Source organism: Hypomesus transpacificus, chromosome 15, assembly GCF_021917145.1.
Source record: "Hypomesus transpacificus isolate Combined female chromosome 15, fHypTra1, whole genome shotgun sequence".
NCBI lineage: Eukaryota > Metazoa > Chordata > Actinopteri > Osmeriformes > Osmeridae > Hypomesus > Hypomesus transpacificus.
In genome coordinates this window covers 5,065,942-5,136,572 of record NC_061074.1, presented here as the reverse complement: position 1 = coordinate 5,136,572, position 70,631 = coordinate 5,065,942, and the positions used below count along the sequence as shown (strand labels likewise).

The window sequence follows — 70,631 nt, the reverse complement described above, 5'->3', positions numbered from 1 at the left end:
AATGAATTAAAAAACCCTTGTTCAACACATAGGTGTTACAATACCAGTAAATGCATATACAATCCAGAAATCAATGGCCCAAACACAGAGATTGGAAGCAATTGTCCTGACTTTTAACTTTGACTTCACCAAGCACATTTTTCTATATCTATTGGATAAATATGTTATATTATGTTTATTCAAACCTATTGCTAGGGATGAAAAGTGAAATTATTATAATGCAATCGTGGAAAAAGGAGAGTAAAGGAGAGGTAAGGAGAGGAGAGAGGAGAAATCAGGGAGTAGTCTGTGCAGATAAGATGGTATTGTCACAGAGCAATATGAGTTCATTAGCTGTGCAATGGCCTTGGGAATCACGGCTCTACTGATAAAGCCAGAGGCGGTTTGGAGGGAAAAAAAAGGTTTCATTTCCTGTCTTCAGAGTAACGCCATATCAGCATAGGATCAGAGGGAGGCTGGGGAGCAGAGGGGGAGAGGAGACAAGGAAAGAAAAGGAGAGAAAGTAAGGAGAAAGAAAGATTCACAAAGCAATCAAAAGAAAGAGAAGAGAGGAAATGTACTCTAAACACCATGAAAGGTCTGAAGTGGAGAGGGAGAGAAGAGGAACCATTCCAAAATGTCCAACCCTCTGCAGAAAAAAACTTTAGTCATGATTTTTAAAGAGGAAAGGAGACAAAGATAAAAGATAAATAAATGACTCTTGGTGAAAACGTCCAAAAAGAGACAGAGAAACAGAATGGAAGAGGAAAGGAAAAGAGATGATATGAGGCCTACACGGAGGGGCAGATAGGGTCTCTGGCAGGCAAATGTGGGGACAGCAACCAGGTAGAGCAGAGGAGCAGCCGCGCAGGGATCCACTGCACCGTGTCTGTGTTTAATATAGATCCGGCATGATAAGACAGGCAAAAACACAGGAAGTGTCCATCACTCAGGAGATGGGAGCTCAGAGGATATTGCCACAATAAAATACACAGAGCTTCGACAATGTGTGTGTTTGTGTGTGTAGGTGTGCTCACACACAAATGTCTTTTCACACAATATTACATACCTTTTTTTAATGTGGAACCTTAGAATAGGCCCACTAGCGTTTGCCCCATAACGTTATTTTTTTCAGTGGGCTACCCTAGTGAGTATTTGTTGCGGTGTTCAGGTTAAGCAGGTGTTCAGGTTTGGCATAAATGGCCTCACAGGTACAGTTCACTGTAGGACTGACAGACTTTTCTCTTTGCGTCCAATGTGTCGTAGCATCACTCAGTGAGGCCTAGGTCATCTGGCCTGAAACTCAACACTGTCTGTATCAGAGCGCGTGAGTGTGTGAACAGGCTGGAGTGTTTACCGAAACCGTGATGTCTTCTGTGGCACGCACAGCCAGCTGGCATTGAGGTTCCCCCATCACAAATGATGTTACTATTCTGCCAATTGAAATATATTAACACTTTACTTCAAGCGCTCCTTGATTTGTTTGTTAATATATCTTGCGATAACTACGTCAAACTCTGGTTCTAGAAATTGTACTCAATCAAGAATTGTCCCTGAAAAGTGAACAAGAAAACAAGACAATAAGACAAGAGGTTAACTTCTGTATATCTTTGTTTTATTTATCTATTAATTCATATATTTGTATATCTTTATTCTATACAGGCTTTTTTCTTAATACAATCTTTTACAGACATATATATATATTTAGATAGGCTTCAGAAGTACAAGAGAGAAAAAAACGTTACTTAGCTAAACGTCATTTGATAATTGGCCGAGAACAAGACGTCAGTTTAAGATCACTGCACAGACGCACATCAAACACTTTACCCACATCTGCATGCACACACTGACACAGCTGACAAAGTGGTTCACCTTTATTTCTGCTTGTAATGTATACACACACACACAAATACAAAAGCACACAGCATTCACATGCGCATACACACAGGCACTCACTAGGAAATATGCACACGCATTCAGACAAAAACACATGCACACCTGCATACACACATACAAAAATGCACACACGCGTTTGCACACACACACTTCATTTATGGGGTAGACAGATTTTCACAGGATAAAGGGATATACACATTTATATCAAGACTGGCTACATACATGTACTGAAGAATTTCATACGGGTACTTCCATTCTTACACAACAACCTTTTTGGTCAAAGGAAAAGAAGAGTGATGTTGATTTTCAGACACTGAGTGTTGAAGGAAAGACATGAAGGTGCAGAGATTGACCATGATCAATATTTGGTTTTCACTATTGATAATTAGATATGAGCATCAAAATATTGCTAAACAAAACTAAATGTTGTGATTAGTTGGAGGCTATGGTGAATGACATGAACAGATAAGTAAAAGCATACATTGATTCGACAGCAATAATAGTTCTTTAAATAAATGTACATCTTATATTGCAATAGTATGACCCCTAGATGACTTTGTACACAACTCTCATTCACAAATCTCGTTCCTTTCCTGGGCTCGACCTGGCTACACACACACACACACACACACACACACACACACACACACACACACAAAACACACAAACACAAACACAAACACAAACACACACATTCTCAAGTCATCTTTCGCCTTATTTCTCCTTCTCTTTACTACAATTCCCATAAACCAGTACTGCCAGTCTGGCCCCTCCCCTGACCAGTATCTTGCTGGCACTGTGGTATGGCATGGTATGGCACCAACCATGCAGAGATCTTGTCATAACCACACGCCATGCAGGCTAACCAACCAACCAAACTTGATCAGACCACAAACCCACAATCCCCAAGCCTAACCCACAACACAGGCCGGTTATCCTAAAAGCATAGCTGGTAACCCCTGGAGAGATATCATATGAAGTAATATATTTGGCGTCATTTAGACATGTAAAAAGATACCTGAATTTTGCAATGAATACCTAGAATAGTAGAACTCAACTCAGATAGTAGTGAGATGGGTGATTGATGAACCTACATAAATGCTTTGTGGCTTTATTTAACCTGGCAAAATACAGAGGTATGTTTTTGTGTGTCTATGGATATGCCATACATCTCCATTTTGTGCGTCCATAGACACGCTATACATTTTATGAAAGTGTGTGTGCGTAGAGCTGAATGTGTTGAGATTCAATGCAGGAACACATTGTACTCTGGAATCTAAATGAGTAGAGACACCAAAAAATATACCACCTATGAATGCCTCTGAAATACACATGTAGACAGGGACTTTTGATGCTTACCCTAACCCTAACAGCATGAGCAAATTGATCACTGGTTTATCTAGGTCAGAAGAAGGGGGGGGCATTCAGTAAGCCAGAGACCCCTCTCCTGGCTGGGATTGGGGTCTGAGCGAGTGCCTCAGTGCTGGGGGAGGATGAGGGTGGGGGGAGTCTGGAGGACAGGCGGAGGTGGCAGGCACCCCCTGTCTCGCAGCTGGGCTCTGTGTCCAGAAGAGGGAGACAGCCCCCCAGGTCAGACTGCGTTGGTGACGAGGCCGTCTCTTTGAGAGCCAAAGCTGGCCTCCGGAGTGATCCCCTTCAGCAGACGCTGGGAAAGAGAGGGCAAAAAGAAAACAGGGAGGGAACACAAGGAGGAGAGGAGGAGCAGGGGAAGGGTGCGGGTGACAGGAGGGTGGAGAGGAAAGCAGAAGGAGAGGAGCTGAAACGAGACAACCTTTTGAAACCCTCGATTGGGGGTGTAGACGGTTAGATAACGGACCTTGAGTGGGTAGGGATTGGAGGGTACCATTCCAACCTTGTTTTGGTTCAACGGTGTACACACGTGCTTACACACTCGCAAACACACACCACACACACAAACACTCTGTTGACACATTGCGTCAGTGCTATTGTGTGCTGTAACAGGAGGGTAAATATTGGGTGACAGCCATATTAAAGGTAACAAGAAGGAGCGAGAGAGGTAGCTGTGTACCCTGCCCTTTGATGTCTGTCTTCTCTCTCTAACAAGAACCTTTATTCCCTGGGACGTGACACTGAACATATGCTTGTCTGTGTACATGTGTGTGTGTATGTGTGCGTGCAGTTGGATGTGTGCGTCTTAAACTGTCCATGGTCCTCTTTGATCATGTCATCTGTTTCCAGAGAGAAAAGAGAGGAGAGAGAAAGAGAGATTGCGAAAAAGAAGATGGCTTGCCCTCACCTGTTTCAAAGTTCCCTTGGAGGTGAGCATGTGGAAGACCATGTAAGAGGGCACACAGATGAAGGAGGACAGGCCGATGCAGTAGCCCAGCACGGTGGTCCAGGCTGGGTAGTGGTAGTCAAACAGCGTCACCTCCGGAGGGAAGACCAGGAAACTGACTATGATGAACTGACCAGAAGAGAGAGAGAGGGGACAAGAGAATGCAAGAGAAACAGAAAGGGACAGAAAAAGAAAGCAAGAAAAAGGAAGAAAGACATAGAGAGGGGAAAGGAAGATAGAGAGAGGGGGGGGAGAGGGAGAGAAGAAGATAAGGGAAGAGTAGTCAGAGAGAGAGGGGGGAAGATGGGAGACTTCAGTTGGGCTGAAATACATGCTACAGATTGTGGCTGTAAGCCTCTTTTTCTTTCATCTCAGACCAATGGTTGTTCCCCTGTCTGCGTGAATCTAACTGTCCAGGTCACCCACGCTCTCGGTGTCTGGCCATTTGACCCATGTGTGTGTGTGCGTGTCTTACCAGTAGAAAGCAGGGGCAGATGGCCACCCAGCAGACCCTCCAGAACAAGCCTGGAGAGAATCCCAGCATCAGTTTGACATCGTTGCAAAACCTCGTGGTGCCTGGAAATGGTACACACATTCACAGGTACACACACGTACACACACGCGCCCACAAAAAACACACACTTAAGCCAACATTATACTCTTAACTGTGTAATTCACAAAATAAATACGGAACAGGTCCAGTATGTACTTTTTCTTTAGTCTTTTATGAATCAATAAGACTGACTCTGTAGAGAATGTTTACATTCATGAGGTCATTCCGCTGGTGTGGCATTATATGTTATCTTTTTGTGACTTTGTTGTGGTTACCATAGAACCAGGAAACCGCAATGACCTCCAGGAAGACCACAGTTATGACAGCAGGCCCTGTAGCGTACTCCTCAAACAGCTTCACCACAAATGCACCGCCCTGGAAGGGTGTCGAAGAGAGGAGGGAGAGGAGATTAGTCACAGGACAGGGACATTGTGGTGAGGAAGTCTAGGATCCATAGCCATGTAGGTCTGACCAAGGGGTTTGGGTATGGTAGACTTACATATGTGAGTGTGGAGAGGGCCCCTAGGTAGCAGACACACACCAGGCCCAGGACAAACCACTCTCTCCTCTTCGCCAGGAGGTGAGGGAACTCATCCAGCATGGCTGTGATCACCCCCTCCAGACCTGCAAACTACAGAGGACAGGAGAGGGAGAGGGGAAAAGAGGACGAGAAAGATTAGCCCAGAGCCAATATCAAGAGAAGAATGCAATATCAGGCCAATTGAGTTTCTTTTTTCCCTGCGTGCTCTGACAACCGTTAGATTTAGGTAGAGAGAGGAAGAGACTGCGAAAGAGAGAAAGAGGGAGAGAGAGAGAGCCAGAGGAGGAAAGGGAGAAAGCAAGAGAGAGACAGAGGAGGAAAGGGAGAAAGCAAGAGAGAGACAGAGGAGGGAAGGGAGAAAGGGAGAAACAGAGAGACGGAGAGCAAGAGAAGGAGACGCAAAGAGAAAGAGGGACAGAAAGAAAGAGAGAGAGAGTGATTATCTGTGCGTGATAAGCCCCTCGTCTCTCCAGCTGGCCTTCCCTGGCCCACCCTGAGGTGAGATAAAGAGCCGGTTATGAAGACAGGATGACAACACAACACTCATATTGAAGTCGTATCACACAGTGTGTTGACAGTGGTCCCTACCCCACCTGCAGCTGATATGATATGTTCACGCCTTTATGAGTCCACGCTTCGGATCGTCCGTGAATAAACATGGCTATATTTGCTTTGTTTTAAAGTTGAGGTGAGAAGCACGCTCGATGGAACATAACGTCCAGTAGATCGGAGGAAATTGAGCTGGGGAGTTTGAGGACAGGAGTCTTTGGGAAAGGATGAGCGGTGAGATTTAGGGAGGGTTGTGATGATAGTGAGGGGGGGTAGGGGGGCCGGGTGAGGCCGGGTTTGAGGGTGAAACTTCGGGGGGATATGAGGGAGGAGACCTTTGGAGGGTTTTCTGGTGGTAGCGTGACAGGGGTAGTGTTGGAAGTTGAACTTGAGGCAGGGTTGGACTGAAGGCTCACTGGGATAGGGTTGAGCTGGAGGTTGAGTTTGGGGAATGGCTGGTCAAGAAGGAAAGGATGTGGACTGACCGTGCTGTCCAAACCCAGCATGATGATCATGAGGAAGAAGATGACGGCGAAGAAGGTGGCTGCGGGCATGTTGGAGATGGCCTCGGCATAGATGATGAACAGCAGACTGGGGCCTGCAGAGAAGAGAGGAGAGGGACAGTTCAGTTTCAGTGAAGACGTTTCACACCGGACAGATCACATGACCTCTTAAAGGGCAATTGGGAGGATCTCTACCGGCATCCTTGGCCACTGTCTCCACGCCCTGCTGCCTCATCTCAGCCATGTAGCCCAGCACGGTGAATATGACAAAGCCGGACAGGAAACTGGTCAGACAGTTCACGGAGCTGGTCAACAACGCATCTCTAAGACAGGGAAGAATAGAAAACATGTGGGTGTGGGAGGAAGGGTGAGGTGGGTGGGAGGAGGGGGGAGGTGGGAGGGAGGCGGGGTGAGTGGGTGGGAGGCGGGGTGAGGTGGGTGGGAGGAGGGGGGAGGTGGGAGGGAGGCGGGGTGAGGTGGGTGGGAGGAGGGGTGAGGTGGGTGGGTGGATGGTAGTGAAGAGTTTGAACTAGACTGACAATATCTGGGAGATATGCAGTTGAGGGAGTTTCACAGAATGAAAGGTCATGGGTTAGGGTGGAGTGGATTACTAAATAGTGAGTAGGAGTGTGCGAGGAGGTACATTCTCACTTATAACAGTTGTTGTGGAATGGATTGTAGCTGGCGAAGGCCAGCAATACCCCGAAGCCTGGCCCTAAGGAGAAGAAGATCTGGGCTGCAGCATCGATCCAGACCTGGAGGGGAAAACAATTGAGTTTGGAGGGGTAGATGGAACGAAGAAAAGAGATGAAGGGGAGAGAGTGAGAGGGGGGAGAGAAAAGGGAGGAAATAATTAATGTATGTAGCAGCCCTTATAGATAGTCTCACATGACACAAGAGGGGCTATCTCATCAGGTAGGGAGAAAAGATGTAACCATTGACAAAAAATACCTTTAGACTGTTGTTTTCAGTCGATTACTCTACAGGGATGAATAATAACTTGTATATTTTTATTTCCTGAGAGTACACTCACATGTTGCTCGTCAAAATGCTGAGGCCAGCAGGTCAAGAATCGAAGCCCAACTCACCGCAGTGCTGAGCAGTTTCCCCCAATCAGGTTTGAGATAGAAGACCACGCCCCTCCAGGCTCCAGGCAGAGTAGCCCCACGGACGAGCAGGATCAGGAGGACCAGGTAGGGGAAGGTGGCTGTCACCCACACCACCTTGCCGGACGTCTTCACCCCCTTCCAGATGCTGAAGTAGACGATGGTAAAGATGAAGAGCAGACAGAGGGCCAGCTGCCAGCTGACAGCTCCCAGCTGGTGGAGGCCTGGGGACAGGTGAACCTGCAACACCTGGCGACTGGAGAGAGAGAGAAAGAGAGAGAGAGACAGAGAGAGAGAGAGAGAGAGAGAGAGAGAGAGAGAGAGAGAGAGAGAGAGAGAGAGAGAGAGAGAGAGAGCGAGAGAGAGAGAGAGCGAGAGAGAGAGAGAAAGTGGGAGACACAAGAAACACGGTTTCCTTTGAATTGGGTAGAAAGGGGAACTGTTTGTTTCAATGAGGAAGCAGAGAAAAAACAAACCTAAAGCATCTAGTCAGCAATGGCAGGGCATATAATAACTATTTAACAAACTACAAATACAATTGGCATTGTGGGAAAGCAGACTTGGTGACAGCGATGGGAGGTAGAGGGTCAATAGAAAGGAATTACACAGATGTGACCACAGCTGATTGATTGATTGATTTGGAAAATATCTTGGACAGTTCTATGCCTGTAAGACACAGATAGGAATCTGATAAGTGTGAAACACCCAGTCTAGAGAGAACTCTGACCCCCCTGACCCCTGACCTCTACCAACCCAGAGACCTGCTTCTGAGTCTCTCCACCTCTACCCTACCACACATAATCTGCACATGTGAAGATGCCCCCCGGTACACACACACACGCACACACACACACACACACACACACACGCACACACACGCACACACACGCACACACAGACACACAGACACACACACACAGACACATCGAGCCTTTCCCCACCTGTTCCTCCTGTTCCACCTGTTCCTCCTCTCCCAGTTGGACAAAGTGAAGCAAAAACTCTGCCTTCCTTCCCATCTCACTCTTTAACACCTCCGCCTTCATTATCACACCGACTACCCCAAATATCCTCACCTCCTGCCTACTCCCCCCTCCCCCACCCTCTATCTCTCACTTACATGCACTTACGTATAGAACTCCTCAGCGGGTGAGGTGGAGGAGTTGGTCCAGGTGACGTTCTTGTCAGTGGAGAGGTAGCGCAGGCAGTTGACCGTGTTCCAGCTGTTGGAGCAGGTGGTCCAAGGCAGGGTGGGTCGGAAGGACGACAGGAGGTAGTACAAAGCCCAAGCCATGATGGTGTTGTAGTAGAAGGCTATGTACAGCGCTATGATGCAGATGGCGAAGCCTATACCTGAAGGAAGGAGAGGGAAAGAGGGAGGCAGGGAGAGATGAGAGCGGGACAGTCAGTCAGTCAGTCAGACAGACAGTGTCAGTCTCTTACTTCTGCGCTCACTCACCCCAATCACAGATCAATGGTGTTTCCAAACTAATTCAAGTTGGATTTAAGAGGGAGATGACATTTAGAAACAACTAAGATTTACATAATATCACGTTTCTAAGCAGCTGGCATTTTAGAGAAAATGTGACAATTTCCATAACAGAGTCTGTATATCATATGGGCATGGTGAGGAGATGAGGAGGCTCCAGCAGGAAGATTGCAGGGGTCAGAGAGGTGACATCACTGCTCTCAGGCTCTCCCTAAGCTGACTTGATAGACAGTTTGACATGTCCTCTCCCCTTGTTTCCTCTCTTTTGCTATCCCCTTCCCTCCTATCTGTTTCTTTCCCCTTCTCTCCTCTTCCCTCATATCTGTACCTTTGAAGATGGGGCAGATGTGTTTCCAGATGGAGATGCACCCACTGCGGTGAAACTGCCCCAGTGCCAGCTCCATATAGAACAGAGGCACTCCTCCAAACACCGCCATCAGCAGGTAAGGCAGCAGGAATGCCCCTAAAGACAAATCAAGTCAATCTTTTCGCAGTGGTCATCAACAATTGACTGGTCATTGGACATGCACAGATCCAATCATCTATGTTTCTAAAAACATTCAATGCTTTCAAAAGAAATTTGTCATGTCTTGCCCCAAAAGAAGGAAGACATTATTGTCCTGCTTGTCTGTCTGTCTGTCTGTCTCTGTCTGTCTGTCTGTGTCTATGTTTTGTCTGTTTGTCTGTCTGTTCTACAGTATATGGGTTGGTCTCTGACATTAAATCCAGATAATAGTTGATTTAGGAGCTGTGAGACAGGTTATTAGGGAAACAGACAGAGTCTGAGCCTGTTTTCATAAAGCACACAATTAATAGTCTTTCTACTACATCAAGGCTCTCCTGATTCCTGTCTCTCCATCTCTCCCTCCCTCCCCAGATCGCACACCACACCACACACGCACACGCACGTAAACATACACGATCACAGAGAGAGTGAGAAAGAGAGAGAGGAACAGGAAATTGCAAAGATTTTATTATTACAAATTCAATCAAGTGGCAGGGAGACCTATTTGCTGCTTAGGAGTGTGGCAACAACAGAGGGACAGCTCGGTATACGAGAAAAACACCTTGTGGACACTACTAACTTCATTAGAAGGACATTAGAAATGACCTGAATAGGGTTGGTTCGTAATGAGGGATTGAAATATTCTGTTATCTAAACTGTGTGTTCACCTCACAAAGACCTCTAGATCTGTCCCTCTGGCTTTGTGGTGTCCTATCTTTGTAGCGTAAGACGACCAACATACAGATCCTGAGACAACCACTACCAACTCCTCCACCTTTCCTCCAGCATCCCCCCCTCCCCTCACCTCCACCGTTCTGGTAGCAGATATAGGGGAAGCGCCACACGTTCCCCAGGTCCACAGCATAACCAATCACAGACAGCAGGAAGTCCATCTTCTTGCTCCAGGTCTCACGAGGACGGTCCAGACTGGTCTGCTGGACCACCAGCGTCCTGAGTGGCCCCTGGCCCCCTGTGCTGCCCCCTCCCCCCTCCCTGGGGCTCTGGGGGGAGGTGGAAGAGGGAAAGCCGTTGGACACTTGTCCCGGCCCGGAAGTCAGCTTGGGCCCCTTATCTCCAAGGCTGCCGTCCGCCAGCATCAGTCTGCCATTCTCCCTAGTCCCCTCGTTTTCTTCCTCTGCTTTCTCCCTCTCTCCGTCATTCTCCCTCTCCGTCATCATCATCGTTGTTGAAGGTGGTTTCATCTCCATAGCAATGCGGCTGGTGGTTGTTAGGGGCAGGACGTGAGCGCCGATGGTAGTGGAGTTGAGGAACGGTCTGATAAGGGGCCCATCAGGGGACAATTAGGTTCAGAGAAAGGTAAGGTGAGTGGGAATGGGACAGGGCCAACTGGAACAGGTAGAATTGGAACGTTGAATAGGACTAGAAATGGGATGCGGGCTGGCTGTGGAGGGGTGGAGCAGATTGTGAGCAGGCTGTGGCCGGCTTTGGTGGTTTATAAATGGAATGGGGCCGTCTGAGGCGATGAAGGAAGAGGCTCTTGGGTCTTCTCCACAACCTCTTCATGAGACAAAACTAGCAGTGAGGGAAAGATCTGGGACAGTCTGCAACACAAACAGTATAGTACATAGTGATTACCACCCAGAAAAAAACGGAGTTCATTAGCAATTTCTATAAACCACTATTCTCTCATGACAGTCTCAAAACATTCCTGCCTCACGGTCACTGTCAACCACATTGTGCTAGTTGTGAGGAAACCCAGGCAGATGAGTGTTGTATCAAAGGGGTTAAAAGAAAATGCTCGAAGCACTTAATGGAAAGATAAAAAGATGTGAAACCCCCAAGAGACCCTGTCTGCCAAGCAGTTCCCAGGAGACTTCTGCTAGAACATGTTGGTTTATTTACTCTATGCTCAAGTTGTTGTAACTGACACAGCTAAAATCACAACTGATTTTTTGGTACTGTACCTTGTTGGTGATAAAATACACACATGAACTGAATACAGAAAACAAGGTACACAGGCAGCAACAAGACTTGACATGAAGAATAAAAAACACAAAATAGGGTGGTTTGTTTGACAGATGAAATTTAGTACGTTTTGAGCCAGTAGGGGAGCAAGCTAATGAGTTGATAATTTTTACAAACCCGCTGACTCGCTAACTTCAAACTAACATTCTTTTTTTGTCTTTGTTAACTCTGTAATATAAATTATGAATGCATTTTTATTACCAGTGTCACTTATTTATTGTACAAATGTTTAACTGTCTTGACGTTATTGACCCTATAAATCAAGTTAACAATTACATACCGTAATTGTTTAGATTCAGGGTTCAACCAAATGGGGAAACACATTTATTAAAACCAAAATGACATACATACATAATGGTTCAATCTGAAATAAAAAAAAATTGTTAATTTGTCAATATGTATAAAGTGATCAATTAACAATTAACAATTTATCTTTTGTATAAGTGCTCTTCCAACAAAAAATCTGAATTTATTCTCTTTATTTTTGTATTCTTTGACCCCATAAGATGAGGAGAATCTCTTCTCCCAACCCTAACCCTTCTCCCATCTTGTACTAAAATAACTAATTAACATTACAAATAATAACTGTAAAAGTATTTTAATATGCTAATGTTTTCAAACCGAAAAAAAAAAGAAAATCTGATTCCAAGGCAAAACATGTCTGATGACTGACAGGAAACATACAATACAAATATAGCGTATATCTTTTCATGTATTTTATTCAAAGAATATAAGAAATTATTAAATATAAAGAAGTAGTAAAATCTAAAACTAATGATATAATAAACTGATTTTACATGATAACAGTTTTTTTCGGGCATATTTTTTAAATTGTGTTCTAAATGAAAATTTAGAACTTAGTTTGTGTGTGTTTGCCTGGACAAGAACCTGATGGTGAGCCGAGGGAGAGACTCCATTAAAACGGAATGCTATTATCTTAATCAAAGTGAGTCCAACAATTCACACACCACCATCACTAACCCCAATGTCCTTGTCAGAGCCCTTAGGTACACCCGGACACAGAGAGTACAGGAAGTGTAAACAGGGACAAATCGAATGAAATCCAACTTCATTTGTATCGCCGTTTTTAACAAGCAATGTCACAAAGAACAAGGGACAAGACAAAGTCCACACTCTCTACACATTATATGAACAGACAGTGTAACTCTGGCATCCAACACCACACAAAGAAGGAAAAACAGGAGAAGGAAAAATTGCTATCCAATTCCTTCCCACAATGCCCATTCAAGTTAAGGACGTGCTTTTTAGTGTAGGGACAACAATACATTATATAAACTGAACATGAACTGAGTTGTGCTTCCCATGTTAGAATTTGACTTTCAAATGTTTAGTATTATAATGTATTCTGCCAAATTAGACTTATTAACATCCAAAATAAAACATTTTGAAATACTGTGTGATTACAAGAAAACTGCTCGGTACCTACAGAGTTTGTTCATTGCATTCACTGTCCAGGTTATTGTGCCAAATTAGACGACCAAAGACATGAAAGAAAAACAGTCTGAAAAACCACCTCTAGAACAGAGGAGAACAGGTAGCGGTGTCAGACCCACTCACACACTCTGACAAGACCGCCCACAGAACTCCTTACACCCTCACCAGTACTCACACAAACTCACACCAGTACTGAAACCGCTCACAGACCAACAAATAGTAGGTGCTAATACTTTTAATATCAAACAGATCAGGGAACGGAAAGACGCGCTTATGAAGACCAGAAGTTACGCTATGTTACTAAGGATAAGGAGCCGATACACAAACATCCACAGAACAATGCTGTAACACACCAACCCTGTCAATCTTTTTTTTTCCTCCAACTGAATTTATTATAAGGTGTTGTGAAACCTTACTGTAGCTAGTATAAGCAAGCTGGAGCACATCTTAACAGTGTTTGCCCTGTAGAGAACCCTGATGTCTCTCAGCACACAAACACACACACACATTCACAGACTTTGAAGTTTTGCCCGGGCCCCTACAGTACTGTATGTATGCAGAAGCAAAAGCTTTGGAGAAAAAAAACCATACACGCACACTTACCCCATTCTTCAAACAGACAAACACGCTCACACACACAGACACACAGGAACACACACAGAGTAAGAGTACAGAGGGCAGCCCTACCGTGGAGTCGGGTGGTGGAGTGAGGGTCTGTGTCAGGGTGCTGCTCTGTAGCCTCCCTCAGAGCAGACACTCCCCCTTCAGCCCTGCTGGAGTTTAGTGCTCCTCTCTCTCTCTCTCTCTCTCTCTCTCTCTCTCTCTCTCTCATTCTCTCGTTCTTTCGTTCTCTCTTTCCCTCCCTCTCCCTTCCACCATCCTCCTTCTTACCCCGGTCTCTCTCCCCTTCTCTCTCACTCCCTCTTCTTCCGTTCTGTCTATCATCCTTTCAGCAAAGTCTATCTTTCTATTGATCTACAGTGTGTGTTGTTCTATCTATATTCTTCCCTCAATCTCTCCATTTCTCTTGAACTTTTTCCATTTGTGTCTTTGGTATGTTTGACTTGGTACGGTGTATTCTCTTTCTTTTAAGGAAGGTTGAATCCCTAACAGACAGAAGCAGACAGACAGGCAGACAGACAGACAGACAGACAGACAGACAGACAGACAGGCAGGCAGGCAGGCAGGCAGGCAGGCAGGCAGACAGGCTGGCAAGCAGGCAAGGACCGATCTTTCCCAGGGTAGTCCTTTAATCCCCAGAGAGAGCATGTTAGTAACTGGTGCTTTAAAGCACCTTGTACAATTTCGAGCCGTCTCTGCCACTCAGTGGTCGCAGTCTCAGATGGAGCAGCACCACCTTGTCTGGCAGAGCCCAGAAATCCTTTGCTTATCAGGATCTGATCTGGATCTGATTCCAGATAAATCTGGATTCCTTTACACATGCCTGCGTAAACCCTGACTATGTGACCCTCTGGCACACTTTTCTCTAGTTCCACCTCCCCAACTAATTGGTAAATAGAATAGGAACAACATTTAAAAAAAGATTTTCTGACTTTGTTCCCCATTTCCCACTTGACTTCATGGCTGATGAGTTTGTGTGAAGTATACAGTAAGAGCAGTGAAAGAAAACGTAATTCACATTGCGAAACTCAATGAATCATAAATGACTCAGGAAGTACTGTCCTTTCCCTCACCCTAAAGCAAGCTTTTTTGATCTGATCTGGTTGGCCTATTCAAATAAAGTGGAAGGAAATGGATGGAGACCCTTGCCTTCCACACACCCCACCCCCTCCGTGAAGTTGACGCCCTGCTCCAGAACGTCCCTACGTCCATTCTGGTCAACTTTCGTCAACTCTCTCTTCTGGAACATTAAGCAGGGGCCAAAACTTACATTAATCAAATACATAATCAACAACATCTTTAGCCACTTAGTTGCTGTTTTTGTGGAGGAAATGACTTCACAGGTGGCATTTCTACACTACCCTGAGAGCACTTATACTAGCTATACTAGATTAGCTTCCATCTGATTTGGCAGTGCCCATCTCATGCCCGCCACTATGCCGTCCCCCACATGGAACCAAAACAAACCAGTCTGGGGAGAAAACCATTAAGGTAGGCATCTGAAAGCCTTGATATCAATCAAACAGAAACATCAGCTCAACCCGGGATTGCACCAAATGAGACATTACCGCACTACTGTTTTAGGAAGCAAGGGTCCAATGCCAAGCCATGCTTCCTCTCCATGGTGTTGGGGTGCAGTCCTTACCAGAACACCATGAGGAGCTTCACCCTCTGCTGTCACCCACACACTCACCTCTTTCACACAGTACGGACTGTACGTCCTCCAACAGCTAACCATGTCACAATCACTTGGACTGGAGGGACAGAAGGAGCTTAGAACCTTGTCACCTTTTTGTCCCCAGCAAACTCCAACGAGTTACTCTACTAAGAAAATGTATGTTATAGGGTTAGGTTCTGTATCTGAACTTGAAGTGGAAGGGCATGTTTTTCATTTTAGTCAGTTAGTCACTTGGGGTTTAAATGAACAGTATATTGATAACATAGATGGAGAACACCCAGCCTTTTGAATGTATGTTCATATATATATATATATATATATGTATATTCATATTTATATATACTGTCTGACAGATTGATAATATAATCAGATATCTGACCACACATAGTGTAGCAGTTTGTTGCTGATTGGTTGTTGGCTTATATATATATATATATATATATATATAGAGAGAGAGAGAGAGAGAGAGAGAGAGAGAGAGAGAGAGAGAGAGAGAGAGAGAGAGAGAAAGAGAGAGAAAGAGAGAGAGAGAGAGAGCGAGAGAGAGAGAGAGAGAGAGAGAGAGAGAGAGAGAGAGAGTGCAAGATATATACATACAGACCAGAGTAAACTTCTGTGTTGGGGTGTGAGGGAGGTAGAGCAGGAGAAAAAGAAAGAAAGTACGAAATGATGTGAAGTAGTTCTCCCTGGTATGGGGTCTGGAAGAAGAAATTAATTACTCCCTGAACTTGGTGACATTAATGTGTGAGAAAGCATTCCCTGTGTGTACTGAGTTACAAGGAGGAGGAGAGAAAGAGGGGAGAGACAGAGAGAGCGCGAGAGAGGAAGAGAGAGCGAGAGAGAGAGGAAGAGAGAGAAAACGGTGAGAAAGGCAGAGAAGGGGCGTGGCTCTACTGATAATCGCTCTAGTAAGAGAAGAGATAGAAGACAGATAAAAGACAGGATATCAAGTAAGACGTAACATGGGTTAAGACACAGACAGAGCTGGAGGTAAAGGAAACAGACAGCTTAACTTGACCAATCACATCAATTCTGAGCGTCTGTAGCTCCCTGTCAGTAGCCAGAAATCCTGCCCGCCCCTTCTTTCCCCCTTGAATACACTGCACCTCTATTTTATTTCCCCTGTAGATTCTAAAACTTCTCTTTATCCCCTCCACATCTCTCACAGCCCTCTTCAAAACTATTAATCCTCTGGACTTCATATTTTTTCATGCGCTTGGCTGGGTAGGATACAACCCCCTCTAGCAGTTCCAGGAGGAACTGCAGCCACAAACTCGGTTGAAGTCACCCCATAAGGACAGATTAACAGTTATGTAGTTTGATGTGAGTGCTGGTCGATTGCAAACGACTCTTTGGTAAATAGCACATGGTGTTCTCAGACTTTCTCTTTAGAAACGTGTTCTCATGGTCCATCACATTCCCCTGTGCCCTGGACGTGACAAGCACAATCAGAGAGGGTTTCCATGAAGCAACACACACACACCAGAGAATAAGACTTTCCACAACAGTCTAGATATGTGTTCAGCCTGGACTGTGTCAAACATATAGCCCTCTCTGACTGTCCATGAGTGAGTCTCCAAGCAAAAAACTGCCAGGAGATCACATTACCCCCCCCCCCCCCCCCCCCCCCTAGTGGCTCCATACATATGTGATTGCATGAACGTGAGTGTGTCCGTGGCGTACAAACCCATCGCAGTGATCCCTGGTTCTGGACCTGCATAGAACAAGTCCAAACTATTCTGGCACTGGAACGACGGAATATTACAGTAACTGCATACTCGGCACTGTCCGGGGCACCGTGTGAGCGATGTTACTATGGCGACGGCGAGAAGTGTGTCCTACCTGGAAAGGGTGGTGATCTGTGAGCTGGTGAGTGCTCCGTAGACCTCCGGTCAGTGGCGGCTCAGCATCTTTCAGGACCAGGCAGGGGACAGACGCAGACTCCACTCAGCAGCTAAGGCTTAGGAAAGGCCTCACTCTACTTGGCCTTGTTTAACACTCACTCCCACACACAAACACACGTCCGATCGCACGCACTAACGCCCATGCAAACACACACGCTCCCTGAGCTTTTGTAGGGGGCAGGGATCCCTTGCTCCTAATCCAACAAACATATTTCTGAAAAAGCCAAAGAAAGAGAGACAGAAATTGAGACAAAGAGAGAGAAAGAAAAGGAGACAGTGAGAAACAGAGGGAGGGAGGAGAGAGAGGAGAGGCCCTTGTCTGAGTCTGAGAGGCTGAGAGTGTCCTGTCTGTCTATAATAAGTGACCCTCTTGCAGGCACCTGCACAAAGCCCTGCCAGGGACAGCCAAAAAGTCAACGGGAGTCTCGTGGCTTCACTGTGTGTATGCAAATGTAATACACAAAGAAAGACAAAACTATTGGCCATTGTCATGTCGTAAATAACATCTCTTTCAAACACACACACACACTTACAGGGCTCTATGGAGTCTGTTCCAGTCTCCAATTCTTAATGCCTGTGTGGGTTAAGCGTCATTCCAATCTGTCTCAGCTGAAGTACTGGGTTAATCCTTTTTAAAGATACACAGCCCAACAGTGATAGAAGGAGGACAGAGGACAGGAGACCATGGGAATGAGAAGGTGGGGGTGACAACATGAATGTTCTAGGGTGGTGTGACTTTCCTGTTCAAAGAAACAACCTGTAAAACCAACACAAGGACACTCATACTTAGGAGAAGGTGAATGGGTTATTGTTCGACAGAAAAACTATTGTGGATTGTGACCTGGACTTAACAAACTGATGACGCAAAACCTGGGGGTGACGTTTGTCTGGCTACTAGAGAGAGAGAGAGATAGAGGTTGAGCGATGTACTGTATATATGACGGAAAGCTAAACAGAGTGAACAGCTGAAAAAAGAAAGAAAGATAAAGAGTAGGATAGAGGGTTGGGAGGAGGGTAGAGTGGTGGGTAGGGAGCATGGAGAGGGAGGTAGGGAGGAGGGTAGAGTAGGGTTGAGGAGTATTGGAGGTTAAGGATTCAATTGTTAATTAGGCTGATGCAGAGATGCCTGATGAGATGCATATACATAGATGTTGAATACCTGTAACAAGAAACCTAAAGACCTATCTCCTCCAGACCCAGATTCAGAGGTTGGGCACATTCAAGTAAAAAGACTAACTACCTTTAAATGTAACTTCTTAATGCCTCAAATACATGGCAACAATAAACTTTGAAACTGTTAGCTTCAACCGTACACCAAACATCCACGCTGCCAAACATATCATTTATTAAGACACACTGGTCAGCATCCCAGGGCAGTTATGAAACCAGAGATTTGACAGCATCGAGTAGGGAGCTGGGTGAGCATCTGTACTCCCGCCTCTAAATCATCTCGGTTGGAAGGAAAACACCAACTCCTCCAGGAAATGACCAAGGCTTTGACCAGACACCTGTCAATCAAGCTACCTATCATAGCCATCTACAGGCAAAGTCCCATTTCGAATCTAATTTATATTCAGACGGGGACATTTTCATTCTGACTGGAGGATAGTAAAGGGGGGAAATCTGCCGAGCGTGGGGACCAAAGACTCCACTATTGGGCCGGGTCAACTAGCAGACATCCAGGCTAAGCATGTGCAGAAGGTTTTGTGTGTTATGACGTGCAAGAGAACTAAGAGACTCAATAGATGTCACTCTCTCCCTCTGGTTCAGTCTTGCACAAACACCAGACACGTAACCAGACACATAACCTCAATCTCCTCATGCATCTCTGTCGCCGTTCGTTTCTCACTCTGCTATCTGAGCACAGGGGAAATCTAGAGGCCTCCGGAGGGGATGAGGAGAGGTGGAGGCTACAGAGAGGAGAAGGGGTTTTCTGCCCTTGTCTGTACAGGGATCTGTGGAAACTGGAATGATTTTGCTGTGAAAAGAAGGGGTTGTTTTTAGAATCCCAGTGGGAGGCAGACTTCACCCCATCTAACTACCCCACTACCTGTCGCCTTCACCCCATCTAACTACCCCACTACCTGTTGCCTTCACCCCATCTAACGATTCCTGTCCTCTCAAACCTCGAACCTCTCGTTCCTGCTCTAATTCTTCCCCCTCTGGGCCCTACCAGTCCCTGCACTAACCCCAGAGTGAACCCATCAGACTCTCAGCTAGCTGCTGAGCTGGCTCTCCCCTCCCCGCCACAGGCCTGTCTGAGGTGGCTGTAACTCAACTGATTAGCCCCGTGCCATAGAGGTCAAGGGTCAGGCCCGCCTTGTCGCTCGCCTTCTTGCACAGACTACTCCCGATTGGCCATCTAGCAGCAAAGAACCGGGAGAGAACAGGGAGACAGCGATGAGAGGAGGAGAGGAAGGGCAGGGGGGTGGGAGGGAGGGTTAGAGGTGGGGGTTAGCCATGGTTTCAATCACTCTGCTGGACATGATGTTGGCCGAGCATCGCTGTGTGACAGAGAAGGGAGCGCTGGAGCAGGACGTGGCCCTGGGACATGGTGGAGGTTATCAGGCACACAGAGCTGTCAGCACGCTACACACCAGAGAATGTTGACGCAGTTTAAAACATGGAACAGGGCAACCTCTGAACTCGGTATCTCTCACAGGAATAAGACACACCACAGGACGAAATAAAGTTAGGCCAGAGACATACGAGTCCAGTAAAAAAAGAGAACAAAAACTTTATTTTGTCTAGAACAGGCTGTGGTGGTTTGAGGAAGGGTGGGAGGGCGTGGTCTATGGAGGGGTGGAACCAGAGTGGTGGGGCGGAGTCAAACAGACCATGGGGACAAGGCGGGGCAGGGCTGTGAGAGTTGGGTTGCCATAGTTATGCCAGGGCTCCCATTGGGTCCCAGGCAGGAAGTACGATGGGTTCCTGTTGCATCACATCCAGGACCTCAGGAGGGATATATTTCTTGTCCACCACCACCTCGTAGACATACTCAGAGAACCAATCATCAGTCATGATCAGATAACCTGCAGACAGACACAGACAGACAGGATCAACAGATGAATATTACCGATGTATGACCTCTTAATGGAGAGAAAGGACTGTGGAAATGTGTACACTCCATGAGTTTCTTAATACATGATCACAAGGTTCAAATACCAACATGAACGTTTTCCACTGCCTCTAAATCATCTGTACAGACGCCTCTCCGACACATGAACTGCAAACGTAAGGCCGATAGGGAGGAAGCGGAGGGAGAGGAGAGGTGGAGTGTGAGTGCTTTCCGTCGTCACCCATGTTGCTAACAGCCATTGTTCTATCAGGACCCCCCTCCCCCCCCACCACACTACCACCTCCACCCTGAACGCCACTCCGTCTCGGCTGCTCTCAGCCCCTGAACCCCACCCTGACAGACCGGCACGGCGCTAGGGCCATGCACGCACTCAAATGGCTCCTAAATCCCTTCTCTCCCTTCTCTCCCTTCCCGCACACCCAAAACAACATGAATTCTATCCACAAAGGCCGTTTTGATTAATGATCTGATGTCTGACTGCAGCCTGGACCTGATTGGTTTCACCGAAACCTGGCTAAAACCTGATGAATATTTCCCCCTGAATGAAGCTTCGCCTCCTGATTTTGCGTATTCACACATCCCTCGTGTTTCAAAGAAAGGTGGTGGTGTTGCTATGTTATATAAAGCTAGCTTCAACCTCAGCCTAAAATCTGTCAATACCTTTAAATCATTTGAGATAATTTGTATGAAACCACCAACTACTTTAAAAAGGACTAATTCTACTACTGTTGCCCCCCCTCCTTCGTTTTGTATAGTTACTCTATACCGGCCCCCTGGCCCATACTCCCTCTTCCTTGAGGAATTTGCTGATTTTAGTGCTGATCTTGTGACATACACTGACAATATCTTAATTATGGGTGATTTTAACATTCATGTCGATGACCCAAAAGATCCTCTAAGTAAGGCCTTTACTGCTCTTATGGATTCCACAGGTCTCACTCAGGTGGTTTCTAAACCTACCCATCTTCACTCGCATACATTGGATTTAGTTCTCACGCGGGGAATCAAGATTAGTGATGTCATTGTTCATACCCACAATCCTATATTATCAGACCACTGCCTGGTAACCTTTAAAATGGATCTCTGCCAGAGCCTTGGAGGCACCCAGAATATTTCTATTAGCCGCTGCTTAACCCCAAATACAGCTCTGGAACTGGCTAGTATTCTACCCGCTGCACTAGAAGCACTTGATGTCCCGAATAAATCATTAAATGCTAAAACAAGGGATCTGAATTTGGTTCTTCAGCAATCCCTAGATTCTGTTGCTCCACTCAAACCAAGGAAAAGAATAGACAAGAAACTGGCTCCATGGTATTCTGAGGAAACCCGCACTCTCAAGAGGTCCACTAGAAAATTAGAGCGTAAGTGGCGTACCACTAAATTGGAGGTTTTCCGCCTGGCCTGGAAGGACAGCCAAATAGAGTACAAGCAAGTCCTCATCAGGTCCAGATCAGAATATTTCTCTAAGTTGATTAGTAAGAACAAACACAACACTAAGTTCCTATTTGATACTGTTGCAAAACTCACTAAGAAAAGTACACTCTGTGTTAGTTCAGATCTCTCTCCCAATGATTTCTTAGATTTCTTTGACCAAAAAATCTATGCAATAAGGGACAAACTACAGACTAGTCCTGGAGGAGTGGCCATCAACACTGATTTTCCCTCTGTACCCAGCATTCTGCATGTTGAGACTCTCACTCACTTTAACCCTATTTCTATGGAAGCATTCATCAAGCTGATAGATTCCTCGAAACCCACTAGCTGCCTTCTCGATCCCCTCCCTGCCAAACTTTGTAGGGAACTTCTCCATATTATTGGACCGCCCATGCTTAGTATTATTAATGAATCTCTTGTAACTGGACAAGTCCCTGACGATTTCAAACAAGCTATTATCAAGCCCCTTCTTAAAAAACCAAACCTGGATCCAGGTTGTCTTAGCAATTACAGGCCCATTTCAAATTTGCCATCTCTCTCCAAAATTTTGGAAAAAGCTGTGGCAAAACAGCTCACTGAGCACCTCTCCTCAAATCAGCTCTATGAACCTCTCCAGTCTGGATTTCGTCTTCACCACAGCACTGAAACTGCATTAGCCAAGGTAGTCAATGATCTATTATTAGCCTCTGACGCGGGCTTTAGCTCTGTCCTTGTTCTTCTAGACCTAAGTGCAGCTTTTGACACTGTAGATCATGAGATTCTCCTGGAACGTCTGGAGAACTATGTTGGGATTTCTGGTACTTCACTTCAGTGGTTCAGATCGTATCTATCTGATAGATCACAATATGTCCACTATGATGGTTGCTCATCCAGGAGCTCCATTGTAAAATACGGAGTACCACAGGGTTCAGTTTTAGGCCCTCTGTTATTTTCACTCTATATGTTGCCTTTAGGAAACATAATTAGAAGTTTTGGGGTAGATTTTCACTGCTATGCAGATGATACTCAGCTATACATGTCTATAAAGCCGGGAGAATTTCCACATGCTATGGAAACCTGTGTTTCCGGGTTGAAAACTTGGATGACTGCAAATTTCCTTCTTCTTAATTCGGATAAAACCGAGGTTCAAATTTTTGGTCCGAAAAAACACCGAAATAATTTATCCCATCTAACCTTAGACTTAGACGGCGTCAAAGTATCTCAAAGCCAGCTGGTAAAAAATCTGGGAGTCACAATGGACCCAGACCTTTCATTTGAGTACCATATTAAGCAAATCACCAGAACAGCATTTTTCCATCTACGTAATATTGCCAAAATACGAAAATTCCTCTCAAAGGATGATGCTGAAAAACTAATACATGCTTTTGTTACGTCCCGATTGGACTACTGCAATGTGTTGTTCTCTGGCCTCCCAATTACCTACCTAAAAAACTTACAGCGGGTGCAAAATGCTGCTGCTAGACTATTGACTAAAACTAGAAAGTTTGATCATATAACATCGACTCTTATCTCTTTACACTGGCTCCCTATCCAAGCCAGAGCTGATTTCAAAGTTCTACTACTAACTTACAAATCTCTGCATGGATTGGCACCACTGTACCTCTCCGGTCTCCTTGCACCCTATTGCCCCGCAAGGTCTCTAAGATCTCAAAATGCCGGCTATCTGGTAATACCCAAAGTTAAGAAAAAAACTGCTGGAGGTAGGGCGTTCTCATATAGAGCACCTCTTCTTTGGAACAAATTACCCATCTCAATTAAGGAAGCTGATACTGTCTCGACATTTAAAACTAGATTAAAAACGTTCTTGTTTAGTCAATTCTATGATTGTTAAAGGGAAGTATGTGTGTACTTTCTATGTAAACCTGGGATGTGTGCTTGCCTATGTGTGTATCACATGTAACTTTTAAATTTTAATTATAGCTTATGTTCACATTGCCCAGCTAGATGTTACAAATAAAGTAAACCTGTTACTGTATACTGTTAGTATTATTATTATTATAGTTCCGTTGCTGTATATTGTTACTGTTATAGTTTTTATTACTAGTTGGAGACAACGGGGGACTGGCTGTTTTCATCCTTATTCGTATAAGTATAACCTACTTTAGAGTTCTTTCCCCTGGAACAGATTTCATGTTCCAACTGAGGGGGGCTGTCGTTGTTTTGGTGTGTGGGGCTGCATCAAATACCCTTTTTGCTCTGTTAAATTGCTGCACTAGTCCACACTTGACCGGTGGGGATCTCATTCTATTTTGACTGTAACTGTTAGCTGCTCCTGGCATTCTCTAATCCCTGCTCTCCTCTCTGTCCCCCCCCCACACATTCCCTGTGGTGTGGGGGGTTTGAGCTGTCAGGACCTGCTTGGTCGTCGGTCTGCCAACGCTGAACCAGGTCGTCACCCGGAATCCAGTCTCCATGACGGCCAACAGCGAGTTTCCCGGTCCCATCCAACGTCTATAAAGCCGAACAATGGATTTTGGTGTTTCAAAACCCATTGACACTGTATGACTATGTTTAGCTTGTGTTCTGCTCCTCTCTCTTACCAACCGTCTCTGGAGGAGGGGATCCCTCTCTGAATTGCTCCTCCCAAGGTTTCTTCCATTTTTTCTCCCGGTGGGAGTTTTTCTGGGAGTTTTTCCTTGTCTTCCTTGAGGGTTTAGGTTGGTTGAGGGGCAGTTCTATGGGCGCATGTGAAACCCTCTGTGACATGCTTGCGTGTACAAAAGGGCTATACAAATAAATTTGATTTGATTTGATTTGAATTCAAATCGTTAAGAACGTATTATACAATTTCTTCATGATCCCCCCCCCCCAAAAAAAAAGGGGAGTAGAGGCTTCCATTCTCTCCCCCTCTAGAAGCTCGGAATACTTTGAGAACGGCCCTGGAGCCGCCTGATCCAGCACAGGGCTGCAGAGCCCTCGTTCCCAGGACGCACGCACACGCACACGACTGACACACATGGACATTCTCTCTTTCCCCCTCTCCGCGTCTTCGTCTCCCTCTAATCTATCTCGCTCTTTCTCTCTCGAGCCAGTCGGGCGCACGTTCAATCAAGAGAGCTTGCTGGGAATGTGTTGAGCAGCTACAGCAGGAAATACTCGATGATCGTAGGATTCTTCGTCCATCGTTGCCTCCTCTATGTGTCCATCTAGGTCTACTGCCCCCGCCAAACACACACACACACAATGACAGATCTCCTAGAACTGGTCTCGAGCAGCTGGTTAAAGCTGGGGACCAGATTCTGAATGCGTGCTTCGTTCCTCTCCCAGTGACTGACTGACTGCATCACTCCCCGCTGACAAGCTGACTTATCGACGACGTCACTGTGACCAGCGGAACGTGCAGGAGCTCACAACAATGCCCCGGGCTTGGCCGTGTCCATGGTTTTAGTGTTTGTGCGTGTTCTTCCTGGAAGTGTTGGGCGGCGTTTGCGTATAGCGTCATTATTTGTCTTAACAGGAGGACAGATGTGTTGCCTTCTCTTCAGACAAAGACATTCGTGATGTACCCGGCCAGCAGCCATTTTGTTTTAGCCGAAGACTGTTCTGGACTGGGCCATACAGAACTGCTGGGACAGAGCAGCAACAGAACTGAAAAGGCTCAATGCCATTGTTATAAGTCGGCTCCTGTGTCCTCCTGAGAGATTATTTTTCAATCCTTGGGTCGCTGGTGAACGAATCACTTGAACACATAAATAAAGGTCTGTATTCAACAGTAACACGATCTTACGAACATGGGAATAATAATCAGAGAACAGAAACCCCCCCCTGTGGTGACTTCTGCCAGTGTGTGAGAACAAATATAAGAGGTCATATATAACATGAGGAAAAAGGGTCAGGGTAGGATATTGCAGAGCACATAAATATCCACAATGTCAAAATGAAATAGCACACACGACAGAGAGGGGGGATATAACCCACATTGTGAATATGTGCATAATGAAGTGTGAGGACGGCAGTTGGAGAGCTGGAACTATCAATCTAGTAAAGCTAGCCTTTGAGAGGCAGGCGGCTGGGAGTTGTAGTCCACAGTACAGTGGATCCCATAACGGGGTCCCGGGGGGCGACTTAACCCTACGGGTCACAAAAACACATTTTCTTTTCCTCCCTCTTCCATCGTGATGACAGCCCCCCCCCCACCCCCCTCCTCCTTTCCCTTCTCTCTCTCCCTCCAACTGTCTCCCCGGCCCGAGCATCTCTGACGACAGCCCTCATGTCCATTTGTTTTCCATATTCTTATTAATACGTCCGCGGGATGAACAGGAAGCAGCAGAAAGCCCCTCACACGGGTGTTTATGGAATACGATAGGCGTGCTAATATGTTTCGTTTGCAAAAACATCCCCGCTGGGTTTGCCTCCATATGCAGATGTGGTGAGGTGAATGTGCAAGTTAGCGGGAGTGCAGATGGAAATGAACAAAAAGAACCCGCTGTAATCTGCCCTGGAATGTAGAGCTCAGCAGTGTGTGTGTGTGTGTGTGGGTGCGGGAGGGGGGGTAGTGGTCAAGGGATGAAGATAGAAAATGTGTGTGGGGGAGACCGACACAAAGATGGACAGAGGGTGAGTTTGTTCCCCCGACCCCCCCTTCACTCTGTCCATCTGAGGGAGACTAGGTGGATGGGCCCACAGGACAGGACCACGCTCCACACAGCCATGACCAGGGGCAGGTCCGCTCTCCCAGCAGCCAATTAAAGCTTCATAAAGAGACTAGTCAAGGGAGGCCTTTCTCACTAATCCTGCAAACAGGAAGAGAGCGGGGCTCTCTCCACTACTACCCTGCAGACGGCTCCTTCTGGAAGGAAGCCGGTGAGACGGCACAAGGCCTCGTGAGAAAGAGAGGCTCCGCTCTGCCACCCCTAACCCAGCCCTTGGTTTTCTGTGTGTGTGTTGGGGGGGGGGGAGGGGGGGGGGGGGGGCTCTCACCTTTATTCCCACGGTCATCTCCCCAGGAGTTCTCCACCCTCCACTTCTCATACCCCCCATCTTTCCCCTCCTGAGAACAAGCGAGAGGCAGAGGGACAGACAGGGAGAGCGAGAGAGTAAGAGAGAGAGACGGAGATAGAAGACAGAGAGGGAAAAACAAAGGGGGAGAGAGAGACACACACAGAAACATGTTTAGAACATTAAGAACAGACACTCCGTGGATGTTCTGGATAGACAGAGTAAGGGAGGTTATCTGTGTTCTGGCTGGATAGACAGAGTGAGGGAGGTTATCTGTGTTCTGGCTGGATAGACAGAGTGAGGGAGGTTATCTGTGTTCTGGCTGGATAGACAGAGTGAGGGAGGTTATCTGTGTTCTGGCTGGATAGACAGAGTGAGGGAGGTTATCTGTGTTCTGGCTGGATAGACAGAGTAAGGGAGGTTATCTTTGTTCTGGCTGGATAGACAGAGTAACGGAGGTTATCTGTGTTCTGGCTGGATAAACAGAGTGAGGGAAGTTATCTGTGTTCTGGCTGGATAGACAGAGTGAGGGAGGTTATCTGTGTTCTGGCTGGATAGACAGAGTGAGGGAGGTTATCTGTGTTCTGGCTGGATAGACAGAGTGAGGGAGGTTATCTGTGTTCTGGCTGGATAGACAGAGTGAGGGAGGTTATCTGTGTTCTGGCTGGATAGACAAAGTAACGGAGGTTATCTGTGTTCTGGCTGGATAGACAGAGTGAGGGAGGTTATCTGTGTTTTGGCTGGATAGACAGAGTGAGAGAGGTTATCTGTGTTCTGGCTGGATAGACAGAGTGAGGGAAGTTATCGGTGTCCTGGCTGGATAGACAGAGTAAGGGAGGTTATCTGTGTTCTGGCTGGATAGACAGAGTAAGGGAGGTTATCTATGGAGCCTGGGAGAGACAGGTGGTCGAAACACCAGGTCAGTAAACTGGGGGAGGAGAAGAACACAGCAGCTATCCCACAATAAGAACAGTGGGAATGCTGTGCAGCTGTTACAGAGAAGAAGAGAAGAGGAGGACCTGCTGACAGCTGGGGTTACTTACTGAGGGAAATTGAAAGCAATTTTTTAAAAACTGCAGCCGATTACACCACTATAAACAGGCCAGATACTTCTCGATGCAAAAAAAACATTGAAATGAGGGACATGTGTGAAAGGAGATGTGTGCGTATGTGTGTCTACCTTGTCGGTGACCGCAGTGAGGATCATAGCGTGGGTCATCATGGAGTCTCCGAATATCAGCCTCTCAGCCTTGGACAGATTCTTCACCGACACGCCAAACACCAGCTCATGGTTGAACCTTCACACACACATCACAAAAGTAATCATTAAAATTGCATGGACAAAAACAAGTAACCTGTCTGTGCTGTAGGCACGAAAACACGCACGGGAACAATCCTTACACGTTCATGTCATTGATGCCCAGTTTTCCGTGGAAATGCTTTCCTACATCACAGCCGAACCACACGGCCTGGATCAAGACAACAGCAAACACAACAGAGACAATACATTAAAGAATTGCAATATATTATATAAAGTGTATAATGATTCATATAGAAATTCAAGCCGGCCCATTTACACACACACACACACACACACACACACACACACACACACACACACACACCTCTCCCTCCTTGATGGACTCTGCAGCAGTTTTCTTGAGCAGCTGGATTGGCTGGTTGTTGTACAGTGTGTTGTGACCCCCCACCATGTTGCCCAGAAACTCCACGCTGTAGAGCTTCCCATAGGGGTTCTGAGGCCTGGGGTCGTTCACCAGGCAGATCTACAGAAACCGGTCAAATAGATGTGTTACACTGTACAACCTCCCACAGGGACCCACCAATCAAAATCAGGACAAAAAGAGAACTCGGAGAAGAAAGAAGTGATGAAATGTTGCGGGAGAAGTCGGCACGCACGTCCGCAGCAGTGTGGGGTCGCGTCTGCAGGGGAGCGCGTGTGTCTGTGAGGGTGGGACGTGGGTGCTGGAGGAGGTGGGATCGGCCTACCTTGTCCTGGACGTTGTACAGGGGTTTGACGTGCTCCCGGTAGAACTCCTGTGGGGACATGGGGCCCAAACGGTGGAAGTTCTTGTCCTTGTCCCTGTACTCCCAGCACATGGTGTCAGGGGGGCTGCCCAGACACACGCTGGCCACCCGGAACACCTGGACAACACACACACACACAAGACAGAGAGGGTTGGTCAATATTGAAGTTGACTTGTCCAGTAGGATAGACAGGAAGTGATGGGGTAGCAGTGTGTGGTGAATCCTCTAGCTCCTCCGTTGTAGCCTGTAGCTTCCCTAAGGGGAGCCCAGACACGACCCCTGCACCTCAAGAGTCACGGCAGAACACAACATACCCTTCTAACACCTCCACCCTCACCCCTTCTTTGCAAATAGCTATTTGGAGGATATCCTCCAAGCCAAACCCTCCCCTCGCCCCCCCAACGTTCCTCCGTCTCTGTGTGTCTTCCTGCGGTCTCTCTCTCTCCTCCCCTGCCCCGCTCCGGTTCTGGTCCCGTTTCTCAGAACCGGCCTTCCGTACACACCGATAGAGTAATCTCAGGAATTTCCTTCTCTCTTCTCCCAGGGTTTGGGTATATAAATACATATGCTTTCGCTATCACACGCGACCGGGGCGGTAAGGCTACTGCCAGAAAGGCGGCCATTGTCTTGGACAGATAAGAGAGTCAGGCCTGGTGATAACTAACTAATTACAACGGATAAATCACCAACACACAGCCTTGGCATGCTGACAGGACTGAGTGGTCCTCACGGTGTAGGGGGCCGACCATACATCGACGGCCAGTTACGTGACCTCCGCCTATATTTACGAGGGCGCCCTGTCGACTTTTGACTGTTTTCATTTACATTTGACTAAATCCAGACGAATTAAAGTCACGGCGGGGTTGAAAAATAGAGCAGGGAGAGGAGGGGGGGGTTATGTTTGGCTCTGAGGCGTCTCACCAAAGCGTCTCATTGAAGCTCTGGGGCTCCTGGCTGCTGTTTTTCCACTGTATCAACAGCACTTAAACTGCTAATGACATTCCTGGCTTCAGGTCGATATGAGGGCGGTTCTCTCTCAACCATCCCCTCCCCCCCCCCCCCCCCCCCCCTTCCCAGAGCCCTCAGAATAAACCCTCACCTTTTACACACACTGGGATGGCACAAACATATTCGGCGCACTTGCACACGTATCCTTTCAAGCTGGGTTTGTTTCCACTGTCCGGTCAGACTCCAGAGGTGCCCGTCCCTAGAGTCTGTTTACCCAGATGCCCCAGGCACACAAACAGCCTCTTCTGCCCCCTGCGCCCCTCTGGCTTGCCACGCCTCCCATCACTCTCCCAGTTTTGGCAGGTTAAATAAACGATGGCACTGCCAATCCCAACACAGCAGACCTAGAGGCCGGGCCTGACACACACGAGGACTGCTCGGAACAATGACACCGACACCCCTGACGTCAGAGCAGACCTCACAGTCAATATTGGAACACCTGTCCTTAAAGGACATACCGCCAGGGAAGTATGGACAGACAGACAGATAGGGAGGGAAGAAAGAAGGAAGGGAAGGAGAAGGAGAAGAAGACAGAAAAGGAGGCAGGGACGGAAAGACAGAGAGGGTGGGTAGCTGACAGACAGAGAGGAGAGAAGGACAAGCAGGTGGCAGACAGACAGAAAGTGAGACAGACAAAAAGCTCTGTTTGTCCCCACCCCTCTCCCTCTCTCAGGAAACAGACAGACATCATCCAGGGGGAACAAGCAGAGGCCAAAAGGGGTGTGTGTGCGTGTGTGTGTGTGTGTGTGTGTGCGTGTGTGTGCGCGTGTGTGTGCGCGTGTGTGTGTGCGCCCACAAGTGTGTGATGAAGGGAGAATTACGAGTGCTGGTCAAAGCCAGACACTGACTGTGTGTGTTTGTGCAAGCGTTTTTACAAACCCTTTTTTTATGTGTGTGTTTGTCAGCCGACATAAGTCCACTCCCTGTGTGTCTCTAAAGGAGCTCCGCGCTCCAGACTGCAGAAAGAAACACATGCCGTGTTGGGGCTCAGGGTTTTGATTCTAGGCAGGCATCTTTCAGGCTACCTCAGTTTCCAAATCTAGATATGACGTGAGAGCCATAGTCCCACAAACAGGTTACAACCCATTGAAATCTGAGCCCACGCAGTCTACGACCTGGCTTTGAACAGGCATCTCCAAGGCCACCCCGCTGGTAGTGTACCAGCCCAGAAGGTTTAAATTAGGGGCCTTATTGGACAGCACGGCAGGGATCAGCTGGTATTGACAAAAACAGGAAGTTGACCCTGGTGGAGTGTTTGTTCGGGGGGGAAAACGATCTCCGTGCATTACCCCGTCCGGCTGAGGGATTGGTCCTATTTATAAACAACGCAGACATATCCATCTTCATTGAGCAACCCCCAAATGAGAACAATTAACGAAAGCGGACGTCCTGTCAAACCTGCAATGTGGCTTTTCAATTCTCAACGTATTTCCTCTTCCAGAGGTTTACACTTACCGTGTCCCCCCCCCTTTATGGATCTGATTGGTGCCTCCCGCTCGTGTCCAGCCCACCCTAGCATGGACCTGATGCTAGCTGTCCCCTTGTTAGCCAGATGTTGCTGCTGCTGGCGGTGCTGTGCTGGAACCAAAGCCAGCTGGGGGTAATAGAGCCTGCAATTGGCCTGGCAGGGGCATCTGGGTCCGGATCTATGTCTATAGCGTGATGGCTAGCTGGCGGTTATGGTAGCCCGTTTGCATGTCTCCCAATGTAAACACAGAGGAAGCATGCACGCTAGCAGTTAGCATCGTCCAAAGCTCTGCTTTTTTCTCATTGCATGTGCAGTTTGTTTACAGGTGTCCCATTGCTCAAACAAGAGCGCAGAGGCAAACAAATAAACAGAAACCGTGGCAGCAGGATGGAACACCTAGCAGGGACGGTTGTTCAGGACCTGCCTAGGAACTCTGCTTCCCCAGACTCCAGCCCTAGACCCCTGGCCTTGAACCCTGCCCTAGACCCCTGACATCATCTCTCAGAACCAGCAAGCATTTTGCAATCTCGAGTCAAATCAAATCAAATTTATTTGTATAGCACTTTTTACACGCAAGCATGTCACAGAGGGCTTCACATGCGCCCATAGAACTGCCCCTCAACCAACCTAAACCCTCAAGGAAGACAAGGAAAAACATCGAGTGGATGTTCTGTCTTCACTGCTCTTTTCATTAAGTCCCCGGACATCTAGTATTCGACGTGAAAATGTAAGCAAATGACACGCGCAGCAGCAGTTTGAGTGTGAGAAACTCCCTCTGTTGATTGGAACTGGCTTGCCGCATAAACAGAAAACACATGGGGTCTTTAGGAATCACAGCAACACAACAATGGCGCTCAACTATGAAATAGGAACTGATGGCTCCAGTAGGACTTCTCTCTGTCCTGGAGTCCACCTGCCTGAGCCCTCCTCTGGTAGGACATATCCAATTGGACGGTCCATGTTCTTCACAAGCTTACGATCCAGTCCTTCCCACCCCTCCAAGAGCCCCAACATGTCGTTCTCTGATGTGGCGTGGAGTTGGCTGGGAGACCCAACATCTGGAGTTGTTGGCAATTGCCACTGTGTGACGAAATGCGAAACGAGGGGGGGATGTGTGCCGAATACACGCCGTAAGAAACGAGGCGCGCCGTCCGAACACGTACGTGTGTTTTGGTTCCTTTGCACGTGTGCGAGTGTCTCAGAGACTCCTGGCTGAGGCCTCGTTGAGACGGAGGAGATGTCAGTCCCACTTTAGGGTGCAGAGCGCTGATGTTGAACACGCGCACGGCGCAGGGCTCCAACACAGAGCTGGTGTACATCACTCCACATCACACACGCTCTGCATGACAGGCCCACCAGGCCCATGCAGATCTCCTTCTTCAATGAGACCACTCTAGGTGCACTTGATTTAGATGACCTTATCTGCTGCATGGGGAGCAAAGAGCTAATCCTGCTGGTGCCGTCACGCCGGGTGGCCTAAATCAATCCACCCAAAGCGTATGAATTGATAAGGAACAGAAAATCCTGTGGTGTTTCCACCCAGGTCTGCTGCCAGGCCCTCATTTACGCTATTAGCCCAGAACGGCAAAGGCAGGTTCAAAGACCGGACTTCTCTCAGATGTTGTCTCGTAGAAAAGCTCCAGAGCTGCTCACACACACACACTCTTTGTCGGGCAGTGGAGGAGTTGGACGCAGCTTCCCGGAAAGAGGCTATTACTGTGGTTCTAAAGCCAAAACACAGACACCTCAACTTACTCACCAACTCTGAGAAGAAGAAAACACTGAGACAGGGCCTGTTTCACCCGTGTACTGTGGCCGTCCAACAAGGCACACTCATGTTTCGTTAGAGCATGAACGTCGTAGATGGAGATCTGAATTCTTTTTTTCAAAGCCGATGAGTGCTACCATACATCTTTGGATGTTGGTTTGTGAACTTCTTAATAGGCCTTCGGTATGGGAACCACAACCAGCCTGCCAAGCCTGCGACGGGGGAGGTAATCCACTGTAATAACCGTGCAACCATGTCGGGCATGTTGGTGACTGTCTACCGTGACAACATCATTAGCGTGTAATAATAAGCATGAAAAGGGGGAGCTGGTCGTGGGCACGGCTAATTAATGATTAATAACTTGCCAATCTCCGAACATCAGCGTGTGGCGTAATCTAATCAACGAGCGCTGGCTAATTAGCGCACTCCTCGTCAGCCCCAGCGCAGCACAATGGCCCTCACGATACCTCTCCACCAGGCGTCTTCTCGGCGACCCCTCCATGTCTTTGTCTTTTTCCCCCCACCGTCCTCCCTCCTCCCTCCTCCCTAGCGTCCTCCCTCCTCCCTAGCGTCCTCCCTCCTCCCTCCCCTTAACGTCCTCCCTCCTCCCTCCCCCTACCGTCCTCCCTCCTCCCTCCCCCTAGCGTCCTCCCTCCCCCTAGCGTCCTCCCTCCTCCCTAGCGTCCTCCCTCCTCCCTACCCCTAGCGTCCTCCCTCCTCCCTCCCCCTAGCGTCCTCCCTCCTCCCTAGCGTCCTCCCTCCTCCCTCCCCCTAGCGTCCTCCCTCCTCCCTAGCGTCCTCCCTCCTCCCAGCGTCCTCCCTCCTCCCTAGCGTCCTCCCTCCTCCCTAGCGTCCTCCCTCCTCCCTAGGGTCCTCCCTCCCCCCTCCTCCCTCCTCCCAGCGTCCTCCCTCCCCCTAGCGTCCTCCCTCCTCCCAGCGTCCTCCCGCCCGTCCCCCTCGCCTCCCTTTTCTCGCCATTCCAAGCGGAACCGAACACACCTCCCCTCCCGCCGCCTTTGAACCCGGAGCTGCGTTACACAAAACAAACTGCTTCCAGGTGGACAAACAAACAACGTTGACAAACCCATAACTCCCCCCCCCCCCCCCCCGGCCAGTGGATGAGCGGGAGCCGGGAGTACTGGAAGGGTTGCACAACCAGAGAGGGATGTGTTTTGGGGCATCCACACTGGCTGCTGTAGAGACACAGAGCTGTTGAAACAAGCAGGCAGCCACACACACACACAAGCAGAGCCCCAACACAGGCTGCAGGAGAGGCCCAGCATGTATCGTTCTCTCTGGGGATATTGACTGACTGGCCTCACACACATATATATATATGACACATCAACCCTCACGTATAGAGAAGAGCGTGCACGGAGCAAGCAGAGGCACAAGTGCTCGTACACTCACACACGTGTGCATGTGCTACATACACCAGCAGCTTCATTCCCTCTTATTATTTCTGAAGACCAAATTGCCTTTGTCATTCAATGTCAGGGGCTACGTGATAACGGGCTTGTTTATGGAACATTCTGTCATCGACTTGGTGAGTCGTGTGTGAGGGGGGGGGGGGGGGGGGGGGGGGGGGGGGGGGGGGGGGGGGGGGGGGGGGGGCTTTTTCACACTTCCTCACAATCACACATAACCCCTTCCTCAGAAAAGCATCGAGAAAAAAAGGATAGAGACTGGAATTTCAAACTGTCGCCCGTAGATTCAAAACATCGAACGTGACGTACTGTATGTTTCGAGAATGCAATAAGATTAGTAGACATGCTCAGACTCGACACATGAGCATCACCATATCGTACTGTTTGAAAACAGTCACATCAATACAAGACATTTATTGGAGTTAAACTATAGATACTTCTCTTACATAATAGAACGCACCTATTGGGATCTAGTTGCTTCAGTCTTGGTTCTGCCTTGAGAGCCATGTCTTGTCATACAGCACCCTCCACTGGCTAACTGGGGCAACTGAGTCGAAAGTTAGGATGTGAGTGAACATGTGGCAGAGAGCAGGAGGGAGGGGATGCGTGTGTGTTACCTCTTCAATCATGCTGTCTATGGCATCAGACAGCTCCGCTTTGGTCGAGTCACTGGCCACCATGTTCCTCAGTCGTAGACAGTACTCTCTCAGCTAGAACACACCGGAACATACCGTGAGTGTGCGTAGCGAACGTGTGGTGACAGTGAGTGAGTGGGTGAGTGAGGTGAGCCACCTTGTGGTTGAGGATGTCGTTCATTCTTCGCGAGGCCTCGGAGCTGTGGGACTCTGGAAAGCACCTCTTTGGGATCACTCCATACTTTTCTGTTGTGATAGAAACAGGTCAGCGACATGCAATTACACACCCAATTATCTCTATGTATTGGGATATGCACTGGCACTGGAATTGAAAGAAAGCAACTGGGGGAAAAAAAACGTACATCAAGTCAGAGAGAAAGGGGGGATTGAGCAAGAAACGGTTGAGAACTGACCAATGAGATTGACCAGCATGTCCCACTGTCCCCCGTCATTGGTTGGATTGGAGAGCAGAAATTGCACCAGGCGACCGTCTACAGGCTCCTTCCTCTGGGCCGTCTCCACACACGCCTGCAGGAAGTAGTAGCAGCGCTCCACCTGGACGGGGGGGGAGGGGAGTGGTGAGATAAGGAGAGCAACAGGAAAGGTTAGCGAGGACAAGTAAAGACAGAAGGACAGAAGGAAGGAGCAGGGGGAGACCCACACAGAGGCAGGTGAACAGAAAAGCGGAAAGACAAAAAGAAGGATGGAAGGCGAGAGACGGATAGAAAAGGCGAAAGAAAAGAAGCGAGAGAGTGCAGGAGAGAGGTCTGAGTGACAAAGTAGGAACCAGGAAGTCATTGTGGAGCAGACAGAGCAGAGCAGACAAAGAGGGCTTTAGTCAGACAATAAGTGTCATAGTAGGACGCAGGGCCATGACGACACAAAGCCAGCAAACACACACACACTGACTGAAACACATTCACACAACTCAAGCACTGAATGTAAACAAACACGGGAAAGGGAAAAAACGGAACCTGGGACAATTAGCAATAGGTCTCCTGCCTTACCTTGTCCCAAAAGAAGAGGTAGGACTGACTGAACTCAAACTCTTCAATATTAAACTTCTTCATAAAGGGAAGTCGCATGACGTTGAGGCACGAGAAGATCCAACATCTCCCTGAAATCCAATGACATGAGTCCAGTTATATGTTGATTGTTGCCATCGGCTGCATCATCATCATAGTCAACCTCGTCATCATCCCTAACTGAACAGAGTTGATCCATTTCTGAACAGGATCTTCCAGTAGGCTTTGTCGACATGCAGGTGCACATGTCTGGGCTTACCCGGGTGCTTCTGGCTCTAGTGCTTGGTGGCATCAGTACAGATTTAGGCCTACAGGGGTGGGCAGATGTGGGCCTACCTGAGTTTTTCTGATTGGTGATAGGCTTGCCCTCTGTGGGGATGGAGTGCTGGAAGATGTGGACAGTGTCCTGGACAGTCTGCCGATGCAGACACACTTCCAGTGGGTCGATGCAGGTGGACACATTCTGGGCCAGCAGGTAGCGTGGCTCCGCGCGCAAGCGCTTCACGAAAGATGTGACCTTCTCCAGACTCAAACCTCGAGAGGGGAAGGAAGGGGGTGGAGAGGGAAGGAGGAAAGGAAGGAGGGGGAAGATATAGAAAGATTGGATGGGTGTGGAGAAATGGAGGAAGTGGAGAGAGGAAGGAAGGAAGGAAGGAAGGAAGTAAGGAAGGAAGGAAGGAAGGAAGGAAGGAAGGAAGGAAGGAAGGAAGGAAGGAAGGAAGGAAGGAAGGAAGGAAAAGAGAATTTTATTGACTTTTATATATATATATGTATATATTATTATATTTTAATTGCATATAAACAGCACATTAATTTGGCACCGTTCTGGCCGAGGCACGTCTTCCTTATATCTTGAAGGGGCAATCCCAGCCTTTAAACATGGACTAAACATTAAATAATATAAATAGGGTGCATAATTAAGCAAAAAAACTGCCTTGTGTAGAGATATTTTACTTTCAGAGTAAAAAGTTGCGCATGCTGCCATTTCTATTATTTTCCAATGACAGCAGGTTGAAACAGGCTGCAGTGTGAGCTAGGATTGCAACATACATAGCTGGAATTATTCCAACAAGGAAAGATTCAGATATATATTTCACTTTCATGGGGGGGGGGGGGGGGGGGGGGGCCAATGTGTGCAAGAGTGGGGGGGTGTATCACCAAGCAAACACGGGATAGGCTGAGCCCGTTTCAAAGTCTGTCACTGTCTCTTTCTACATAATGCAAAAACATGAATGGGAGCCACTGACAGCGTCACACGATTTCTATGGAGTGGGGTCAAATGCAGTATGCTATGGTGACTTGCAACTTTACATGTAGTCTACAGGTCCATCAATACAATGGTGTTTTACATCTAGGCTCTTTTCAAACACCCATTTTTTTCTAAACACATATACCGAATAGCTATCAAACTACATATAAAACTCAATATGGTTAGAACAGGGTAATAAAACACAATTATGGTCATAGCGTCTAAGTCCCATAATCTCGCTTGTTCATATGTTAAACTATGGCATCTGGCTATAAATGCGACAGTCGGGCTGTTTTACAGATACTAGCAACAAAATATGTTTTTATATTTGACAAGGCAAAGACAAATAGCTACGGTGTTTCGGTTAAATCATTGAGAATCACTTAATGTTCTTAACGACTTGCTATCTAGCTGGCTAGCAAGCACAGCCATTGTATGCCCTGTAGCTAATAGGTACATGAAGCGTTACCTAGTTTTAATGAAACACTATATAACTTTTGAAAAAGTTTGCAATTTTTTTAGATCATGAACACCACACAGGGAGCAGCAAGCATAGTTGGGAACACAATTAGCTAGACATTATATTGTGGTTGGACTTATACAGCTACACCAAAGATTACATTCAGTTAGATGATTGGCTAATAGCCTAAGCAGTGTCCGCAATGACAAGCTAGCTGGCTGTAGCTATGCTAATGGCTATTGCTAGTGCTAACCTGTTCTCAGACACGGAACACAAATTGAGCTCACTTTCTATCTATAAAAGTGACAATGAATGAAACAAAATCAAATAACTGTTAACTCACCAGTCTCCATGTTTCCTAAGAGGGTTAGCGAGTGTTTACAATATTCCTAAAAGTCACCGACTCTTTGTTTATCTCATTCGCCGACAGCCAGTCAGTTTCAGTCCGATCAGCGCTCCGGAAACAGGAAAGGGAATGCACGAAAATGGTTACAGTGTAGCCCAGCCTGGTGTAACCAGTACGGCTTATGTAACAACACATCACACTAACTTTCTATCCCAGATTTCACAGAACATTCTTCTATTTCTCACTCAACTACTTTTAATGCATTTCTTTTAAAATTGGATGGTTATATTGCTCTGATATGTGTATATTTGTAGAAGTTATCCTTTACTAGTAGGCTATTACTATACCATAGTCTTCTAGTTATTATGCTGTGAACAAAAATATACTACTGGTACTTATACACTCTATTTACAGCTGTTTTAGCTTGTGTGTTTGAGTGTTTGTGTGTGTGGTTGTGGATTTGAGTGTGTGATTTTGAGAGTGTATGTATGTGTAGAACTTCCTTCCTCCCCACTAGTCTCAGTTCCTTTGTGGAAAGAACACTCCCAATGAGAGTAAATTATAAGAAAAGTCACTTTATTTCAGTACACGAGTAAGAAAGGGAAAGCAAAGATATTTGTTGTTTATATAATCAACCACACAATAGCAGTTTTCCCAGCCCATGATTTGAGAGGGCTTTGGCTGTGTGTTTTATGGAATTGAGAGAACATTACTCAGAAAAGTACAGAGCATTCTAGAGACTTGAATTAGCATTCAAGATTTGAGGACAGTAATGTCCATGTACTTATTCTTCATCCTTGCCTGCCCATGCCTCTTCCAAGGTAAGTCGTCTGCTTTTATGTCTATTGTTTTGACTTGGAATAATGATGCACAAAATTCAAGAAAATAAAAAGTAAAACAGCCTGGTTATGTAACTTCAGACATCAAAAGCGGAACATAAACAGAACATAAAATAACAATTAAGGTGTTCGTGTCAAAGGACTTTTGATACTCACAGTAAGGTTAACAACAAGGCATTATGTCTACTAAAATGAATAAAAACTAAAGCAACAATGAAATCTAGCAATCTAATCAATCAACAATGAAATAACCGGTTCAGAACTTACTCTTCTCAATATCAGCACAAACAGCCTACCCTGTGATTACTTTCATTTTATTTTATTTTTTGATACACAGTTATGAGAATTGCAATAGTTGTTAATTTTAGTTTCCCTTCCTCTGACTGGGTTACTAATAACTGTAGTTATTGTAACAGTAACTGATCTAATCCCATTAAACCTAAAAATGACAGTGAAGACCTGTAATTCTAATATTCATGATCTGAGATCAAGTCTTGTTTTGCCCCTCTTTAGGTTTGGCAGAAGAAAAGTGTCATGACTCTGTGCTAGCAAGGCGTGATTCAGTCTACGCCCAACAGGGGGACAGTCTTTCTCTTTCCTGTGTAGTACAGCACTGTGGGCACAGTTGCTGGTCAGGTGGTTGGGGACAGAGTACAGAAGGAGGTTTCCTCCTGCTGAAGCCTACTGAGAGACATCAGTTCTATAATGAGACACTGTCAGTCAATCAAACTCGCCTGCTGATTACGATACACAACATCAACCAATCAGATGCTGGATCGTATGGCTGTCACATTAACTGGGACAAGAGAGGCCACTCCAGTGTTGGTCACCATACGTATGTCAATGTCACAGAAGGTAGGGGGGGTGCAATGTCACCCCAGCAGATTCAGCTGAACAATGTATTTTGATCAGTGTGTGTCTGTGTTTAGAAATGTATTCACCTGTGACTGTGAAATAAATGTCACCAGTGCCATCTGAAAAATTAAAGAATGACCTGCCTGAACTGTCTCTCTGTCTCTTTCTCAAACACTCTGGCTTCCTGTCTCTCTATTCCTCTCTTCCACTCTGCAGCCATCCCAGTTCACTCCCAGAGGAGTGAATTGTACCGGATCCTGGTGTGTGTGAGCATCCTGCTGTGTACCATCCTGGGACTGACATACATTATGTCAAAGGTCAAGCTACAATCACATCCTCAGCACCCCTGCCTCCCCCAGCTCCAACCCCAGAGTCCTCCCCAGCTTCTTCCACGCCAGCCAATCCCACGTAAGAGTTCCCCACTCCACACTTTCTCTCTTGCAGGAGTTATCTTAGAGTATAATGGTGTACAGATTACAGGGTGTTACATTAAATATTTATCAACTCAATCCGCATAAGTATGTTACAAACTTTTGCGGATACATACAAACAATGAATGACTTTACGTTGTTATAGTGGTAGTCCATTGCGCTTTGTACTTTTCCTAAAATATAATGAGCTGTATTTTTTCCTCTCTGTCCTACAGCCAAAACGAAACCAAAGCCCAGAACCAAGCCAAAGCCAAAACTAAATGTAGAGGTGGGTCGGGTTTGACTAATAGTTAACGAGCGTTCTTTTCCTTGACCTTTAAAGTGCTTCCACAGGCTACCGTTGACCTTGTGTTTTCTGTCAGCTGGTCTATGCAGTTCTGTCTCCTGACAGTCTGAGACAGAACCCCCCCGGCTCCCTCAGAGAATCCTCAGACACCACCGTGTACTCTTCCCTACGCGTCACGTGACCCAGGGGAATGAGCAGTCTTTGGACATGTGGTGGGACAACGAAAGGAGGGATTGATGAACAGAAGAAAATAAATGGAGAGGGACACCAGGCAACAAAACAGGATGGATAAGCCTATTGTAGACCTGTGTGGCGGCAAGCTGACATAGAGTTTGTAATTGGAGCGTAGTTCACTGGTAGTTCTTTTGGATGCAGTGTACTTGGTCTGTGGCGACTGAGAGGAGTATCTGGATGGATGGGATGAGAAGACAGATTCTTGTTTCAGCAGTCATGATCTTTATCCTTTATGATCTAAAGGAGCCTCCAGCAAACCAAAAGGACATTTAATGGACAATCCGAAGCATGGTTAACCAGGCTGTCCACTGTGTTCACAAGTTTGTGCTCACTGTGTGTCCGTTGTTACACTTATTTCATTGCCAATGATTTATGTTGTTTTAACCTTTGCTAAGATTAAAATACGATGTATAACAAGTACCATAAAGAACAGTGATAAACCACACAAGTCTAATTGACACAAAATACACGATTTTATTTCATGATAAATTCTTAATGGCACATTACATAACGAAATGTACATATAGACGTATATAGACTTCTTAATAACAATTCCTTTTTCCTATTAACTTCTTTAATTTACTATGCAGTTACAGCTTTGTACATTTGACATCAATGCAAACAATTATCAATAAATTAAGGGGCGTATTAACAGTGTGAAGGCTGCAGGGGAAGGCTCCTGGTAAATGCCCACTAAAACAAAGAGCCATATCCAACTTCCTTTTCTGACAAACTTCCTGGGTTTTAGTTTCATGTTTTACATAACTGAACTCTTGACAACTAACCTATTCCATTAGTAGGAATGGATCTCTGTATCTTTTAGTACATGGAAATTCTCCCAAAGTTCTATAAATATAGTTGACTTTTTTGGTCACATGGACGGATATTTATGTATCTCCAAACATTTCTTGGTAAATACAATCCAACATGATTCATTTGTTTCCCAGTATGGTCACAAAAAATGATTAAGTATTATTTTGGGAATAGAATGCTACAAGCTATTGTTTCTGCTTCCGTAATAGCCACTGTTTTTGTTATCTGCTACCACTTAAGACTTGAAAATAAATATCAAATCACAAAGCATTAAATCAAAGATTCAGAACAAGGCAAGTTCATTTGAAATGACATTCGGAAGTAAAGAGTTTTCAAATCTAGCATTACGAATGCAGTTGAATCAGATGTGAAAAGTTGTTGCAACCTACTGTACCACAAACATAGATAGTCTTTTATGACAATGTGGGTAGTATACTTGCAATGAAATGTTTAGGGAGTTGCAACAACCATAGCTGTGAGGTAACTTATCTGTTCAGCCTCTCACATAGTGAGAACACAAGTTAACAAGGGGGTTTCATAGATTGTAAAGCGCAAATTTGGCTAAACAAAGACTACAGTATGACAGAGTGCTTTCCAGCAAACGTATTTTTGACCATAGTTCTAGTTCTCACCATTAGACAATCTTGACCACAGAAATACTGACAGCTAAGATGATCCAATCTAGGTTCAGAAGCATTTTTGCAGACGTAAGTACCCAAAGGGAGAGAGAGAAGGACCAGCCTGAAAACAAGGAACGACAAAAACAACAGCTAAACACACCCATCAGCCTCTTTGCCATGAAGACTCTAGACATGACCTGTAGGTGGGTGGACCTAGAAGGATGTGACCCCTGTCTGTGTATCATTACACTGTATTATCTTGCTGAGCTAATGGCTGCAGGTCACTCTTCAAATAATCCAACTGTGTACTTCATAACAAGAGAACGCTTCCACCAACCACCTCTGTGAGGTTGGCTTGTGTTGCGGAGTGAAATGGTAGCCTGCTTGGTTTAGTGATTCCATTGTGGTATGCTGTTTCTGTTGTTGTTATTTTGTTTTGCAGTTATTGGTGTTTTGTTTCTCCATCAACCACCATTTCCAGTATGTTTGTTATCACCAGGCTCTTGTCCGGTTACTCTGACTGTAACACACAGCCAGACAGACAGTTAGGGTTATTTTTGGCACACAAAATAGCTCACAAGACACAAGTTCTGCTATAGAGTTCCACATCCTTACTGTAGAGGAGTGGCTCAGCTTGTCGAAGCGGAACTTCAAATTTGACCTGGGCGATGTTTTAGTCTTCACATCTGGATGGACATTCAACTGTTAATAGAGATGTGTTTCATGAACGTGTTGTGTGTGTGCTTGTGTGGATGTGTGTGTGTGTGTGTGTGTGTGTGCGTGTGTGTGGATGTGTGTGTGCGTGTGTGTGTTACCAGTAGGACTGCGGCACATGATCACTGGGGTTCCAGAGCTTTGGCTCTCAACACTGAGAGATGGGTTGAAGATGGATGAGGAGGCGTTGGCAAGGTGACTGGCCTGGAGGAGTAAGAGGAGGAGGGAGACATGATAGAGGAGGAGGAGGAGTGAGGGGTGGAGGGGAGAGAGAAAGGTAGATGGTCAGGAATAATTCTGTTACTAAACCATGAATGTTTTTAATCACCAGCTGACATTATGTTTGTTTACTCATTAACTGTAAATGAACACACACAATTGTACTATTTTTACAACCACTAATATTGCAAGTAGATCAGAATAGATAAGATTCCTCAACATCCTCTCCTCCCATCTCCTCAACTCTCCCTTCAAACTGTCCCTCTCCTCACCGATGTTTCCAGCTCCTCCAGGGCCTCTGTCTCTCCCGTGGTGCTGCTGAAGCTGCTGGTGGAGGAGGAGGAGCGGGAGATGTTGGGTCTGCTGCTGCTGCTGCTGCTAAACTCCTTCAGCTTGACAAACGGCCTGGCCACAGAAGAAACAAAAGGGGAAGAAGGACAGGGAAGGGACGAGAGGATGGGCTGTGAATGGGCCGGATCAGCTTCCATATGGATGCACCTGTACCTAAGTCTCTAGGCTTTGTTGGGTAAATTAGGTATGCAAATAGAGCTTTTAGAGAAGCTCTATTTGCTATTTTATAGAAGTTTTGCTGAATTCTTGATTTAAATGTTATTTTTTGAGAGGTGTCTCACCTCTCCTTGTTGGGACAGATCTCTGGTGAGCTTGGGTTCGAAGATGTCTCCGATCGCATTTCCTGTGACAGCGGGCAGATTTCTGGTGTCTTTGCCTCGCTATAAAAACATGGCACAAATTAGTAGGAAAAGGATGCAGGACCAAGACTGGCCTGGGGATGGACCACTTCAGACATGCACAGCGAGAAACAAACCCAACAAACGTGCAAACCGTAAAAAAAAACATGACATGCAGTTTGACAAATGACAGATGTAAGAGGTTGACTGAATGCGACATTTTCCTTGGTGTTGGCGTTCTTGCGAGTTTTATTGCACCTCTAGTATGATAATGGTCAGCCTAGGTCGATTTGTTTATGTAAGCCTAGTGTCATCTATAAGTCATGTGAGGAGGGGGTTCTCTGCTGGCAAGGAATGCTAGCACCAGTATTTTCAGGATATAATGTTCCATTCTAAATTTCTCCGACAGTGTCTGAGGTGCGCACCTGCGTGGGTGCCTCTCTGTGGGGCTCTCAGTGCTGGAGTGGAGGCGGGGGAAGAGGCCAGAGCGACGCTTGACCGGACTCTTCATGGGAGACTTGGCAGACAGCCCTGGAGGCTGAGTGGAGACAACATACCAGTTTGAAAAGCATCAGAGAGGAAGAACTTGCGGTAATGCTACAACACTGCTATCAAACCATCCTGACAGAACCGCCAGTCATGACATTATTAAGACCTTCGCACTGCTCTGCAGTCACACTTACACACGCATACACACACGCTCTACACAGACCAAGATACAACACAGGGACACGCGCTCAAACAAACTGACTCACAAACCCAATCACACATACACACAGAATACCACACACTCATACACACAACCACACAAACACCAGCCCTCCCACCTGACTGACCGTGAAGGTGCTCTTGGTGCACTCGCTGGAGCTTTGTGGGAGCCCCCCTCCACTGAGGCTGGCTGGGACCCCCCCCTCCGGGGCTACGGTGACGATGGGAGCCCACCATGGTCTCCATGGAGTGGCTCCTCACGCGCATGGCCCTCTACAAGAGGGGAAAGCAGGGCAGAGATGAGAGTGTAGACAGCAGAGTTTGTTGGCGTACACTTGTTGACAGTGTATATGATTAAAGTTATTCAAGTTGTCCATTAGAGGAGAGGTTGTTGCCCCCCCCCCCTGGTTGTGCAGTGATAGTCATCTTCATGGTGTTTTTGTTGCAAAAATGCTTTGTCACTTGACTGCCAGCAGAGAGAGCTATTGTCCAACCGAAGTGAAGCAAGGGTTCAGTGTAGTATTCAGCATGACAACCAGCCGGGAATCATATTCAAAGTTACTTGTGTTGCTAATTACTGTATATACTATACCATTTCATGACATACGTGTTCATTCTATTTACTTATACTAGATACAGATCGTGGTTTTAGTCAAAACTGGACAGACAAACTGAGATTTTCCACATTCACTCATGAAACAAAACACCAACATCAGTGTGGAAAGTGCATTATTGTTTTAATGTGTACAGAATATGCTTTGTGTTGCATCTACATTCTACAGTGACTGAGAAAAATAATAAATAGTGATTGCAGTGGTGGCCATGAGAACAGCGCCTCCAGTGGCTAAATGAGTGCTGTGCAGCAACATTGCCTGTGAACAATGAGACAGTAAATACCAGATGGTCTGACAGAGACCATTAACATCCCTCAGTCACTCCCCAGGAATACAACAACTGTGGATAAGAGGGATGTGGGTTGTGTAGAGAAAGACAGAAAGAGATACAGAGGGAAAGAGGGAGGGAGAAATAGAAAGAGAGTAAGATAGAGGGTTGGATGTAAAGTGGACACCTGTAGAGAACGACATTGGGGGTCTGGTGGGGGTTAGGTGGGTTTCAAGGGGTTCGGGTGAGGGTAGAGAGGTTATGTGAGGGTAGAGAGGTTATGAGAGGGGAGAGGGGTTATGAGAGGGTAGAGGGGTTAGGTTAGGGTAGATCCAGAGTATGAGACAAAGGTTGAGCTTCACCTTGAAGGACTCCAGCAGTCCCCCGTGTCCTCCGTTCTCCAACCTGTCCTCTTCCCCCGCCTGGCCCAGCCCCAGAGTAGCCTGGGTTTGTCTGTGCAACTCGTCATGCAGGTTATCCAGCAATGCAGCTCGTGTTCGTCCCTGCATACACACACACACACACACACACAGCACACCACCACCATTGGAACCATGGTTACGTTACGTATCATACGGTTATAGTGTCTGACAGTGTCCGTCTGCCTGTCTGCCTGTCTGCCTGTCTGCCTGTCTGACTGTCTGTCTGCGGCTCTGACCTCCAGCTTGGCGAACTTGTCAGACTTGTAGCAGGCGTTCTCAGCATTGATCAGCTTTGTCAGCAGGAAGTCGCGGAACTCAGGGCCCTGGGGGTGGGGGAGGAGGTGGGGGAGGAGGTGAGGAAAAAGGGGACATTCATCAACCCCATACTGAAGTCAGTTTTGTCATTTAACTTTCACAGTGAAAAAAACTCAAAAATCTTTCTTTTACCCCCCCCCCCCTCTCTCTCTCTCTCTATCTCATATATTTCTCTCTCTCTCACCTTCTTGAAAACTGCTGGGTTGGGGAGAGGTGGGCCAAAAGTAGGAACGTCCTCCCTCGCTGTAACAGACACCTGCCAACACAGCAGTCCTGTTACTTAGCTTCTGCATAACAGTAGCTGACAGGCCCATCCACAGCAGCATCAGTAGTCATGTACAAGGGTATTTCGTGTTTTATGGCTTCAATTTCTTACCTGCAGGGTGTGTGACATGGGTTCTCCTGCTACATTGAAGATCTGAAGGTTTGTTTGATATGTTTTTTTCCCGACCATGTAGGAGGTGGGTTCTATGTGGGTTCTATGTGGGTTCACACACTACCACACAGGTGGCGTGTTCTATGGGTTCTCTCCCTACCTCGTAGATGTTGTGTTCTGTGGGATGTCTGCCTACCTTGTAGGTTGTATGTTCTGTGCAGGGGTTTTCTGCCTGAACCAGCACATATGCATGCAGGAAGTTGGAGGCGATCGTGTCCGGCACAAAGGGCGTGGCCTCTTCCTGGAAGACGGCCGCCACAATGTCATTTCCTATGTGCCTCTTCCTTTGGAGCTGCAGAAGAAGAACGTAACCCGGCCAACACAGTTAGTTATTTGACCTTCCTTGAATATGCCTTGGACAACTGGGTAGTCTAATTATAGAGTACAACCTTAGTCCATGACCAAATACTTGGCCCATGGTGAAATATAGCATAGATATTGCATGTGCAATGCTGGAGAGAGGACTTTACAACAGAGCTGGGAAGGACAGTTAGTATTACGATATATACGTTCATATAAATATATAAATCATATACGTTAGTATATGATTTACTGAAGGCCTTTACCAGAACCATTATGACCCAGAAGACCTTTCCTAGAAGGCCCTCATGTGTTCAGTAACATTTTGTACCTGCTGTATGTCCCCTTCGGTGAAGGGTAGCTTGGTTGAGACGTGGAACATGATCTCTCTCTGACGGAACACCGTGTAGACGGACTCTGAACCCGTCTGGCCGTGAGACACGTCCAGACCACCTCGGAACCTGGGGGGGGGGGGGGTGGGGGGACGGACGGACGGACCGTGTTACACACCTGTGGGAGGAGCCTACGTTTGTCTGTCTGGCGTTGTGTCGGCCTATCAGTCTGTCGGTTGATCTGGTCTGTCTGGTTGGTCCATATGGTTAGTCTGGTCACTTTGGTCTTTCTGGTTGTAGGTCAATCCCTGCATCTCACCCTTTGAAATCGTGCAACTCGATGTTGTCTCCAAGAACACTAAGGAACTCTCTGAAGGCTGGAGTCTCCTCGCTGTTCCCAAACAACTCCTCCTCCGACGTCTGGAGGAGAGGGATGACAACCGGGAGGGAGAGAAAGAGAGAGATATAGAGGGAGAGGGAGAGGGAGAGGGAGAGGGAGAGGGAGAGGGAGAGAGAGAGAGAGAGAGAGAGAGAGAGAGAGAGAGAAAAAGGAGGGAGGAATCACATATATCGTGTCGAGTTCGAGGAAGAAATCAGACCACCACCCCCCCCCCCCCCAAAAAAAAAGATGTGTAACCAGCTCACCTGTCCGAACTTCTGGTAGATTACGCCAAACTTGAAGGTATTGTTCACCTCGTGCTCGTCGTAGGCCACTACAAGCTGGGAACCCTGCATCAGCACAGCCAGTGGGAGCGGTCAGAGTTCACCCTTCAGCCCTTTCTTTTATCGTTTTTAACAGTGCGTGTTACAGCATTAGAGTTCCAGTCTAATCTAAAGACCAATATTCCAGTGCACAGAAAGATAGAGAGACAGGTTGCCCTGAGGGAGGTTAGGGTTAGGGTTAAGGTTAGGGTTAGGCTGGGAACCATTTTTGGGACCATTTTGGAGTCAGTCGGCTGAGCGAGACAGAGAGCAGATTGTCGCCGCCTCAAGATCAGCCTGGTAACAGATGGCTTTTACTGCCCCTCAGGCTCACAAACAGACTCACAAAAGCAGCTGCACGACAAGCAGCACAGCACAGGGCTAACACACTTGTTCTACACGCTCATACTCACGCTCGCACACCACGCCACGCACACAAACACAGATGGAGACCTGAGTTGGGTCTGTCTCTGCAGTCACTAACCTGGGCTGTCAACTTAACATGTACACAGTTACAGTAATAACCAGTACAGCCAACCTAACATGCTGCCCTACCCAATATGGTCACTGTGCCTTTGGTAGAGGAAAGGTCTTACCCGGGGGTAGAGGGCAGGATTAAACTTCAGTCCTGTGACGTCATCACACAGCAGCTGAAAGGGACAGAGGGATGGAGAGATGTGAATCCAGGTGACTGACGCCACTGGAGGACTCTGAGCCGTGGTGAGTGAGACTGACCTTGGCAATCTGGGGGACGCTAGGGAGCTGGCTGAGCCCGGCCAAAGAGATCCGGTCATGGTGGGTTTTGGTCCGGGACCTGAGGGGGAACACACAGACCTCGGCACCATTCAGACTCACACCTAGAATCCTCTCTACAGTCTGGTAGGAGAAAAAGATGTTTGGGAGGGTGTGAGCTAATGTTGTGTGTGTGTGTGTGTGTTTGGGGAGGGTATGAGTCTGTACTGACTAATCACTGTCTGTCCTGGGGTGAAGCTGTGACCCCAAGTTTGCCTCATTTTCCCCTCTCTACATAACCAATAATGTCTGAGCACAAATGCCTGACCTCTGACCCCCCATCCTGGCTGTACCTGAGAATGATGCGTAGGAACTCCTGTCCTTCAGCCTCCTCATGCTTCAAGGACATGATCAGATTCCCCAGGCTGCTGCCTGTACAGTAGTAGTTAATATGCTCCTGTGAAGGACAGAGTGGGAGATGAGATGGCGTTAATGCTACAGTGGGGAAAAGCAACTCGACTGTTTTCATTTTGTCATGAAATGTTAAGTATGAACAATGAGTCCCAAATGCATGCATGCACTGTATTAGACCATTACCCTTTTAACAAGGTCAGCTCACTTCTTTATAGTGTATTTTTTTATTTATAACATTAGAGAGAACATGAAATATACTGTCCTTGAGGAGAAAACAGTAAATGGAGACATTAACTGAGTAATGAGAAAATACAGTGTGGACCACTTTGGAACACCAACACACACACATACAGACAGACCCCCCTCCACCCACCCCCCACCCCCACTGTCCTCACTCACCCTGCCAAGGAAATGTTTGCGGAAAGCCCTGGCTGTGCTGTTACACTCCAGGCGGAAGCCGAAGCCCCCCCCAGGACTCATGCCCCCCCCGTCGTCGTCCTCACAGAAGCTGCTCTCTGACGAGGTGGGGGTGCCCGCAGCGGCCTCGGCATCCTCAATCCAGTAGCCCCCGAACTGGGGAAGGATCACCTGAGGGTACGGCCCCCCCTTCTCAAGGACCTGGGGAGTGGGGAGTGATTTACTGTAGTCATACGAGAGAAGACTTAGAAGTAGTCAAATACGCAATCCATCAACAGTAGGAAAAACGTAATTGCACCATTGAAGTGTTAGTTGGTGTGCATTGTAGAGAGAGATCAATACAGCTGAGCACCAGCACGCAACCCCCCCTGGAGCACAAATCGGGGTGCCCCCCCCCCCGGGGGGTACCCCCCCCCCACCACATCACGGACATATGACGTGGCGCGGTTGGTGCCCTTTGCTGGTAGTGCAGGAGGGTTAATTAGGTAATGGATGCACTTCGGAAAATGCCGCCCCCCTCTTCATGCCGCCCTAGGCGGCTGCCTATGTCGCCTACAGGAAGGACCGGCCCTGTGTGTGTGTGTACGTGTGTGTGTGTGTACATGTGTGTGTACATGTGTGTGTGTGTGTGTAGTACAGAGTTGCTGACTCACGTCTTCTATTCTTGGGTATGGGATGTAATCATCCTGTTAAAGAGGAAGAGAAAAGCAAACACACACAGCATTTTGTGATCTCTCACATATCAACAACGCGCTGCATGAACAATGACTCAACAGTGCAGAATGGAGTAGAAATAGGGTAGTCACAGAACAGCTGCAAGCATCGATAAACACAAGAAGAAGGGGCAAAACACAATCGCACCTGCCAACGATGCCACGCAAGGAGACGTAGGTTCATTTGAACCACATGAGTGAGACTGTCATCCTTTGATGATGTCAGCGATGAAACGACAGCTAATGTATTAACTGTTTTTAGCCCAGAAGCTGTTTAGCATTCTGACCCTACAAAGGAATGTATCACTATAGCCTAAATGCTGCATGTCCATGTTGAATGGAGACAGTACAGCAGTAGAGGAGAGTCCAGTGTTACGTGGTCTACTTGGTATTCTGTCTTGGGGTGTACATGCCACTATTTCCGCCAGAAGGAAGGACAGCGACCTCATTTGAGGACAAAAAGAACACACTTTTGCTACCTCAGATTCAACATGTTTCATTTGGAGAAAGGTCATGTTAAGTAAGTGGGAACCATTGTAGAGGCAGGCAGGGCCAGTCTTCTTTTAGCACTATCAAAAATCTACTACTGCAAATGGACCAATTCGGAAAAGTGGACTTGATAATAGCTGTATAAAGAGTAAAGTTGTCCATACACCAGAGGATGACAGCTCAGTACAACCAGCAGTGAACAAAAGGTAGAAAATACAAATCCATAAGCAAGGTACATGGGAACACAATCACAATGGGGCATTCCGGAACATGGCGGCCTACATTGTACAGCTAATATGTGTGCATGTTTGCTTGTGAGTGTGGGTGTGCATGGGTGTTGGAACGTGTGTTTGCATGTGTGTGGGGGTGTGTTTGTGAGTGTTCGTGCGTGTCAGTGGTTCAGTATACATTTCCAACCTTGTGTTTCTGCGAGCTTCCTTTAGTCTCCTCAGGTTTGGAGACCTGGTGAGGTCGCAAGTGCAGCGTGAAGATGAAAGAGGACAAGGGTCAAAAAGCACATCTACTATCTTAGCTATCAGAAAGATTTTCTCTTCAAAGACTGGTGGCCAAAAAACAATTGGATAAATAATCTTATTGGAAAGCATGAAGGCTGTTTGCTCAGTACAATGCAATGTTTACGTTTTCACGGACCTTGCCATTTCCATTGACACATCCTGAATTGCACAATTATCCTCCAAGTGGAAAAACCAGCAGGGATTACTACAAAGTAAGTGAGCCGGAGGTGTGGAGGTCTGACAGAATTTGAAGACCTGATAAACACATACATATGCAGTATATAGAAAAACACACACTTACTACCAACTCTCTTAAGCTTTTCACCATTTAATAGGGTTTTGTTGTTTATTGCAGACCTGAATTCAACACAGTTATGTGGTTGGTTGCCTTATAGTGTGATCCAATCTAGTTTGGTTAGTTGTGTGTGTTTAAGTGTTTGTGTGTGTGTCTTTGTGTGTGTCAGAGGAAACAGCTGTTAATCAACAGGAGGCCTTATAGTATTTCTGGTTTGAACTACTCCCTGACTTAATGCACCCCTCTTCGATTTCCTCTGAGACCAACTATCTGATCAGCCACTCTAGATCGTGTGTGTGTGCGTTCATGTGTCTGTCTGCCTGTGTGTGTCTGTGTGTCTGTGTGTGTGCATTGGTGTGTGTGTGTGGAGTGTTCTCTCTCACAGCTACCATCAGGTTCTATTGATCTGTTGTTCAGTCCGATCACTCTCTAAAAAAATCTCTTTTGTTAGCCTCAATCAGTCATCTTCGACCCACCTCCTCTCTCCTCTTTCTCTCCTCTCAGCACCGCCCCGCTCTCCCTTCATCTCTCTCCACCTATCCATCCACATAGAGTCCAGGCCCCTACGGCCCCCACAGTACAGGGCAGAACTCAGAACCGGTTAGGACAGGCCAGATCAATGGTTCCTCTGAAGCAGGTTCACCAAGGACATCTCTACACAGTTCCGAATGAGCCTCTGCCCAGCCCGCACATCATCCAGTCAGAGCCTCAGACATTACCCTGAAGACTCAGCTTGATAGCGTGCATTCTGCAGCTTGGAAAGGCCTACAGCAAAACATCGAGTCCCTGCTGATTCTGACCTGAGCCCACTTTCACATGGCCCTGCTAGACAACCAATGAGTGATGGAGAGGTTGAGAGAGTTAAAGAGAAGAGGTGAGAGAAGGGGAATAGTGAGGAAGTGACAGACAGAGAGGTCAACGTGAAAGACGGAAGGAAAAGAGAGTGACAGAGAGAAAAAGAGGAAGAAAGAAAGGGAGTAACCAACAGAAGTGAAAGGCGCTTTCTTACCTGCATCCTCTCCAACATGTCGAAGAACTCTGCAGACTGAAATCAAGAAGAATAGAGGACATGAGACATCATTACAAATCTTTCACTAAACGATACAAAATAATAATTTGGCGTTCATACTGTATACAAGTCTAAGCTATTGGTTTTGGGTTAGCAGTCAGGCATTTGGTAAAGTTAAGTGGACGAGAGTCCAGTGTAGCCAGCAGAGTTTCTAGCCAGGGTGTGAGGGCAGGCAGTAAACTCATATATCTCCATAACCTTGGGGGAGGCCAGAAAGGGTTACACTCCCCTCACACACTCACACAAACACACAGATAACCAACACTTCCTTAAAGCCACACAACCCAGCATCACACACCACATAAAAAAGGTGTTGGCATTTGGGTCCTGGCACAAAAACATCTTTCCTGTTTGTCGAGGGTTTGACTTGTCAGGCTAACCAGGATGACTAAGGGGCTATGCAGGAGTGCCATGAGATGACACAGGGAAAAACTGATGAAATAAAGGAGGAAGCACTTTTTGCATTGTGAACATTCAGCTGACATGTTGCAAAGCTATTTCACTGTATGTGCATGTCCTTTATGTGTTCTGCGATCAAACTGCAAGGTTGACTGACTTTTTAGTATACGTACAGTATATATCGGATATGGTCTGTATTAGAGTACTGCATGTATCATTTGTACAAATGTAATTAAAGCTTCTGTCATTATTGACTTGATACACGAGAAGTCAGGTCAAAGCTACTAATAATACTACTAATGTGAATTAGCATTATTATGTTGACCGTAGCATATTAACAAGTCTTCAATACAAATTCATTTCATATACAAAGTTTCAAAACCAATCTGTCCTTAAACAGGAAACAAATCATTCAGAACAGGTTTATACAGTTATTTAATCTTGTCTATTATCAGCCACAACTATTGCAGACTTAGTTTTGGACGTGTCAAGTTATAACCAGCCGTCATATTGCCACAGGAACTGATCAACGATTGATACAGCCAGTAAAACCACATGATTACAGTCACTGCAACTCCTGATCATCAGTCCAACAGTCCAACCTCAACAAGAGCAAGCATCAGAAAGGTCCCAAACAGTCATACAGGCTTACCTTCACACAGACTCACACTTACTCCTAAGGTTAGCATAACACATTTTAAAGCAGTAAAATGGCTGTAGTATGTGTCCTCAGGACTCACTTGTGAGGTAACAGGGAAGCTCCCACAGTTGGCTGTGTGTGTGTGTGTGTTTTGAGTTATGACAGATGTTAATATTTAACCTACCCCGGGCAGGTTCTAATATCACATACAGAAGTAGTCCAGCAGAGTAAATAAAGCTGCACAGACACACATGCACACACACACACACACAGACTGCCTGATGTGTGCCAGCCTAGTTTGCTAGCTGTCTCAAAGTCAGTCAGTGAGCCTTGTCCTTCCGTTTTGCCTGCCTGCCTTCGCAGCAGGCAGGGATCCTCTGAGGTCACTGACGTGGGGAGGGGTGGTGGTAGGGGGTGGCAAGGGGGGGTCTTGTTGGGGGGTTAAAAGGCCTGGAAGCTGAAGGGGGTTTGTGTAGTTCTATCAATTAGGCACCAATCTAACTGACACCCTGTGGAGCACAGGCCTCAGTTACAGGAACAAGGTCATAGAGCCCAGATGAAGCATCCTGCTGTCACTGTCTATCGGTTTTCTTTCTATTTTTTCTCTCTCTTTCCTCCTTTCACTCTACTCACCCTTGGCCACACATCTCTCTGCCCTCTGTTCTTTCAAAGCGGTTCGTTTTTTTTCTCCCTCCGCCTCGTTCGCTCCCTCTCACAAACTCCCTCTCTTCTTCTCCACCTCGTCTCGCTGCCTCTTTACTTCTCCCTTTCTCTCTCTTGTATTTCTCTTTCTTCCCCCCTGCCTCCCTGCCTCGCTCTCTCTCTCTCTCTCTCTCTCTCTCTCTCTCTCTCTCTCTCTCTCTCTCTCTCCCTCTCTCTCTCTAGAGCTCAGTTCAGCAACAACATCTCTCTTATCTCCCACGGCAACACGCCGCGTCCGCCCATGGCCAAGTCAGATTACAGGAGGGCGGCGCTGGGAGAATTGAACCCCCCCTTCCTCCTCCACAATGATGACATCCACCGTCTGACACACACACGTGCCACTGCACCACCACACACACTTTAAAGAGCCTGCATGGAGGATCAAAACAGTCTAGCGGTCCTTATCAGCTACACTTAAACCATCTCACACACCACACACAGAGATAATCGTCTATTACAGAGCACCACTGCAGAGAAAGGCCCTTAGCAAAATCGTTAACGTAGTTAGTACTTAAATCAATGTTATCGACAATAGGCAGTAAAATAACACAATAAAGTCTAGCATTTATGGTGCGACCAGGAGAAAGAGAGAGGTAGGATGGAACCTGAGATGTTATCAGTATGATCCTGGCTGACTAGAGGTGGAACCACTGGGCAACTAAGAGGCCAGGTCAGCCTGATCTCCTGCCTGAATTGGTTAGTCCTACTCTGGTCAAAGCAAAGCCCCGTCTGGGTGTGGGGGTGGGAGGAGGGTCTCTAGCTCTCTTTGGTGATTAGAAGATAAAAGTGACTGTTTGTAAAACGTCATGCACTATACTAATCTGGCACCTGCAGTGTACAGTATGCATGAACACACACACACTTAGCACACACACTACTCACACATATACACACACTCACTCACTCACTCACACAAGTAAAACATTATTGTCTGACAATCAACAAACTGTTTCCCAACTCACCTCCACTCCTCCCTTGCTTATTCAAATGTGAAGACTTGAAACTATTCTGGTGTTCCCTTCCTTCTCTCTCTATCCTCTGTCATTCTGAGCTCAAACAGGACAGACAAGTCCGGGTGTTAGCTGGACCATGTCTTAAAGTGGAACAGGTCCTTTCTGTGTGTCTATACCCACACCCATGCACACTCCCAAACACTCCTACACAGGCTCATATCACTTTCTCCCTAGCTTCTGGGAGGGAGCGTCTCACTCTGTTGACATGGCTGTCTGGGAGTCTTTTTTGAAGCTTTTAAGTGTTTGGTGAAAATTGTTTTCATAAATGCAATTAAAATGGTCCAAACATGCATTATGGATGGCATGGACAAGACCTGAGCCCGTGATTCCCACTCCGATTGGGCCTGCCTGATTATATCAATAGTAATACTGGTAAGGGTTATTCTGTGGTTCTGTCGGTTGATTGTCTTCGACTGTTTTAATGTTTAGGCTCATATACGCATTTCTTCTCAAGGCTATTACTGTGTTATTAGAGTCTACAAATTGGTTTATGCTTTCATTCATTGTCAATGTTCCTTACATGATTCATATTGCAATATATTATTTATATTATTTGGGGATTCAGGGTCCCAGCCACTGTAGAGAAGGATTTGTAAAAACAAAAACAAAGGTGGAATCTGTGCCAAAATGTTAATAACCTCCCTTTAAAGCTTAAAACAAAAGAATTCGGAAAGAGACTGATTTGGAAAGTGGTTACCCGCAGCATGAGACACACACACGTAAACAAGTACACACACACACATAAACAAGTACACACACACACCCTGTCATGTTATAGTTGTGCTTGGCACCTGACTCAGGTGCTAATGGAATGGGCATCCCAAGTGGAACGCTGTTATGTGTACAAATAAAATCAAATCAAATGTATTTGTATAGCCCTTTTTACATGCAAGCATGTCACAGAGGGCTTCACATACGCCATAGAACTGCCCTTCAACCAACCTAAACCCTCAAGGAAGACAAGGAAAAACTCCCCGAAAAACTCCCAACAGGAGAAAAAATGGAAGAAACCTTTGGAGGAGCAATTCAGAGAGGGATCCCCTTCTCCAGAGACGGTTGGTGAGAGAGAGGAGCAGAACACAAGCTAAACATAGTCATACAGTGTCAATAGCTGCCCTGGTTTCCCCAGGTATGTCAGCGGACACAGGCACGTAGGCTAAGTGTGACTGTCGGTAGGTGCCCATGAGAAAGGTGGTAGTCTGGCAGGCCAGGCTGGCACCAGGACACTGGAATATTAAAGCAGGACCCCTGAGGGGTTGGCATTGTTTGACCGTTTTTCAAGAAACCTGCCATTGACCACTGTTCACCGAAGACAGACAATATTCTCAGCTGGTCGACTCAATCTGGAGCAAAATCGGATGTGTGGATGCTGGGGGATAAACAAATCAATACAGACAGATGCATATGTATCCAGCTGAGGTTGGGTCAGCGGAGCAAATCTGAGGGTAACGTTTAACCGGGCTGACTACTGGAGACACTGTGATGCTAAAAACTACTGACTCACTGCTGGCTTACTGGCCAGGCTGGCACACACTGGGGCATGTTGTGGCCTTTCTAAAGCTGACTGTTGACTGAACGGTGGTCTATTAGCTGATGAAACTTGATCAGCATGTTATTGCTCAACAAATATTCCATCATCAGAAGATGATACAACAGCTAAACTCACTTATCTTGTTCAACAACTTTGTCAGGTGACATCCACTTTTTACCCTCACACTGGGAAAGTGTCAATTTTGTAGATGATAACTACCCGGAATAACCCTCACCTTCAGACCTCCCTGCCGTGCATTCTGTCTTGCTCTGTCTAAATGTCTCTTTGGCACTCAGGCACACCTACTGTACACCTACACACACGGCAACATGTTCTTTCTCTGATTCTTTCTGCCTCCATCTTCCCACGTCTCTCTCCCGCTCGCTTTCTGACCCAGAATTATTTATTTCTTTGCTTGTCGTGCTTTCACCTCGTCTTCCTCCATCTTTACTCCTCCTCTCCTAAGCCCACCTCAAATTGTTCCAGCTTCAATGAGGCTAGAGAAGGGTGCTTGAAGGTGACTGCCGTACTGCCTCCTTCCTTCCATCACCAAGAATTGCTCTCATATGTCAACCATTCAGGGCATCTCTCAGCACATCCCCACCTCTGTTTTTACCACAACATAATAACATTGCAAATACTTTAGATGTTTGTTCAACAGAACCTTTGTTCTGAGAAAAGAGCACTCCTTAAAGATTTTTTTTTTCCAGTGTTCTCTTCTTTTTGTTGATGAAGTGAACTTCCCAGTAGCAGTAGAATTTCTATGAAACAGCAGCAAAGTTCAAGCCCCAGCATCAAAGACTCACAGAGGGTTAGGACCACTGAAGCCTGAGGTCAGACTGAAAGTAGATCCTCATCCTTGTTGGTTTTAATGCTGTCATGTAATGTTGGCATAAAGAAACATGCATATGGATGTACTGTATGTACTATGACTTGCAGTGAAACTTGTGTCTTTAAAGTATCTTTAAGTTAGAGTCCTTGTTCTGAACAATTCCCTATGAGGGTCTTTATTGACTTTGAGGCAGGATGTCATACAGTTGTGTGATTAGGGGCCTTTCAGTGTGGTTTTGTCGTAAATAATTATTCCAGTTCCCGTGTATAGTGAAAATAAATCAGAGTGTCTAAGTGTGGAAAATCCTAAGTCCGTACAGGTCAAAAATAAACTAAGTCCAAAGGTTGAAAATTATTCCAAGTGTAGACAAGTGAGAAATAAACTAAGTCCAAACGATGAAAATTATTCTAAGTGTTGACCCGTCAAAAATCAGGCTAAGTCCCAACGTTGAAAATTATTCTAAGTCCAAACCAGTCAAAAATCAGGCTAAGTCCCAACAGATGCACTGAAACTCAGAGTATTGATGCAAAGGTTTATTCCAACACAGGGTAAAAAAGGTATCCAAGTGAGTAAGCTCCCAAGAGCAGACTGTCCGTTTCTCTCCGGACAGTCCCTTTTATACTGTATTTTCTGCCTATTATTTGTGTCATTTTTTGCTATTGGTACAATACAGTTGGTCACAGATACATTATGCATCCTCACATTATTGGTACCTTTCTGTTGATGACCATTTCTACGCTTTGTCACCCAATTGGCCCCTATACTAGGGTTTCTGATTACAGAAGCTGGGTCACGTTGGCATCTCTGTCCTTGCATAAATCTGACCATGTCCAGGCTCGTGTTGGGTGCACACTTATCTTGGTTTGGAGGAGTTTTCCTGCAGCTTGGCCTTATGTGTACGTTCTAATTTACGGCTAGGCCTCTGCATTCCTTAGAGTGGTACTTCCCTATCTTCCTTTGCTAAAACCAACGTTTCACACCTCTATTGTTTTTACTCAGTCAGAGCTTAGCATCACATTTCCCATAATACAACTTAGAGTATAATATAAGGAATAATTGAGACATTCACTTTTCAATTAGATAGTTCCATAAATGTAACCCATCTCCATCATTTTCAGCAGGGTGACGTAATTCTCTTCATCAGTTTATCCTTGGTTGGCTCACAGAGCGGTGTGTGTGTGTTTGTGCGTGTGTGTGTGGGTGCGTGCATTTGTAGACAAGCCTATGTGAATTGTTTCCTACCTTCATAGATGGTGGGGCGGTGCGGGGGGGAGAGGGGGGGCAGTCTCCCAGGGGGACATTGGAAATGGTCAGGAGTTCCTGCTTCCTGTGGAGACAAAAGCAGACAGGAAGATGAAGATGAGGAAAATGATGATGAAGTATACCGCAGGTCCAGACATTGAGGGGGAGGGTGTAGGCTGCAGGGTGAAGCCTGGATGAGAGCTGCCTCAGCCAGCCAGGTGTGGGAGAAGCGGTGAGGTGTGTGATGGCTTTCAGTGCCTCTGAGGACAGGTGTCAGCAGCACATCTCTCGGATCTCAGACGCAGACACTAGTGAGTCACTCTGCGCTATTTAACAGACAGATAATGTCCAGTGGGCTCGTGGCACTTGCCAGCTCCACAAAAGTGTGTGTGTGTGTGTGTTTCAGTCCCAGAGGAAGCATGGAAAGACTGTGATTTCAGGAGAGGTTGGGCCACATGTTATCTAGCTGTGCCTTCACCACTTGGAGTGAATTCACGGAGTTGAAGATGTCGCAGTAGATACACACCAACATACGCTGTCTTTGTGTATATGGCTGGCAATTTTCTGAAAATGTTATTTCCCCCAAAAGCCACCAAGAAAAAGGGGTATTTGCTGTTTTTGAAGTCAATTTCATACATTATCCCACTATTGTTCTCATCATTCCCAACAATCAATTAGCACCACCACTTTTAAAAGCCTGCCCATGAATGTATGAACATACTCAGATTTAAACTGACCTCTCTCTCTATTCTGAGAAAAATTGTGACACCTTTGCAAGACAGGTCAGGAAAAAGAAACAATATGTTATTTAAAAAGTTTCTTCTATTATAAGAATAGGAACATGCATCTGCATGTTTAGTGTACAGTGTGTGGAAATGTTTTGAACTGTGGAACAAACGAGTCGACAATTTCTTAAAATTAGAAAATTTCCAAGGTATAAAATTTAATTGTGAACGACCCATTTACAGAGGAAATGACACATGTCCTGACCAACATCTGGATACTGCTGTCTTTGTAACATGCAACCTTTCACTTCAAACACATCCCTCAAACAGTTTCCTCCTAATCAATCTACGTAGATCCTCCACAGCCTCTACATCTGCCTCTACCTCTGCCTCTACTTCTGCCCCAGGTCCAGTCCTTGCCTTAGCCCAGCCCTAGCCCAAGCCTCAGACTCACCATCTCACCATGCAATTCTTTCCACAGAATCAGCACTCGCACAAAAGAGCTCTGTCTGTCCCAGTCTTTCATTACTGCTGATTCTCAGAGTGGCCAAGGGTGGACACTAACTAAACACAGGCATACTGACTTTGCACACACCCAAAGAGTGCATAGCAACCACTACAAATCCAGGGAAACTACAGTCATTTCTTTGTCTCATACTTAGTTTCTGTTGCACTTTAGCTGTTTTCACTTCTGCTGTTAAAGTGGGAAAGCTGTTTCAGACCTCTCTCCCTTGGGCTGGCAACTGTGATGTGAGCATACAGGTCTCTGTCTCTCTGCCTTTCTGCCTCTCTCTCTGTTCCACTCTCCCCCTCTGCCTCTCTCTCACTCACACTCTCTCTTTTTTTTCTCCCTCTCTTTCTCTTATATATACAGTCTCACAGTGCCGTGGGTGGGTGGTGCTGCATGTGTGGATGTATGTATGTGTGTGTCTGGTGTGTGTGTGTGTGTGTGATGTACAGCAGTGTTGTTGTCCTTGTCGCCTGTCCCCATTGTAATGAAGCAATGTCTGCATCACCATGAGAGCAATGGGGGGAGGGGGGAAGAGGGAGGAGTTGGAGGAAGAGAGGAGTGGAGGAGTGGAGGGGTGGAGGGTGGCCAGAGGGAGGGAGATGCAGGATGACAAAGGAAAACCGAGCCGACAGAGAAGCACAGAAGGTCGACAGAAAGAAGGGACAGAACAGGACCTGCCTTTAAAGGGACGGTACAGTCCGAGTAGGCACACACAGACACTTTGATACAGAAAACAAGAGAAAGAAATCCTGTCTACTGTTTCAGTGGCCATCAGCCATCCCTCACCAACACAGGTGAGATGGTGAACATCAGTAAATTGTGTCCCTTTCTATCTCCTCCCAAATCCCCGATCCTCCTCATGTCAAACAGGTCACTCTAAAGGTGCCCATTTATATTCTCTGACATTTATACCAAGGCAGCAGGATTTGGAGACAGACATAAAGGCAGAGACCCTGGCCATGCCAAAAGAAGGAACAGGAGCCGTGGAGAAAAAGAAAGCTAAAAGGAGTGCCACGGCATCACCACATCATCTACCGTTTCTAACTTCCAACATCAACACAGACGCCCCTCCCCTCCCCTCCCCTCCCCTCCCCTCCCCTCCCCTCCCCTCCCCTCCCCTCCCCTCCCCTCCCCTCCCCTCGCCTCGCCTCGCCTCGCCTCGCCTCGCCTTCCCTCCCCTCCCCTCCCCTCCCTCTGCCCTCACTCCCTCTTTATTACTTCTAATTAGAGTTGATTCATTCCTAATGGCTTCTCCTCTGCAGTTGTGTTTGTGTCATGTTCCCCTGGTGCATCCCCAAGTCTCATCTCGCTGCTGAGAACACCCAGGAGGCAACCAGAGGATAGCATGAGGGCAAGGTGAAGAAGAGGAAGAAGGGAATGACGGAACGGAAGGCGGAGAAGGGGGAGGTCGATAAATAGAGGGAGGGAGGTGGGGAAAGATGTTCCAACCAATTAAATCATAATTGTGACTTTCTATTTTGAGCCCTGATACAGCATCTTGTTTGACGAAACTCAATCATGTTTGTGATCCTCTTTCAAAGACTGTGAAAATAAACGCAGCTCCAACCAAGCCTCTAATGCTTTCGACAGGCTGCGTATTAAATGGACCGCAACACTGACGGCATGGCAAGTTCATCAGCTCAGTTGCAGTGCCTTTGATATTGTGGAGAGAGAGAGAGAGAGAGAGAGAGAGAGAGAGAGAGAGAGAGAGAGAGAGAGAGAGAGAGGCCTGGGGTGCAGCTCTTCCACTGGCACCTTACTGTACACATTGTGTCCCACAGTAAAAAAGACATCATCGTTGTCCTCTTCCTCATCCTCCTCATCCTCCTCCACACAGCCATCATTGCCGTCATCCCCATCATTCTGTAACACCCATGGCTATGATCCTCTTCCTCCTTCTCTCCCACGACCCGCCCCAGCTATCATCATCATAATCATTATTATTTGTAGTGACAGCAGACAGACTTGCAGCATCAGACCCTGTCATATCTGATGGTAATGGCTGCTCCCTGACACAGATCTGGATCAATTATATGTCGATCTGTCCTATAGGCAGAAATGCAAACAGAGAGAGCTTCCCCCCTGTCACTCCTTAAAGGCCACAGCCAGACCAGCACACACATGCATGCACGCACACACACACTCACACAAGCACACACACACAAGAAGAACCCACCCACGTACACACACATACGGATATGTGCACACACAGAGCCATGGTATTCTGTAATCAGATTAATGAAAATGTATGGAAGCTGTGTGTTCCCACTGAGTTCAATGTTCCATGTCTGTGTCACAACACCAGGTTGTAAGATCCTATTAGAGCTCATGTAACAGGCTGTCTGCATGAAGTCGATCGCTTATTTTCTAGACCGTGCCTACTTTTATATTCATGTTATCAATGGGGAACATCTGCATGGTGGCAGCAATGTCTGAATAATTATTTATATATATATATTTATATATGCATATATATATGCATAGGATCCATAAAAAGTACAGTATTTAACTTAATCTTAAAAAAAAACTATGTTTTTGTTAGATCCAGATAAGTGGAGTGACCATCTACTGAAGCTAGCTGGACAACCTGGGGTGATGTGTAGGCCAGCTGGTAAAGGGACCCTGGGAAGGATAACACGACTTCAGGGGCCTTAAGCACGTCAGGTAATCAAGAGGGTCAACAGGACTGTTTTTTCCTATGAAACCCCGTCTGTGGTGTGTAGATCTGCAGGCTATATACACATACACACACACACACACACACACACACACAGAGACAGAGAGTCGAACAAAAGAGACAGCAGGGGGAAGAAGGGAGGGGAGTCGGGTGGACTGACCAGCTAGTGAACCCAACATTCTCATTATCAATGACCAGGCACACAGATGAAGGCACTGACACACACACACACACTGCCACAGATACACACATAAGCCAGGGAATAATTGGAATTGCTCTCTCAAATGACATTTGGAAATAATTACTACCGCAACATCAAGGCAAGCAAATATGCAATCAATTTGGATTAAATTGAGTCAACACTTTCATTTAGCTTTGTTCTTGCAGAGTTACGAAGCTTCAGCAGAGACCTGGCTTTCAGATGGAGACCTTATAGACTGCAGGAGAGAATTTCATTTCAGAGAGAGACCATAACACACATACAATACACACTCAACAAGCAGGGTCAGTTATTGCCTTGACATGGGGAGTCGAGGTAGAGTTCAGGGGTTTGGGGGACGCTCAAGGACAAGTCTGACAAAACTAGAGACTTCATTTGTTGCCACCTTTCTCTCCCTGGGCTGAGCTACTTGAACTACATCGCTTTTGATAAACTGGTAGTTTAGTCACACAATTGAGCAAGGGCTTTCACTAGGCTGTTCATATAGTGCCATACAGACAGACAGAGCCTGGAGACTTCTGTTTTTAAAAGGATGGTGTAGAATGAGGAGCAGAACGCCTTCCATCCGTGTTGCCGTGCCAGCAGCTCCCGACAGACGATGATGGAAGGTTCTGGTGTGTGCCAACAGAACCACAGGGGCAGCAGATGACTTGGCAAGCCTTCGCATTGGTCCAACTGGACACACACACACACACACACACACACACATGCACACACAGGAGAACCTGTTGATGCCTGATCACACCCTCACACTGATTATGCTGGTCGTGCCTCTGCTGGTCTGTTCCGCTCCTCTGTTCTGTTGTCTAGTTCTCCACTGCTCCGCTCCATTGCTCCACTGCTCTGCAATCGACTGCTCTGTTCTGCTGCTCTGTAGGGTTGCTCTGTTCTCGATTTCTCTGTTGTAATGCTGAGCTGGTCCGTTGCTGCTGTTTTGTGGTGCTGGCTTCTGTTGCTCTGCTCTCTCATTACACTCATCCTCCCTTTCTCTCACCTCACCTCACTCCTTCCTTCAGTCCCTCCTACTTGCTCATTACTTGTATGATTGTCAAAGTATTTTCCGTTCTACCTCCATCTGTCCAGGGACCCATCCAAGGGCAGGTATTTAAAGCAGGAGGCAAGGTAAGAAACAAAGTCGGAAAATGCTTTCGATGTCTGCCGCCCTCCCCCCGTCTCTCCCCCAGCCCCCAGTGAGGTGGCCGAAGAGGGGTGTTTCTGTAACTGAACACCAGGAAAGGTCTCACCCTTTCTGGGCTCACCTCCAACACACTGTTATTGAAAGAGCCCCCAGGAAACTCTGTGTCCATGTGACTGTACAGTTCTGGCCCCAGCTTTAGTTTCTACTAATTGCATCAGGTTAAATATAGGAGGCTTTCTAACCCTTTATGGCAAGGTGGGATACACCTTGAATCAGTGGAAGCAAAGACTGTGCTTCCAGACAAGGTTTTCATATTCTTTCATTTTCCTCAACTAAGCCTTGATGAAGACTAATGTGGTAATATTCCGAAGAATGTCTGAACCTCTGAACCAGTCAGTCTGCCCAGACACCACGTGTGACAGAGAGAGAGAGTTTAGAGAGTGATGAATGATCCAAGAGATGAGGAGAGAAAGTGAGATGGACAGGAGAGAGAGAGAGAGAGAGAGAGAGAGAGAGAGAGAGAGAGAGAGAGGGAGAGAGAGAGAGAGCTAGAGCTAGAGAGAGAGGGGCAGAAAGAGAAGGAGAGAATGAGGGAGGAAGATAAATAATTACAGAGAAAAAGAGATTGAGGGAGAGAGAAGGTGAAGGAGACGGAGAGGGAAAAGATGAGCGCAGTCTAAAAATACCCCCTCAATCCCAGGTTGCAATATTCTGTAAATAGGGCTCAGGCAGTGTAGTGGTTGGTGGGACGTCTCAGGGCACTTGTTAGACAGACAATGCCACCTCATCCATTACCGGGCACAGATCACTGGTCCAGTCACACACACCAATGACACATGCACACACACGCTGTCACTCCGTGTACCCTTTCAGAGCTGCAGAAGGATCAATCAACACACTCACACGTTTAAGGAAGTCAAAATGATTTACTGTGTGTATGTGGGCGGGGGGGGGGGGGGTGCTGACAGGGCAGTATCCTTGCAAACCCAAACAGCTGCTAATCACAACTGTTTCAAAAAGGGAGACAGCAATACGCAAAGAGAAAGAAGAAAGAAAGAAAGAATCACAAGAGAGAGAAAGGCACTGGAAAGAGGGCTGAGTAAGAAAATAAAGAGAGGTTGTTTTAATTGAAGTTGGAGAATGGAGATGGCTTGAAAAGGAGGGTGAACGGGTGATGACAAGCAAGACATGGGGAGAAAAAAGACAGACAACAGAATAGACACAATCATGCTTGATGATTCATGCCGTCAGAAACTGTTTTATGATCAAGCACATACACACCATACAGTCTCTCTCTCCACATCTACCTGCAACGACTGAGGTGAGGGGAAGCAAGTTGAGTTGTCTCAGATACCGTGAAGGTCCCTGGTGACTTTGTGATAAGAGTCAGATTAGAAAATGTTCAAACACACACACACATGCACTCTCACTCTCTCATTCACTCATGCAAACATATGCACACCAGAACACATTAAAACACTGCCACAAAAACACACATCCACATTTCCACAAATGCATACACACTTGTGTCTGTGGGGGAGTGCTGGAGCAGGGATGAGTGTGGTTAATGCTAATCAGAGACCAGTAGGGGAGTCTAATCAGGGTTTTAGAGTTGATCAAGAGTCCTCAACTCTAGTTAGACTGGAATTAAAGCCCCTCGCTGCCTAGGAGAGGCTTCAGGTGCTCCTCAGGGAAGGAGTAGGCCAATCAAACACTTCCACACAGGCACACACACATGCACACACACACACGCACACTTGCATGCGCAAACACACCAAGGCAGATAAATGCATTTACTCAAACACGTCCACACACAAATACACATACTGTATGTGAGTGTGCATACAACAAGTTGTTTTGCCTTTATCAACAGACAGAAAGAGAGATAGAGAGAGGGGGAGAGAGAGAGAGAGAGAGAGAGAGAGAGAGAGAGAGAGAGAGAGAGAGAGAGAGAGAGAGAGAGAGAGAGAGGAAGCCCTGAGGGTGTCTGAAACTCTTTCAGTTTTTTCTTTCTCACTGTGCTGTGCAATTGCCTTCATACATAAAACAAACCGACACACAAACAGGTTATACTTGGTACTTTCATAAAATATGTTGCCCACTTTGTGTGCTGACAGTATTGAGACAATTATTTTGGTCTTCAGTGATTTCATCAAGAGTGTGTTTAGTGTGAGGTACTACTGTGTTTTCACTGTGTACTTTTTTCCAGGCCAATGAACCAGCAAACATAACCATATGTTTAGCCCTGAGTGGACTGACTCAAGCTAGATGTACAGAGAAAAAGCTCGGACTGTCACTCTCTAGTTACCTCCACTCCCTCCCACTACTGTACCTCTATCGCTCTCTATACATCTCTCTCTTATTCTCTTGTTCACATTGACTCTTATCACTCTCTCTTTCTCTTATTCTCTAACCTGTGTCTCTCATTCTCTCTTTTATTTAAACTTTCATTTCTCTCTCACACACTCTCTCTCTCTCTGTCTGCCACATACGTAAGACACATCTACCTTTCACAATTCTCTTTCTCTCCAGTCAGTTCCACTGACCCAGATACACGGGTGTCAGACACACACAGGGTGTGGGTACACAAATATACACAGAAAAACAAGTACATCCACTTCAAACCATTGGTCATCGTCCAGTCAAAGAAAAGGTATTGCATTGTACACAGTCACAACACTGAACTATTCAAACGACCAGCTACTGGCATGTGAAAAAGCTGGCCAGTACAGCTGTTTCAGCCTTCCCCTCTGGGAGCTGCAGTGCAGAGTGGTAGTGCTGGGCGCACAGCCAAAGGCACCAGGACCACGGAAAGTTCACCTACTGTTCTCTCTCTTTCTCTCTCTCCGTCTCTCTTTCCTTCTCCCTCTCTCTCTCCTTGGCCCGTCTGGACTTGTGCAGAAGTCCGATCAGGATCACAGCAGCTCTGATCCCGGCCTTCTTGGAGTGGACCCTCCCGCTGGGCTCCGACATGGTTCTGGTCTGGTTCTGGAAGCTGGCAAGGTCCTCAGACTTCCCTACCAGCCTGCGATGTGTCTCTATTTCAAGTTCCAAATCACGTTCCAGAAGCCCCAGGTTATGATGGTCAATTCTAGCAGTGGAATATCACAATGTTGTCGAACCAGCGTGTCATCCAGGGTACCAGATTAGGTCCTGTTGGTCCTTTTTCTATCAGCACTGATTGTTCTGTGGTTCCTAATCAGAAGCGTTCTGCCACACACAGCCTCACAGACACAGTGAATGTGGCTCCTCATCTCTGTCTACCTCTCTGCTTCTCACACGCACCCCCTTCCTCTGTTTCTGTATCTCTCTCTTCCCCTCACGCTTGCTTTCTCCACCTTCCTGTTTCTTTAGCCCTGCCCACCTTCAGTCTGATAGGCAGGGCTTGGTATTGACTCCACCCCTCGCTCCTCCTCCTTCTGCTTTGCCCTTCTCTCTCCCTCTGTCCCAGTTGTCCTCTCTCCCTCTCTCCATCTCTCCATTGCTCCCTCTCTCCATCTCTCCATTGCTCCCTTTCTCCCTTTCTCATCCTCTCTCTCTCTCTCTCTCTCTCTCTCTCTCTCTCTCTCTCTCTCTCTGTGTGTCTCTCTCTCGAGCAGTCGCCTCTGTCCTTCTCTCTCTTTCTTTCTCAGAATCTGAATTTATTTACCTTCCTCATGTAAATCTCATTTCTCAGTTCTGTCGGTTGTCATTCGACTGGCAGTGATTCGGCTAGATTTCTATCTAGTTTCCGCTGTGACCTTGTTGTTCTTTCACTCCCCCCATCTTTCTTCCACCCTCTCTCTAAATTGCTATCTCTCACTTTGGTTGTAATCTCAATTCAAACAGGCTAATCAGCATATCAGAAGGCTTTGTGGTTTTCCAAGGACATCGGAATATAAGCATGACTCCGAACAAAATGAACCATTCAGTAGCATCAATGTACAATGTGTGAGAAAACATGGGGGTGTTCTATCTTTCTTTCTCCATGCAATTCCTCGCACACAACCTCTTTGTTTCTCTGTCCCTTTCTCCATGCCCAGATTATTCGAAAGCTCCATAAATACTACAGAGCCCTGCTCCCAGGATGCACTGCACCCATTCTGTTTTTTTTGTGGCCACCTGTTCCTTCTCCTCTCCGAGCTTACTTGCTCCACTCAGTGAGTTCCCTCCTTCCCTCTATTACATTCTTACTTGCTTCCTCCTTCCTACCTCCATTCCTTCCTATCTTACTTCCTTCATTCTCACCTCCCTTCTTTACTTCTATTATTAGTTAATTTATACGTTCATTCCATACTTCCAGTACAGTAACTCCTTTAATTCCTTACTCAAATACCCCTTTCCTGTCTTCCCTCTGTCTTTCAACGATGCCAGATTCCAATTTCAGAGGTCTGACTATTTGACCTGGGCTGCCCTCTGAGCTGTGTAGTTAGCATGTTAATGAGGACCTGCTCTGGTATTCAACCTCATCAACCCTCAACAGCAGAGTCTCTTTGATTGACCCCCCCACACACACCTCCCCCAACACAAAATATGGAATGTGCCAGATAACTCTGTCTGTTCAGAGACAGTATTTAGAATCAAGAGCAGAACTAGACCAAGGGAACAACAAACATGACAGCAAATATGATAACGAGGTGGGGATGCAGCTTAGTCCCCCCCCCCCCCTTTTTTCTCAGCGCCATGGTTACGTGACTGCCGCCCCAAATCCTGCCTGAAGAACCCCTGTCTTCCTGTTCACCTTTGAAGACCTGAAATATGGCCAACCTACAGGTTATCTGAAGGTCACATGACCCACAGAGGGCCCACATACTGCGTGTGCATGTGCTTGTGTGTGCAGGGTGGGTCTCTTGGGCCGGGGTGTGAGAGGGATGAACAGACAAACAGCTAGCTATACAATCCACCCGGTGAGCTCCAATCCACACAGGGATTCTTTTGTAGCTACGGTCGTGGATGTGTCCACATACAACTCCATCCTTTTATCATGCGCACACAGATCTTCAAACACATACACACACACACACTTTCAGGTAATGATCCCCTCAGTGTGACTGTTCTCTAGGGGTCGCACACCTCTACTTCACCACCCACCCCCCCCCCCCCCCCACACACACACACACACACAAACACACGCACACAAACAAACTCACACACCATTCCCACCACCACAGGGGGCGGCCTTGTACGTCATTGGGGGCCCAGGGGACACCTGTGTCCCTTGCTGTCCCCCACAGACAGAGCTGACAACCTGCGTTCCTGTCTGTTCCACATGCCCACGTCCAAGCCCACACACACACGCAAAAGAGATGAACCCACACAGTGACAGCAAATTACACACAGCACCCATCCCACTTTATCACAAACATTCCTCTGCCATTGGAGCACAACTGACACCACATGCATTACTGTCTCAGTAAAACTGTAAGACAACCATGCTCGCAAGCGCACACATACCATTCTTGACACATACAAGCGCACACATACACGCATGCACACAACAATAACAGTGCCACATGAACACACCCAGGAACAAGGCACATGAATGCATGACCTTCACCACTTGTGCTGAGTAACACTTTTTTTTTACTCCTTCCCTCCCTCTGTCGCTGTCCCAATCTTTCTTTTCGGCCTCTATCTATTTCTCTCCGTCAGCTCCTCCTATCCACACCCCTCCTCTGCGTTCCACACTTCCAGCTCCTTCCATCTCACACATCTTGGATAACAGTCCCCTGTCACGAGAAAGCTATGACCTCAAAGGAGCAGACTCTCACTCAGTCACACACCCGCACATGAACAAACACACACACGCATAACGTACTGTACATGCACAACATTTTACTACACTTGAAATAAGTATGTATGCCAAACATGCACAGGCACACACACACACACACACACATACTTGTCTTTGGTACAAGTTGAAAGCTAGGGGTCTTCTGTGTTTAACTACCCTTTCGAGAGCCAAGCTAAACTCTCAGGCCTGAAATAGCACAGTGCAGCACATGGCAAACATTTGCCCCCTCCACCCATCCTCCACAACCCTATCAGCCCTGCACACACTGACACACAAACACACACACATCCCTGCCTGGCCGCTCTGGCTGGTGATGGTGCTCACTTCGGTGAGTGATGACCTCACTCGTGCTGCTGCAGCCACACTAGCTCACAGAGTTGGATCTCTATATCCAGCCCAGGGCTAACATAACCCGGCGTTAGCTCTGCACCCCTCTAGCCTACCTGCTTGAAGTTTACTGTTATACTGCTCTCACCTTCATACTGCGACAACAGGCCTCTTGTACAAAATTGATGGGTAACACTTTAGATGAGCTCACCAAATTCATAATTTATTCACCAATTTGTTACCTATTAGTTAACAGTTTGTTCACCATTAGTTTTTTATTGTTTATACAAAATGTATCGTTAGTAAAGCATTTGTTCACACAGTTAGGGTTAGGGTTCCGGTTTAGGGCTAGGGGTTTAGGTTCAGGGTTTAAGTTTTGGTTAGGGTTTAGCTTTACTAATGCTTTACTAATGATACATTTTGTATGAACAACAAATAACTAATGGTGAACAAACCGTTAACTAATAAGTAACAAATTGGTTAATAAATTATGAATTT

General features: G+C 46.7%; 4 protein-coding genes across 5 annotated transcripts; 1 reads left to right on the top strand and 3 right to left on the bottom strand.

Annotated features, from left to right (window-relative positions):
* Positions 1-1,572: 1,572 nt before the first annotated feature.
* Positions 1,573-13,665, bottom strand: slc6a4a (solute carrier family 6 member 4a). Of its 2 annotated transcripts, none has more exons than XM_047036434.1 (13): positions 13,564-13,665; positions 10,241-10,997; positions 9,259-9,393; positions 8,572-8,794; positions 7,427-7,700; positions 6,990-7,093; positions 6,534-6,661; positions 6,321-6,433; positions 5,245-5,376; positions 5,021-5,120; positions 4,668-4,768; positions 4,154-4,321; positions 1,573-3,541 (listed from the first exon to the last, which is right to left on the bottom strand). In XM_047036434.1, exons 2-13 carry the CDS (start codon positions 10,641-10,643, stop codon positions 3,467-3,469), a joined length of 1,956 nt encoding a protein of 651 aa, XP_046892390.1. In that variant the 5' UTR covers positions 10,644-10,997; positions 13,564-13,665; the 3' UTR covers positions 1,573-3,466. The 2 variants fall into 2 exon arrangements, with proteins under 2 accessions (XP_046892390.1, XP_046892391.1); XM_047036435.1 differs by lacking the exon at positions 13,564-13,665 and adding an exon at positions 12,869-13,097.
* Positions 13,666-19,791: 6,126 nt separating this feature from the next.
* Positions 19,792-38,089, bottom strand: blmh (bleomycin hydrolase). The gene is made up of 12 exons (XM_047036205.1): positions 37,960-38,089; positions 36,244-36,441; positions 35,890-35,999; positions 35,296-35,437; positions 35,040-35,128; positions 34,865-34,957; positions 28,538-28,693; positions 28,156-28,314; positions 27,932-27,999; positions 27,711-27,828; positions 26,513-26,582; positions 19,792-20,111 (listed from the first exon to the last, which is right to left on the bottom strand). Exons 1-12 carry the CDS (start codon positions 37,967-37,969, stop codon positions 19,963-19,965), a joined length of 1,362 nt encoding a protein of 453 aa, XP_046892161.1. The 5' UTR covers positions 37,970-38,089; the 3' UTR covers positions 19,792-19,962.
* A 401-nt stretch (positions 38,090-38,490) lies between these two features.
* On the top strand, positions 38,491-42,171 carry si:dkey-52l18.4 (uncharacterized protein LOC560708 homolog). The gene is made up of 5 exons (XM_047035206.1): positions 38,491-38,783; positions 39,315-39,656; positions 39,873-40,064; positions 40,303-40,355; positions 40,450-42,171. The coding sequence occupies exons 1-5, from the start codon at positions 38,735-38,737 to the stop codon at positions 40,552-40,554; spliced, it is 741 nt and encodes a 246-aa protein (XP_046891162.1). The 5' UTR covers positions 38,491-38,734; the 3' UTR covers positions 40,555-42,171.
* A 303-nt stretch (positions 42,172-42,474) lies between these two features.
* On the bottom strand, positions 42,475-67,423 carry rap1gap2a (RAP1 GTPase activating protein 2a). Its single transcript, XM_047035205.1, is given in 23 exon segments — positions 42,475-42,560; positions 42,656-42,726; positions 42,856-42,958; positions 43,246-43,378; positions 43,606-43,704; positions 44,088-44,200; positions 44,490-44,586; positions 44,588-44,643; positions 45,615-45,755; positions 45,911-45,997; positions 46,174-46,245; positions 46,562-46,717; positions 47,057-47,186; positions 47,377-47,477; positions 47,703-47,786; positions 48,356-48,409; positions 48,495-48,573; positions 48,845-48,948; positions 49,305-49,523; positions 49,976-50,008; positions 52,344-52,379; positions 58,763-58,847; positions 66,858-67,423. Coding segments are annotated over 23 exon segments (2,211 nt in total). The 5' UTR covers positions 67,007-67,423; the 3' UTR covers positions 42,475-42,551.
* Positions 67,424-70,631: the final 3,208 nt, after the last annotated feature.

Bases quoted from the DNA above. Each gene is read 5' to 3' on its own strand.
- blmh (XM_047036205.1), bottom strand. The intron at 35,438-35,889 runs GTAAGGCAGGAG...CCCCCCGTCCAG, and splicing joins ACCTCTTCTTTTGGGACAAG to GTGGAGCGCTGCTACTACTT. The intron at 28,000-28,155 runs GTGTGTGTGTGT...GTCTTGATCCAG, and splicing joins AGTCCATCAAGGAGGGAGAG to GCCGTGTGGTTCGGCTGTGA.
- si:dkey-52l18.4 (XM_047035206.1), top strand. From the start codon at position 38,735: ATGTCCATGTACTTATTCTTCATCCTTGCCTGCCCATGCCTCTTCCAA. The intron at 39,657-39,872 runs GTAGGGGGGGTG...TCCACTCTGCAG, and splicing joins GTATGTCAATGTCACAGAAG to CCATCCCAGTTCACTCCCAG. The intron at 40,356-40,449 runs GTGGGTCGGGTT...GTTTTCTGTCAG, and splicing joins AGCCAAAACTAAATGTAGAG to CTGGTCTATGCAGTTCTGTC.
- slc6a4a (XM_047036434.1), bottom strand. From the start codon at position 10,643: ATGGAGATGAAACCACCTTCAACAACGATGATGATGACGGAGAGGGAG. The intron at 8,795-9,258 runs GTACAGATATGA...TCCTTCCTTCAG, and splicing joins CATCTGCCCCATCTTCAAAG to GTATAGGCTTCGCCATCTGC. The intron at 4,322-4,667 runs GTAAGACACGCA...TCTTCTGGTCAG, and splicing joins TCTGCCCCTGCTTTCTACTG to TTCATCATAGTCAGTTTCCT.